The 70,728-nt window shown below is 32.7% G+C and overlaps 6 protein-coding genes and 1 long non-coding RNA gene across 13 annotated transcripts; 4 read left to right on the top strand and 3 right to left on the bottom strand.

Annotated features, from left to right (window-relative positions):
* Positions 1–20,998: 20,998 nt before the first annotated feature.
* Positions 20,999–23,195, top strand: LOC7455384 (transcription factor MYB61). The gene is made up of 3 exons (XM_002320893.4): positions 20,999–21,353; positions 21,485–21,614; positions 21,708–23,195. The coding sequence occupies exons 1-3, from the start codon at positions 21,221–21,223 to the stop codon at positions 22,837–22,839; spliced, it is 1,395 nt and encodes a 464-aa protein (XP_002320929.1). The 5' UTR covers positions 20,999–21,220; the 3' UTR covers positions 22,840–23,195.
* A 2,148-nt stretch (positions 23,196–25,343) lies between these two features.
* On the bottom strand, positions 25,344–28,446 carry LOC7486835 (uncharacterized). Of its 2 annotated transcripts, none has more exons than XM_002320215.4 (4): positions 28,192–28,438; positions 27,147–27,327; positions 26,398–26,555; positions 25,344–25,821 (listed from the first exon to the last, which is right to left on the bottom strand). In XM_002320215.4, exons 2-4 carry the CDS (start codon positions 27,307–27,309, stop codon positions 25,714–25,716), a joined length of 429 nt encoding a protein of 142 aa, XP_002320251.1. In that variant the 5' UTR covers positions 27,310–27,327; positions 28,192–28,438; the 3' UTR covers positions 25,344–25,713. The 2 variants fall into 2 exon arrangements, with proteins under 2 accessions (XP_002320251.1, XP_024440278.1); XM_024584510.2 differs by having other exon boundaries at positions 25,732–25,880; positions 28,192–28,446.
* A 13,572-nt stretch (positions 28,447–42,018) lies between these two features.
* Positions 42,019–43,881, top strand: LOC7455383 (uncharacterized). The gene is made up of 2 exons (XM_002320892.4): positions 42,019–43,079; positions 43,343–43,881. Exons 1-2 carry the CDS (start codon positions 42,290–42,292, stop codon positions 43,429–43,431), a joined length of 879 nt encoding a protein of 292 aa, XP_002320928.3. The 5' UTR covers positions 42,019–42,289; the 3' UTR covers positions 43,432–43,881.
* A 469-nt stretch (positions 43,882–44,350) lies between these two features.
* Positions 44,351–49,916, bottom strand: LOC7486834 (pectin acetylesterase 6). Of its 2 annotated transcripts, XM_024585068.2 has the most exons (14): positions 49,498–49,916; positions 49,092–49,174; positions 48,758–48,887; positions 48,571–48,644; positions 47,570–47,656; positions 47,364–47,488; positions 47,194–47,254; positions 46,918–46,971; positions 46,754–46,831; positions 46,107–46,212; positions 45,841–45,986; positions 45,522–45,625; positions 44,652–44,812; positions 44,351–44,562 (listed from the first exon to the last, which is right to left on the bottom strand). In XM_024585068.2, the coding sequence occupies exons 1-13, from the start codon at positions 49,709–49,711 to the stop codon at positions 44,686–44,688; spliced, it is 1,389 nt and encodes a 462-aa protein (XP_024440836.2). In that variant the 5' UTR covers positions 49,712–49,916; the 3' UTR covers positions 44,351–44,562; positions 44,652–44,685. The 2 variants fall into 2 exon arrangements, with proteins under 2 accessions (XP_024440836.2, XP_002320250.4); XM_002320214.4 differs by having other exon boundaries at positions 44,351–44,812.
* Positions 49,917–54,825: 4,909 nt separating this feature from the next.
* LOC7455382 (uncharacterized protein C24B11.05) lies at positions 54,826–57,174 on the top strand. Of its 5 annotated transcripts, none has more exons than XM_024584854.2 (8): positions 54,826–54,884; positions 55,391–55,456; positions 55,587–55,652; positions 55,750–55,847; positions 55,926–56,051; positions 56,157–56,486; positions 56,606–56,671; positions 56,765–57,174. In XM_024584854.2, exons 2-8 carry the CDS (start codon positions 55,405–55,407, stop codon positions 56,915–56,917), a joined length of 891 nt encoding a protein of 296 aa, XP_024440622.1. In that variant the 5' UTR covers positions 54,826–54,884; positions 55,391–55,404; the 3' UTR covers positions 56,918–57,174. The 5 variants fall into 5 exon arrangements, with proteins under 5 accessions (XP_024440622.1, XP_024440623.1, XP_024440621.1 ...); XM_024584855.2 differs by lacking the exon at positions 54,826–54,884 and adding an exon at positions 54,913–55,136; XM_024584853.2 differs by lacking the exon at positions 54,826–54,884 and adding an exon at positions 54,913–55,245.
* A 2,487-nt stretch (positions 57,175–59,661) lies between these two features.
* On the bottom strand, positions 59,662–61,361 carry LOC18105263 (uncharacterized). The gene is made up of 2 exons (XR_002977523.1): positions 61,191–61,361; positions 59,662–60,009 (listed from the first exon to the last, which is right to left on the bottom strand). It is a non-coding gene; the product is annotated as an uncharacterized LOC18105263 (long non-coding RNA).
* Positions 61,362–61,873: 512 nt separating this feature from the next.
* On the top strand, positions 61,874–65,474 carry LOC7486832 (uncharacterized). The gene is made up of 3 exons (XM_002320890.4): positions 61,874–62,436; positions 63,679–63,846; positions 65,096–65,474. Exons 1-3 carry the CDS (start codon positions 61,966–61,968, stop codon positions 65,291–65,293), a joined length of 837 nt encoding a protein of 278 aa, XP_002320926.1. The 5' UTR covers positions 61,874–61,965; the 3' UTR covers positions 65,294–65,474.
* Positions 65,475–70,728: the final 5,254 nt, after the last annotated feature.

Raw genomic sequence — 70,728 nt, 5'->3', positions numbered from 1 at the left:
ACTTACAATCTGAGTCATGAACTTTATTATGTTAAATAAATTTATTTTTCACGTAAATATATGATAACAAAATTTGTTTAAAAAAAAAAAACAGAGTTAAAGGATGTAGTTGGAAGGAAAAAAATAAACAAAGGTCTTGTGCAAAGGCTTGGCTTTGGCCTTGGCCCAACATGCTTGGAGCTTAAGAAAAAGAGCCCCTAAGCGTAAATCTCCAATGCAGGTCTGCATGCCTGGGACTTTTCAATATTCGTTTTCTTTTTGTAATGGGCAGACAAATTGTCGTCCACCTCCTTTTAAAAAAAAAGATATTGAGTTTGTGGCTGATTGTTTATTGATTTCATTAACTAGTGGTGGAAATTCGAACAAGGTGAAAATTCTTTTTCTCGATTTTGATCTGTTTTTTATGGCAATATTGAGTTTCAAAACAACCACTATCAAACTTCTCTTGTTGATTGGAACTCATTGACACCAAAATTAACTTTTTTAGGTCCTAGAATCAATGTCAATTGATGACTTTCTATCGTTTTGTCAGAGTACGATGACTTTGTCTCTCGTCTCTCAAACCCACTGACTGGAAAATAAGAAAAACAAACTTTTAGATAAAAATTAAAATTTGAAAAATTAACGGGACCGAGAAGGTTGGAAAAATAAAGTAAGAGGATAAAAATGATTTTTGGAATCAAAATCTAGATCAGTAATGAAATTTCACTATGTTTTACACTTTGGTCCCCTATTCTTTAATTTGACAAAAACTAGATAATTTTTAACAAATTATAACATAATTTAGGCATGGAAGGATGCAATTGAAAAAAATAATAAGGACAAAAAAAGTCTACAACAAATGTCCTAGGTATTTTAGTACATGTATGATATAATGTTGTCATGTCAATAGAAACCAGCTTCCCTTTCCTTTCCTTTGATTGACTGTGGTGTGTACTTTTGATATTAGTATGAATGCAAGATGGAATTTTAACTTTGACTTATGAAGTAGCTTTTTAGATAGAGTAGTTATAGATAAATACATAAAGATGTAAGCCACACTCGCACAATTATTTATCAAAACATAGGTTTAGAGAATTAAAAAAAAAACAATTACCATATTTTGAAAGATGTTTAGACAAACTATCACTGGTAAAAATTCTTTGGAACATAGCACAGTTTGATAAAAACAATACTTAGAAAGGGTGACATAAGTGTTGCATTTTGCAACCATGACATTTAAAATTAAACCATATGAGAGTTGACCCAACATGACCTAATCGACTTTGCTAGTTTAAAGACAACCTAGACGACTAGTAAAACAATTCTAACAATAAAATTGATAAGCAAAGGATCAAAATTGACAAAAAAAAAAACATCGACCGGACTTCTTGCCTATTCTGGATTTAAAATTAAACTGTGTGAAAGTTATCTTGACATGATCTAGTCGATTTAACCAATCCAAAGGCAACCTAAATGATTGTTAAAAAAAATATAAGGATGAAATTGAGAAAAAAATAAAGATTAAATTGAAAGAAAAAATAGTAGGAAAATGAAAAAAGGGGTTGAATTGGAAAAAAAAAAAGAGAGTAACTTCATTGTTTATAAACGGTAAAGCTTTATAAAATTTCCCAAGCATTTTAGGTGTACTTGATGTGGACCTGCACTACGCCGCATGGATGAATTATTATTTTTATTTAAAAAGTAATGTTCAAGTGTCGTAAGCATGTTTTAAAGAAGGAATAAAATTTTGTGACTTAGTTCATAGACCCAACTAAGTCGAATAAGATGGTTTGTTTTAACTAAATGATAAAAACAAATAGGCAATGACAGAAAATGGAACAAATAAAAAAAAGTGATCACAATTATTATTTTTCTTTAAAAAGTAATGTTCAAGTGTCGTAAACATGTTTTAAAGAAGAAGAAAAACTTGTAAATTAGTTCATAGACCCAACTAAGTCGAATAAGTTAGTTTATTTTAACTAAATGATAAAAAAAAAATAGGCAATGACAGAAAATGGAACAAATAAAAAAAAAGTGATCACAATAATTTGAAAAAAAATCTTTTTTCAAAAAGGGAAAAACGATGCAACTCATTTCCTATCAATTAAATATGGAAGGATAAAATTAGTTAAAGAAAGGATCAAGTCAACCCGAGTTAACGTTACAAACTTGTAACCTAGATAATAAGGGTGGGAAAACCCAATAGAAAGAAAATGTGAAAAAAAATTACAAAGATTGATTCTCAGCAAACCAATTGTAAAAGAATGAAACTGAGAAAAAAAATTAACAAAAAAAAAGGACCTAAAAAAATCATTACCAAGTAACACGACCAAGACTCACGACTTAGATCATGTTAAAAGGATAACCTAGTAAAGTCTAAAATAGGAAAATGATGAATATTAGTTTCAAAACAAACCAAACCTTTTTTGGACGAAACAAAAAAAAATTATAATTCCTTTTTAAAAAAGTGACTCCATAAAAAAAGTCGAGCAAACCGGGGTTAACAAGCCATACCCGCGACTTAGGTCATGACATTAGGATAACCCGATAGAAAAAAAAATCACAAAGCCTATTACTTTTTTAAGAAATCAATGTCGAATGATGAAATTGAAAAAGAAAATAAGAAAAAAAGGTAATGTCAACCTGCGTTAACTTTTCAAACTCGTGACCTTGGTCAATTAACTAAAAACACCCTATTTGAAAAAATTACAAAGTCAAATTCTCAACCAATCCGATGTTGAAGGATAAATTGTTTTTTAAAAAATCAATTATACAAAAGGATCCAAAACAAAAAAAATAGCAATTAAAATAATAAGGATCAAAATTGAAATAAAAAACTAAAATAAAGGATAACTATAAAAATTTTATTGAAAGGTGAAACTGAAAAAAACAAATTTAACAAAGGGACAAAAAAACAAAATCAAAAGAATAAGGACCAAATTGGAAAAAAAATAACATATCACAAATAGGATTGAATGATGAAATTGAAAACAAATTAATTTTTTTCAAAAAGACCAATAATATAAATTAGAAATCAAAAGAAGAAAAACTAAGGTTGAAATCTTAATAAACAATAGGATAACTCTGAAATTTTGAATGGCCAACACAATTTTTAAGGGTAGGAGAGAGAATAAGAGAAAAGAAAAGAAAACACTGCTGGTAACAAGTCGCCCCTCAATAGGCACCACGCACTACCCTAAAAGGAAGAGAACGTCGCGATAATTCCAATGATATGATGGAAGGAAATCTTTGGCCACCGGAAGATGCCGTATGCATTGTCGAAACAAACCCCCCCACTGACGCATGTGTTCCATGCACCAACAACTTTTGATTTTTTTAATTATATTTATTATTTATTAAAATACCAAATTACCTCTCATCCAACTTTATTATGCCTAAAAAACAAAGTTGAAAATACAAAAAAGTCATGGTTATCAATTTTAATTTCTTTACTTTTAAGGGTAATTTAGTCATTTTAATTTGTTTTAGAAATGAAAAAAGACCAAGTTATCCCCGATTAATCTGATAATAATTAATGAGCCATGTAAAAAGACCAAACCACCTCCAATAACTAGTTAAATGATTCTTTTTGGTAATGGAAAATTTATCATTATAGTATTCCAGTGAATGGTAACTTTCTCTATGGGTGAACAATGTTTTTTCAAGGCTTATTAGCTTTTGTTAATATGCCTCAATTTCTCTAATTTTCTAATTCCAATCAATGTGTTCTTTTCACTCGTTTTGAAGTGCTGTCCCAAGGAATCTTTGTAAGTTTTTTTGGTCTCAAAGCTTAAAACTTTTATCTGCATTCTAAAATTTATTTTGTATATTAAATGGATGAGTTTGAAGCACATAGATTTAATTTATGAACAAAGATTTAACTCTCACTGGTCAGATAGATTGCATTCTAAGAAAAAAAATATAAAAGATTTAAGAGGTTTAGACTATATATACAATGATGTGTCATGAATCTTAACATTTTACGATGAAAACCTTGTAAACTTAGAATTGGTTTTATCTAGTATTGAAAATCTTGTAAAATGATGGATCGTAACAGATTTTCAATGATGGAATTCTAAGAGAGTGATTTGGGGATTTCGTATAGAGAGAAAGCAAGATTGGGTTCATCAAATTGAATGGATGGAAGAAGGTTTAGCTAGTGACGTTAGTGACGTGAAACGAGGCGGATATATCTATATATGAACTAGATATTACTCTTGAAAGAGTACAAAGTCTTAAAATTCTGCTGTAAAGCCGATAAAAAAAAAAGCCATTCGAGAATACTCGGAATGTTAAAGAAAGAAAGAAGAAAGTTCCCGTGCATTAGGATTAGCCAACCAAACAGGCTTTTATTACGCAACTCCTACTTAGATTTGTCCTTGCAACAGCTGACACACAAACATTTATACTGGTGAAAGTATTTTAAAATATCAGAAAGATGAAGCTTTAAAGTTGAAACAGATGGAGCTTACTATTTATCTTACTACTCCTTGTTTACAGTTGAGGGGCAGCATAGTAGGGAAGTGATTGGTGAATAGTGATGCAAAGTCATTATAATAATTATAATGGCAGACAAATAAGTGGAAATCCATCACTGATCTGGGATGTAAACCATGGGGTAACGGTGAATTAATCAAGTTAAAAATGGGTTTGCCGACAATCACTGTTCTTAATGATGGCGTATGGCGTGTCTCGTTCATGATCCTTGATTTCCCTTCATCATAAACATAATATAAGGAAATGAATAGCCTTGGAAACAATTCCAGTTCTGTTTGCTGATTAAAAATTAGGGTGAAAAGTCAATTGCTGTGGGGTCTGAGAATCTAAAGTAAGTACTAAGTGAAACTTGACCTTGTGCACAAACATGAGATTAATTTCACCTCACCTTGACAATCAATCGATTTGCATGGTCATGATAATCAATCATGGGAATTTTACCACCTCACATGAGATGAGTCATGTCATCGCTTGCTCAGCAGAGGGCCCTATACATGGACAGCCGGGATCGTGAGTCCCTACTTTACAGCCTTGCTTGAAATTGTATGTGTAAATGAATAGGGTCCCTTCAATACAATATATGACATCATATTAAATGAATGCTCGGTTTGGATTCGTTTCTATGGCTCTCCTGAACTACAATTTCCCCTACTTATCTTTCCGGGATGATGCTTTCAGGTCTGTTTATTGTAGTTGATCTGAAGAATGTGACGCATCCTTAGCGTGATGCATGCGTCGGGTCATCTTTTATAAATAAGACTGCCTTCTGGGGCTATTTGGCCTCCTCCTTGGACCAGGAAGGAATACCTTTCCGAGCCCTATTTCACGTTTCACATGATTTACAATTACTCTTGAGGAGGCCGGCATTAATGGTTATAGTTAACCTGGCTCAGCATGAACTATCTATATATAAATGACTTTTGCTCCGATCACTATTTGTCCATCTTCATTTTACCTCCTCTTGGTATCTGCAGATTAATGATCCCGATTTTTTTCTTAAGGGAAAAAAAAAACAGAGAGAAATGAGAAATGTAGTGCTGCGGCATTGACACACTTGCAGTACTTTTGCGCATGAACGGCATCACATTTCCTAGCTCAAAATGGTTCTTAATTCCCCGGTTGGCATTATTTGTTTTACCTTGAATTATCGGAGCATGATAATCGAAAACTATACCCCAAAAGTTAGAATCTCTTAGTGTGAGAGGTATAGTAATCTTTTCTTTTACATAAATATTAAGTTTTGAATATTCTGATATTGATAGGATAGGATCTCTTCATATATTTATTGATTTGAAATTGTCAAAATTACTTGCTGATGTACAAATAGACAATACACTCTACATACAACCATATCATTACCAAAAAAACTGATAGATGGAATGGCCCTACGTGGGGGCTAATTGGACTCATGTCACATATTATTATTATTAAGACCCCACCAACACCAAAAACCTTATCTAATTGCCCCATTTATTTTCTTTCCCTGTGGTGATAAACATAAAGTGGGAAGTGCTTTAATGAGGTTAGATTTCAGGGAGTTCGATTCTCGTAGCCCAGCTCAGCCACTTGAGGGGGACAAATGTGTACCATACACCTAAATGTGATTCAAACTAGATACTGATAATTAGCACAGTCGTGTAAGCAATGAACCTAGACAACCGAACGTTTTCGACCTTATTCATGGTCGGATCTTCATGTCATTCTCGACGATCCTTGTTGGCCATGACCTAATCTCTGGTCTTAATCATCCATCGGTTCAAATCGTCGTCACTGGACTTTAAAAAGATTGCAATCTTGATCAAGAGAATTGATATTACTTCAATTTGTGCCTTTCAACTGGGATTAATGTAAAATTGCATACCGTATTAGTTTTAAATTTTTAATTGTCATTTGTGCTCTAGACTTCTAGTTGCTAATTTATATACTATATCAAGCGCTTAATTACAGGATTCTTCGATCTTTATTCGTGCTGGGAACATGATATCTAGCTATATATATATATATATATATATATATATAGGCTCTGCAGGACACTTAATTTAGGACCATAGTTCTTAAAATTACTTGCTTATCATCAAAACAACAACAACAGTATCCCAAATTGGACAACCCCATTATTAATGAAGATTTTAAATTTTCACTTAGAGGTCTCAGGTTCAAAATCTAAAAAGAATCATGGGATGAAATTTAGGGATGAGATATGTAGGGCTAATTCCCTTGAGAACATAATTAAGGACTTAAACATGCTTTAATTATGGGACCTGAAGGTATTATAGATTGGTCTAATATCAAATCAAGACTTTAAACATGATGTATCAGCTTCTTCAATCCTAATGTATTTTTTCAGTTATGTATCTGTTGACTTTCTTTTTCTTTCTTTTTGTGTTTGCTTTTTGTTTTTGTGATTTTTTTTTTATGCTTTTCTTTCGTGTTTTTTGTTTTTGACTACTTTCTAGTTAGTCCTTTTAATATATCGATTTATTCCAAAAAAAAAAAACTTAGACATGCTCCTTCCCTAATTAACCATATGATCCATATCCAACCTGATTGTATGATACATTATATAGATGTAATCTCTCTTTAGTCTTCTTAATTATATGGTTATGCTTCCTGAATATTTAGGTTAATAGAAATAAATTAATCATTTAACTATACTATAAGGGATATCAATCCCTAATTCTCCTAAGGAAATCTATCAGTTAAGAACTTGAGACCTCCAATAAGAAGTTTAAGTTTTAACATTAAGTAAAAACTTGACGTTACCATTACAATGACTTTAAACTCGTTTGACTCGTCACTTCGTCCTAATAACTCAAGAAAATTATCAGCACTGCTTTCTGGTTACCCTTTCTTAACTGAACTTATCACATGGAATGCCATAAAATGATATATGATATGTTTCTAGTTAAATCAACAACTCGTCATGTAAAGAAGTCAACCAATTCTTTGGGGGGGAAAAAAGTCAACCAGTTCTTTGGAAAAACAAAAGGCACCTGATCACCATTTAAGTTCCCTCTTTTTTCCTCCCTTTTCTATTTTTCTGTAGAAATATCTAGATGAATTAAAGTGAAAGCTTAAAATCAATTAACAGCCGGCCGGCGCTAGGCCAGGGAAACATCAGGATATGATTAATAAACACTGAAACGGCGAAGACAATGGTTTACTAGAAGGAACATCACATGTGCTTGCATATGATGAGCTCGCGAGTATAAAATGAGTTGGAGATTATAAGTATCTTTTTAGGGTTTTAATTGATTTATAATTTTGATCTTGTTGGAATATATGTGAACTGGGACATTGCTAAGGTCAAAGAGGCCAAATAATAGAGTTACAAGAAGACAAGGCACAATACGAAAGGTAACACTCATTATTTAGGGTTTTGCTAAGCGCTTTAATGATTTCTCCCCCTCTTAATCTATCCTTTTTGCAGGCAGAGAGAGTTGAAGATGCTCTTTGATGTTTTCATTGTCTTATTATATATATGAATATATAGCACGAAGACTATTCTTGGAATATTTGCTTTCCCACGAAGTATATACAAATAATTAGCAATGTATGTACATATTTTTCCTTTGATTTCTATATTTGATTCATTCATCTTCTTTATTAATTATAGAAGTCGTACGTGAATGCAAAATCTGAGAATCTTCATGTCGCACTGTAATTAGAATAGAAACAATGGTGGATTTATTTAAATATTAAAGGCCCGGTCGTATTTTTAAATAATTTTTAGTATAAAGTTATCATTTTCCCCATAAATGTTACATGTCTCGGGTAGCTGTACAAAGTTGATGGGGTACTATTGTCAAAGGTCCAAGTCCAATAATTTGTTCACAAGTTAAACAAACTTTTTTGACAAAAATGGGTTTAATTTTTAATCCCATATTAATGGATTGGATTGGGATTTTGTTAGTGTATTCTGTATACACAATTCTATAAAAGTACAACTCATGTCGTTTTCATGCCACAAATAATTTAAGTTTTTTAATATTATTTGGATTCTATTAACCATGTAATCTTCAATAAAGATTCTTTTCCTCTAAGAATATAGGTACAGAACATGACTAGTATAAAAAGATATTTCAAGTTTATTTTTTAGAAGAGATTGAACAAATTGATTATTTAGAAATTTATTCAGAACTTTTCAAGTTAAAAATTTCTCTAGAGTTTAATATTGTGATTTTAGAGTTTCAGAAATTCAAGTCTATTTTTCTACAATTTAAAGCTGTAATTTTAAAGGCTTAAGAAACCCTAAATTTAAATCTTTTATTATACACTCAATCTTAATTTTAGAGTTTGTACAAAATAATTATATATGAAGAGGTTTTATATTGGACATATAAATAATTAGATTGTCATTACTTGTTTTCTATTCAACCTTCTTAAATCGAAAGAAGGTAACACATAAAAGAGTTAAAAACAATGATAAAAAAGAGTTAAAAACAATTTCATTCCCGACTCACGCACACCAAGTATTCTGGCTTTGATATGCAATATGGTTAATGGTGAATCAGTTGCTCTACCTATAGAGTCTATTTTTAAAAAAGTAAAAGAAAAGTAATTATTTTTATCATTGTAAGAATTGACATAGGAAAAATAGAATATGGTTGTTGTTCTAGTATATTAGAAGAAGCCATTGAGATACCACATCAGCTATCAAATTTTTTTCCATTAAAGAATTATAACAAATTAAGGCAAATGACTTTGAATATTCAATAATGTAAAAAAAAAAGTCAATAAACTAGAATTAATGGTTCAAGAAGTTGAGGTGAAATTTAAAAAATAAACTAAAGTTATTGAATAGGTTAAGATGAAACCAATTAATGAAAAGCCAAAACAAGTTGCTAGAATTACTTAAAAATTTAAAGTTGATATCAAAGAGATCAGGAAAAAAAAATTTCTTTCTGAAGTTGTAGAAAAGATTAGTCTAGATGATGAAAAGAAACAAGCTAAAAATTAAAGTTGATATTAAAGAGGTCAGAGAAAAAAAAAATTCTGAAGTTGTAGAAAAGACTAGTGTAGATGATGGAAAGAAACAAGCTAAAAAGACTAATTTGCTAAAGTATGAGTGAAAGGTTCAATTTATGAACAAGCTAACTATAATGTTATATTTGAAATATTTGTTCACTTCTTACTGTAAACTCGAGGATAGTTTTTCTCAAATAAAAGAGCCTAATATTGGGGCATATAAAAAATCTAAGTCCAAAATATAATTCTTAATTCGATTATTGAATCGGACCAAAGTTTTACTAGCATGTTTTTCAAGCTCCGTTTTGTTGAGGGTGAATTGATTATAATCAAATAAGATCATTTTCATGCCCAAAATATATTTAGAAGTAGTTGTTAAAGATTTTTTTTTATTTTTCATAATTTTTTTTTTTAGTTTAAGAATCCTAGTACTAGTTGAATTCTATAAAAATTCTTTATTTATAAAGATTTAGGTTTAGTGCTAGTATAAATATAAATGTCTAATTTATTTTTTATAAAAGATTAAATTTTTTAGATTAGAGTTTTCTCTACAATTTAAAGTTATAATTTTAGTTATAAAAGATTAAACCCTAGTTTCTTTCTTTACTATCTAAGATTATAATTTTTAAGCTTGAAAAACTCTAAATCTCTATCTTTTATTATACACTGCGGAACAAAATACTTCACACTGCCTTGCTCCAGGAAAAAACTTGCCCGTTGTACCCAAGAAGTGTTCTAAAAACCCTTTTAAATACGCTAGAGTAGCGAGATTATTTTTTTAAAGCAAGAGGTGAGATGGGACCAATGCTTTTTAGCAAAGCCGATATTTGCAGCAAAACAATTTCGGCCAGGGTGGTATTGTAAATGCAAAGGTACTATTCCACAAGAAATTCTGGTTAACATCAATTTATTTTTATATTTTAAAAATATTTTTGAATAAAATTTTTAAAAAATAAAAAATTATTTTAATATATTTTCAAGAAAAATACATTTTAAAAAGCTACTTTCAAGCATATCTTTAAACTGCTCCGAGTGGCACACCTAGCTGAGACAAGGTTTATTTTTTAGAATACATTATTCTTCTCCCGACATAAAATAAAAGCACATTATCAAGGCAATTAAAACTATATATTAGTACTTTTTCTCGATCCGTGATTGGATTCAGGTACGTAGAACTTAGAAAGTCGGAGGAGCTTCCCTGCTATTATTCTACCTACTATCTTGCTTGGAATGTTGCTCTGCCAACTTGTATTATTTATATTAAAATATATTTATAATATATGAAGCATAAAAGAAGAAGATTTGAAGTGATAAGTGAATGATTTTTTAAGGTGGAAGTAGCAAGTTCAAACTTTATAAGTTGATTGGTCTGATCAATTAGGGTAATTTTATTGGATTTTATCACTGAACTGGTTAGGAGTTGGATCATTAGGTTTTTGGTTTGTTTATTAATCCAGGTTTAGTAATAATTAATGAATAAAAGGCTCAAGTATTCTGAGTAGATTTCTAGAAAAAAACACTTTAATACTCAATCAAGACAATAAATTTAATTTATTTTTTAATTCAGGAGAGTAAGAAAATAAAATTAAAAAGAAACCATTATCGATATGGTCCAAATTAAAACGACCAACTTGAAGAGATAAAAGCACAGAGATTTAGATACTAAAAGATTGCATAGTTAAAAGAAAAACGAATTGAATTAATCAAATCCAGGCAATTAATACAAGATGCAATTTCGGCCAAACGGCTAAGAGACCTCATCCGAAGGTTACCTTCTAAAATCTCAAGGAATTACAGCAAGCGAAGCAGCTCTAGCTACGCTTAAATAACACCACCTTACTAACAAGAGTTCTACAAGATATGTGATACTGGAGAATACTGATAAAAAAAATATCAATAAAAAATTCCTCGATAAAGATTTTTCATAAATAATTTTGTCTGGAATTTTTTTACCAATAGAACGGTAATGCAAATACCAACAAAAAATTCCATTAATAAATTTAAAGATTATGGTAGTGATATATATAAGTGACATCTCAACTTTTATGTTAATTAACTTTAAAAGGTATGTATGTAAGAAGGAATACTTCTTTGAAAAAAATCAATAAGAATAAAAAAATTTCAAGTATATAATATAAAGTAAAGATATATATATTAAAATTGGAGTGTTTAGAAAAATTAATTGATTTGTAATATTTAATTATCTGATTAAAAATATATTTATCTTATTAATTCAGGACAAAAACTATGACAAATTATTTTTCCAATTGATAATCCAATGTATGATGTTACAACTATTGATATATCAACTAGATTTGATTAAACCTCGTATTTCTAATTCAAATTAAGACCTAATAATTGATATAACTGTTTTATTTTTTATTTTATTTTTTTTTGCGCAGTAAATAGATACACCAATTAGATTATTAGTGTCATTCTAACAAGTATCTTTGAACAAAGCGCTTATGATGTAACATAAATTGTTTTTCTAACTGCACGTTTCGCATATTGTGCCTGTCTTTGTCCTTGACATATAACACGCAACCTGCGATGATACAGAAGAAGACGAGGAAAAAACTGTATTTATGTGTTTGGGGTTTTTGTTTTTCCAACGAATGAGATTGATTCTCTTTTTATTTTTATTTTTATTTTATTTTTATTTTTGTTCCTAAGAGAGTCTAAGAGACCGATTGCGTAACATGGCTTCTTAGTATCTTGAGACTTTTTTTGAGGAAACGAAAAACGTTTGAAAGCTAATTATAAAATGGAGGTTTTGAAACTTTTGAGCACTACCTGTCACCAAGTACTTTTGATACCACAGCCACAACTATAACAATCGTAACTAATAGCCTCAATGACATCCAAAATCACAGCAGATATTCCTGTTAGTTTACGGATAGAACAACGTGCCATTCAGGACATAGGGAAAACAAAATAAATTATTCTTTAATCCCTAGGTTTTGGATATAATTGTAACTTACTCCTTCATATTTGAAAAATTATACAAATTATAGTAATGTATCTCCTTTGCGAGTAGTGAACTTATTCCTTAACTTGTATTTATAAAATGGTGATTTATTTTGTATCTTTAAAGTTGTGAGTTTATTCATCAACATAACTCTTAGACTTTGTACTTTAAAGTGGTCAGTGAATCATTTTTTTATATGAGTTATTTGTGACTTTCGAGATTCATATGATCCTAGTATTAAATCATAACTACCTTCAAGACCCCATTACTACATAATAATTCAGTAAAGATATATTAAAAAATAAAATAAAATAAAAACTAAATGAGCTCATCAATCCACTTTGGGTTGTGAGATAATTCCTTATGGGTTGTGTTAGTGTTTTTTTTTCATTTTGGTCCTATTTTTTTAGTTATTGAATTTTTTATTTTCACTTTATTCTTTTAATATTGTGTTGATTGAGATTTTAAATTGATTTTATATCTCTTTTATATGGTTATTGAGGTCTCATAAAACAATTTGTCATCAAGTTGCTGCTAGCTTATGCAAAAAAAGATTCAATTCGATTGTTTCCAAGGAATTAAAAGTGAGGGGACCAAAATTAAGGGAAAGAAAAAATAGATTTCATTTTATTTTTTATGAAAAAAAGTATCAATTATGGTCCTTTTTTCTTTTTTTGGCCCTTTAGTCATCAATTATTATTTTTAATTGGACCCTTTAATGTTGAGTTGATTGGAATTTGATGTTGATAATTTTTTTTAATTTGCTTTTTTGTGGTTATATCAATCACAAAAAACCATCTTGCTATTTTTTTGTGTGCTTAATTTCACAAAAAGTAATCCAATTTTATTGTATGATAAGAATTGAAGATGAGAGGACCATATTGTATTAGTCAAATATATGAAGGTTCTTTTTTGAAAAAAACAAATTAATGTATGAGCGCCTTTTCAAAAAGTTTTCCCTTAGTTTTTTTTCAAAAATATTTGTGTTCCCTTTAGTTTTGAAATTATATGGTTAGATACAAAACTTTATTTTCCTTCATTTATGTCCTTGAGTTTGAGAAATGAGAGAAAGAGTCATGGATTACGGAGAATGAGAGAGAAAGTTGACAAACACCCACTTTTTGAAGATAAAACTTGTTATTCGTGATGTGAATGGGTTCCATTTACTTAGGGAAGTTTCATTTAGGTTTTCTTTTCCATTTATCTTTCCTTCAAAAGTTAATCGGGCTTTAAAATTTTATTTTAATTGAAGTTGGTTTTTTTTGTTTTTCAACTGATTAAATGGTGATTTGTTATCAAAAATGAATTTTTTTGAGGTCCTTTGAGTGTTTCTTAGATGTTGTCTTTTTTGAAAAATGGGTTTCTTCACATATAGAGGGTGGTTGCTCGACTTTCCGCTACCTCTGGTGGTTGGAGTCTGTCCTTCGAGTGTTTCTTAGATGTTTTCTATTTTGAAAAATAAGTTTTTAACATATAAAGGGTGGTTGCCCGACTTTCCACTACCTCTAGTAGTTGGAATCTATGAAAGCAAGCGATGCATTGCATGTCATTTTTTTAAATGAGATGTCATCCACCCCTAAAAAACTAACAGGCCTAGATGCGTGGGTTGCCCCACGCCTATGCTCTTGGGCTTTTAATTTTTGTTTTTTGCTCTTTCATTTGGTTTTTTTCACTTTTAATTATTTTTCTTATTGATTTTTTTTAATGTCATCATTCAATATTTTATTTATTTTGAATTGGACTACATGATTTGTTCTTGTTTAATATTTGTGGGGTTTATGGTTTTAAACAAACATCTCGATATTTAGTTGGTGCTTAATTTTGCCAATGATTTTTTTTTCACTGTGTGATTAAATAAAATATAATTTTAAAAAGAACAAAGTTATTAAACCACGTTGAGTGCATCATCCAACTCACGTATTATATAATTAAATAAAAAATAGCTTTGAAATCCATAACTCAGTTCATGAGTTTAACAGATCAGATCGTGAAATTTAGATCGATCTAATATATCATTATCTTAGTATTTTAAAAAAAATATATCTGAAGATTTTTTTAATATGGATAGACATTTTTTTTATTCAATTTTTTTTTAACAAGTTTGGCCATGAAATTCCGCTTAACATTTTTTTTCTTTTTTAGTTAAAAACAAAAATGCCACCTATCTAGGATACACTGTTCACGGTTTATCTCTATATGTTAGAGGTAAAATGGCAAAAAAGGGCCTACAATCACCAGCAATCGTGTCTCTTTCATAATTCGAGACAGTTGAGGGCCCGGAAAGATGGCGTAGAGATCTGCTATCAGCTTGGTGCAGCACATGCAATTGTTCTGTACGGCCTCTCCGCTGATGGTTCCATTTCGAAGTGGACAGTTTTTAATGCACATAGGATTTGACTTCATATTCGCTTCGCTTGCAAACCGTCGGATCATGCTGCCTTTCTTCCACTTCTATATATATCAACCGTGCATGGTTTATCTTGTAGAATTCTGAGAGCGACTACTTCCTAGAAGTTCAATTGACATTGCCATTTTTAACTGCTGTATCTTGGAGTCATAATAATTGATTTTTAAAGTATTTTTTATTTAAAAATATAATTAAAAAAAAATTTTATTTTAATATAGACACATCAAAATAATTAAAATCTACTAAAAACAATTCAAATTATTCTACTTAAGTACTATGCTTTGATTGATATTCAAAAAGGTGGACTGATATTTGAGGATTGAGAGAGTATGCAGGGGTAGAGAGGGGGCTGACAGGGGTCCGGATATTTAGCTTAAATAATAAAACAACTAACATTGTGGTCTCTTTTAATTTTATTTTTTGGTTCCGTCTTTAGGAGTATGTATGCTTCCTCTTTGGTTATTTACTAGGTTTCTAACCTTACGTTGTAACAAATAAATTTTTTATAAATTCCTTAAGTAGTAGTCTTGAATGGATATATATAGTCTGTTAATTTATTCGAATTAGAAATATGGACTGAACCTTAGTACGTAAATAAATATTAACCACAAACAAACAAAAGGTTATATATATAGTCTTTAGTTGGAGTACCCACAAGCCTTTTCATGGCTAGAATATTTTTTTTAAAAAAAAAAAACTATTTTATAGAGATGGAAAGATAATTTTTACTAAGGTCTATTTTAGGGTTCTCTCATGATGAATGAAGCGACTATTTGTGAGCTGCAGTTTTCCTCCGGAAATGCAAGACACGTCAATGTGATTCTTTTCACTTGAAAGAAAGAACTTAAACAAATTAGACAGAAGAGATTAAAAACGGATTTTCTTCTTCTGTCAAAATGATTGATAGTTAGAATGAAAGATAAGCGATTTATAATTAATTAGTGCGATTGAAAAGATACTTGCTAATCTTTTATGAAAATTCCAAGCCGTTTCACGTTTCAACGCGGGCCATGCTACTCTGTATAGCTAATGATTTCCTTTACATAATTCATGAAATTAAATCTTGCCATCAAGTACTTCAAAGTAATAGTCGTATGTTCTGTACATGCTCTTGCTTTCTTGAGAATAAAAATATAGCCTACTCAACAAGAATGGTTGCTAATGACTTTGTTTAATTTCATCCTCTCCGTAGTCAATTTTATTTGACTAACATGGGTATTCGGGTTAATTTACACACATCTCGATTAATCTCATAAATCCTGAAATTAACGATCATGTAAGTATCCAATGACTCTGAAGTTTGTAGGACTCGAACTGATAATCTTTAAAAAACAAATTTAGAATCTAACCAGTTAAACTATCACCCTCAAAATTATCCGAGTAGTCATTCTTGCATGGCTGTGCTATGAGCAATTCAAGAGCTTTCCTTCGATTGAGAAAAATCTAATAAATATTTCAATGGAAAGGGTCCCAATGAAAGGTGGAAACAGCTAGGATATATTAAGGAGTTCAAATTAAGCCGGATTGATCAATAAGACTAGCGGAGGGTGGTCCACAGCAAGAAAAATGCAGCAGTCGTCTTCATCAGTGTTTTATATTACACATGTTCTTAATTACGTAGTTTACTCCCATTTGTATTAAATATTCGCTTCCAAATTAAAGAATCATGCCTTGTAGCTTTCTGATCATTGAGAAAAATAAAATAAATCCCCCAACAAAAACCCAATATTAATTATAGTTATTTTAATCGCCTAGTCATCACGACATTATTGTCACCAAAAATATATTACAAGAGACTTCATTAAATCCCATATGATCACTGCATGATTGTATTCTTTTCACATTTCACTGCACTATAAGAGGTAGCTAGGTTTATTTACTGTGCCGCCACAGTTCATCCTGTTAAAAAAAGCAAATTTCCTCCCTGTGTCACTCAATTTTCACTCGGTTAATCCTCGTAAGTTCTGTTTTCGTTGACGTCATTGTGTTTTTTATTCTCTTCAGATCGCTTGTTATTACGTGTCTCGTGGTATCGAAGATCATCATGAGTTAGTTAAATGTCAGGTTAATTTTGCATAATTTAATTCTTAATTGTTTTGAAAACAAATCAAGAGGAACAGGACCAGTGTTCACATTGACAAAAATTTAAAGCCTTTTCCCCTCGTTTAATGTTCATTGAATGCGTAAAATTATACTTCGGTCTCTAAATCTTTATATTTGGTCCCTTCTCTTTTTTATATTTTATTTTAATACTAAAATTTATTTTTTAGCGTTTTAATTTCTAATCTTGAGAGATGAAAGAGAAAGTCATCGTATAAATTTTTTAAAAAAGAAAGCTATTGGATATTTGGATGGTCAAATTACGACAATTAATAACTTTGATCTTGGTGTTTATAAATTTATTTGTAAGAGAAAAACTTAAATAAAATAATTTTCATCTTTAATGATGCTAGAAAAATAAGATTCAAGATTTGATTTTGAATTTTCAGGTGATTAGAATGTATTTTGTTGTTAGAAATGTGTGATTCATGGGTTTTTTAAATTTTTCAGGTGAAAAAAATTTGTTGAAATTTATGTTTTCAAGGTTCAAAAACTTTACCTTAATTTTTCAATCACCAAAGTCTTCGATGACCACAAGGGTTGTAGGAGGAAGATGAATCGTCTGTTCACTTTAAACAAAATAAAGGCAGATGACTTTAAGAAAAAAAAACTCAAGTGTGTTTGGGTTTTAAACGCGGGCCAGGCATGTTGTTCTATTTGTCCATCCCATGCAAGCATGACCCTTTATTTTTTTTTAGTTTTGATTACTTTTTTTTCTTTTTATATTTTATAATATTCTTTTTAAATAAATTTATTAAAATAATTATTCAATTATATCATTATTTTTAAGTAATATTAGCGTTTTTATAATAATATCAACAATTATTTTTAGAGATATATATATCAACTTTGAATATTCAGTACAAATGAAATATATGTTTATATATTTATTTATTATAAGTTTTTTATATGATTTTTTCAAGTTTATTATTATACTTTTTAATTCGTTGACATCAAAATTATCAATTCATTATTTTTTTTTATTAAAGCTTGATTTTAGGATTATGATAAGTTCTTATTTAAGAAACAATACTTCTAATATAAAAAAAACATAAAAAGGAATGCATTAATAAGGGTAAGGAGTTTTGATTAAAGAGGTATTTTTTTTATTCTTATTTTAAATCATTAAGTTTTTTCTATATTTATATTAATTGCTTAGATTTTTTAAGCAATAAACAACATATCTAAAAAAATATTTTTATTTTTTTTTCAAAAATTTATTACTCTTATGTCTTCTAATACATTTTTTTTCAAAATTATCAATTCATTATTTTTTATTAAAACTTGCTTTTTAGATTATTAATATTTCTGATTAAAAAAACAAAAACAAACTAAGAAAACGTATGAATAAGTGAAAGGGGTTATGATTAAATATTTTTATCATTATTTCAAATCATTAAATTGTTTTTGGATATTTATCTTAATTTCTTTTGGTTTTTATAAAATAAAAAACATTGCTAAAAAAGATGTATTTTTTATTAAAAAAATATATTAATTGGAAAAGGAGAATTTACACTAAAAAATTATACATCTTCTATATAATTTAAATTATTACTTTTTTTTATAAAAAGTTATTTTTATTATCATATAATTAAATAAAAAATAAAAGCTCTTCAAAGCATGAGATCAAATATCTTCATATTCATATATTTTTTGATTTCTAACTTTATTTTTTAAATTAAAGTTAATAACTCTTTTTATAATTTATTAGTTTATATAATTTTTAATTTATTTTATTTAACACATGCATTAACTTTTTAATTATTACTTAAAAATTTACCTTAAGATCTTATTCCGTAAAGTAAGCAGTTACATGGCTAGTAAATAATTAATTAGCTAGAAAGTTAATAGGGCAGGGAACAATACCATGTTAGTATTACATGGTTACAGAATTGGTAAGATACAACGCCTGCATATTCATCTTCAATCGAATTTTTTAGATAATATTTGACCGCATCACTTTAAATTTAATTCTCAACGGGTGTTTGGTTTATGGTAACGATTGTTTTTTAAAGTGTTTTTTACTTAAAAATATATCAAAATAATTTTTTATTTTTAAAAATTTATATTTGATATCACCACATCAAAACGATTTAAAAATATAAAAAAATAATTTGAAATAATAAAATTTTAAAATTTTAAAAAACTCTGTTAAAAACACAGTGTCAAACACAAAGTTTGGTGGGTACTTTTGTGTTGATGAAGAATCTCTATCTTGAATTTTCACATGTGAGGCCAAAGAGGGCTAAAATGAAGAAATAATATATATTAATTACCACAAAAATGGAAAACATTGGTGGGGAGAGGTAATTTGCAATACTAGCAAGCTATTTGAAAACTTTAGATTTGAGTAGAAATAAAATTCTTTTAATTATTTATTTAGTTTTAATGTTTCAAGTATAAATGAATTTTACCTCTAATTAAAATTAAATATTTTTATAAATTTATAAATCATATTTTTTTAGTGTGATTTGCTTTAGAATTTAATTGGTCTGTTAAAAATTAATCATATCAATACCTTTCTTTCTCATGTACATATGATTAGAATAATGGATTGTTTGCTTTTTTAACTGTTTTTTTTCCTTAAAAAACATCATATTGGTGTTTTTAAATGTTTTTTTAATGAGTTAATGCTAAAAAATAATAAATAGTAAAAAATATTATTTTAATGTGTTTTCTAATAAAAAATACTCTATATCACTTTATCAAATACACACTAATTTTTTTTTTAATTTTTTTTTTGCTACAAGGAAAAAGTTGGGTAGGTAGTGTATTTTTACAAAGTCAAGTAAAAATAATTTTCACATTTTAAATTGTTGAAATAAATTCTAGCAGCATAGAATTGGTTTCGAATAAACTGTAAGTGAATTCTACCAGAAATAGAAAGATAAGTTTTTTTAAAAAAATTTCAGAGAAAAACATAAACAAATTGTTCTTTCTACGTAATGATGAAACATTGGCAGGTGATCATGATTTGGAAGAATTGCCTGAAAAAGCTCATAGAGTAAAGAAGGGAACCCCACGTTATTAAAAAAAAAATATTAATTGAAAAAGGAGAATTTACACTAAAAAATTATACATCTTCTATAGAATTTAAATTATTACTTTTTTTATAAAAATTTATTTTTTTATCATATAATTAAATAAAAAATAAAAACTCTTCAAGACATGAGATCAAATGTCTTCATGTTCATATAATCAAATATCTTCTTGTTCAGTAAACGTGTTTAGGAGTGTGGTTGTGATTGTTTTTTAAAATGTTTTTTATTTAGAAATGTATTAAAATAATATTTTTTTTATTTTTTAAAAATTATTTTTAACATCATCGCATTAAAATGATCTAAAAACACCAAAAAAATATTAATTTGAAACAAAAAAAAATAAATTTTTTTTTTTTTTTAAAACGCTTTTAAAACGCAAAAACAAATAAAATTTTGCACAAGAAAAGGCAATATTATACGTGGTCGAAAGGAAGGATTATACACCAAATCATTCTTTTTTTAGTTCATCTTGTTTTTGTTACTTATATATATATATATATATATATATATATATATATATATATATATATATATATATATATTACCTGATAACTCATTGATGCATGAGGTTTCCTGGACACATAAAACTATTATTTACTCGGTATGTATGTCCTTGGAAGAATCGTGAAACAAAGAATATTAATTGAAATTTATATTTCTCAACTAGTTTTTATTTATTACCTCCATTAATTATTTACTATGATTTTGAACTGCTTATAAACTTTTGTCCGTTGGCATTTCACTGACTTAAGTTAGAAGCATAGGTTATTATCAGCCATTATTTGAATTTCCTACTAAACATATTTAGTATCAATGAAGTGCCCCACCATTCTTGCAGAAGACATTATTTCTGATTAGACGTTTGTATGCAGCTCAGACTGTGTCCACTCCTTGACAACTAAATGAAATACATAATCATCCAGAAAATAAAAGAAAATGGAAAATATTAAGGGACGAGGAGAGAGAGGTGACTTTAACACCATATTGACGATGACTTTTCTCTCTTGAAGGCTACCCTTTATATTAATTCAACTCCCTTTCTCGGCTGCTACTTCATTTTCTTTGCCTCCCTTTCGAAAACTCTCTCTCTCTCTCTCTCTCTGCCTACATCTTTTCTACCAAAGCACTCCTTACAAATCCATTTCACAGGCATCTGTGCTCATTGCTGACATTTCACCTAGGATTCAACAAAGTATTCTGTTTTAGGAAAGGTATCTTTCTTTTTCTTACCCTCATTGCAGCTCAGTCTTTCTCGAAATGGGGAGGCACTCTTGTTGCTACAAGCAGAAGCTAAGGAAAGGCCTGTGGTCGCCTGAGGAAGATGAGAAACTCTTAAGGCATATCACCAAGTATGGCCATGGTTGTTGGAGCTCTGTCCCAAAGCAAGCTGGTAAGACCAACCTCAACTCCATCAACCCTTTTGTTCACGCTATCCTTAAGAGACAGAGTGTTTATGTAATGTTCAATCAAAAAGGAACCACTGTTCATGGACATTAATGATGTTTGTATTGAATTTTGCAGGTTTGCAAAGGTGTGGCAAGAGCTGCAGACTAAGGTGGATTAATTACTTGAGGCCTGATTTGAAGAGAGGCACATTCTCACAGCAGGAAGAGAACCTCATAATTGAGCTTCATGCAGTTCTAGGAAATAGGTATTCTCACTTCCCATAATTAACGATCCCTCCTTTTGAATTTGTCTTCTTTTCTCATGGAAGCTAATGCTGTTTTCTTAAATGATTCCTCAGGTGGTCTCAGATTGCGGCACAATTGCCTGGAAGGACAGACAATGAAATAAAGAATCTATGGAACTCCTGCTTAAAGAAAAAACTTCGGCAGAGAGGCATTGACCCTGTTACCCACAAACCACTTTCTGAGGTTGAAAATGGAGAAGACAAGAATCCACCTGCTAGTGGCACCCAAGATAAAGCCTCTGCAGTCTCCAATACTGAACTCAACCTCCTCAAAGCTGATAATTCTAAGTCATCAGGAGCAAATTTACAAGAAAAAAGATCATCTCCAATTTCTCCAAATGGCTACCAATTGGAGAGGGAAAGTACTTCCGGCTCCAAGGTCATGAATGGCAACGGCAATAACACCAATGACCATGTTAACAACAATTTGATGACACCAACAAGCAACAAAGACTTTTTCTTGGATAGGTTTACAGCCTCCCACCATCAAGGTTCCACAAGTAACTGCCAGCCTTCGGATTTCGTGGGGCATTTCCCTCTTCAGCAATTGAATTATGCATCCAATGCCAGGCTCGCAACGAACTCGATTCCCTCCCTCTGGTTGAGCCAAACCAGCAAAGCCTTTGACATGAACTCTGAATTCTCTTCGACTGCGATACCCTCCATTCTTCCACCAGCAGTAACAAGCTCATTTCATTCTACTTCTATGAGCTACAAGCCTTCCATTACTGTTTCACCTGACAATCCTTCATTGCCCTCTTTTACTACCAACAGCTGTCGGCTGTGGGAAACCGGTACCCCCAGAAGCAACAGTAACAGCAATACTGTAAGCAATGGCAGTACCGAGCTGCAAAGCAACAGCTCCTTCTTTGAGAACGCCATCTTTTCTTGGGGACTAGGAGAGTGTGGCTCAGCAGAAAAAGAGGCACAGAACCACTTGATGGGAAGCCAGCACGAGGACATCAAGTGGCCTGAATATCTTCAAAATCCATTGCTCATGGCTGCTGCTTTACAAAATCAAAATCAGCAATCATTGTACAATGAGATAAAATCAGAAACGCAAGTCGTAACTGAAAATTCAAGTGGTATGTGGCCTCATAACCACCAGCAGCAGCAACCTTTACAAAATCCTGATATATGTCCCAGGGATATTCAGAGAATTACAGCATCATATGGATATATTTAGCTTGCATTGGTACAGGGAGCCTCAATTTAGAGGAGAAATTGATTAGAGAGGCTTGAAACAGATGCTCTTTCTTCATTTACAGGTGTGCGTGCCAAAGATTTTTCTTTGTACATAGGTCTGATACAATTAAAACATTTCTCACCCTCTGGTTTTGGAATATTTGTGAGCAAAATTACAATCTTTTTTATTAGCTTTTTACTTTTGGGTGTGGTACAGAATTGCAGAATAAGGCTACTACTTGTGTATGTTCTCTTCTTTGCCTCATGGCATATGCGTCATCACGTTGCAATTCTCTCTGTAAAAAATCCAAAACAAATGTTATTTATCAATGGGATATTTTCTTTTCTTTCTTAGAATTTGATCCTTCTTTTTAGTGTATCCGGGCATCCCTTTTCAAATTGGATATTTAATTTTTATCCATTTATCCAAAACCTTCCTCTAGGAAATGGTGAGTTGAAATCAGGTGAGCCAGGATGCTTTCTCTGTTCTCTCTCTCTCTATATATATAGTTGCATATCACTATCCTCGGTCCCGAGAGACAATTGATATTAATCACTTGAATTACAGCTTTTGTTCACTTTTTCCGGCCTTCAACTTTAGATGACTTCTAGGAAATGAAATATCGCTTGCTGGTTTTGATTCGTGCTCCTTTTCTCTTTAATCTAAAAGAGAGCATAGCACATCTGCAAGACTTCTCATTCCTTCAACTGTGACTGTAGCAAGGAGCCATCGGTCCCCGCTCCCCTTAATAATGGAAGCAAAGAAAGGGAACCCCACAATTGAAATTGAGAGAGTTATTCACTTTCCAGTCCGTACACGGGAGGATAATGACTGTCGATCTAACAAGGACCATATGTGTATATGCTCCTCGTGTCTTCTAGCTTGTTTTAAGACACTAACATTATCTCAATAAACATTTTGTGTATAAAGAAAGAAACTTCCAATTCATGTGAGAAAAGCTTTGTCAACTCTGCCGTGGATTAAAGCAGAATTTGCGTATGCATACAAATTATCAAGCAAATCACTGCCATCCACTTGTCAGCAGAGAGGTGTCTTTTTATGATACAAGTCCAAAGCGAAGTAAATGCCGTCGCCGATACAAGGCTGTACATTTTAATCACCTTTATTGGCAGGGGTTGAAAGACGCTTGGGATTGAAGAAACGAACCTCCAAGAGTTAAAAATCCATTGAAAAGAGTTCCTTCCCTCCTCTCTTTCTTCCCTTCTTCCTTAAAAGTCATGATGAGAACATATCGTTGACATTAAAGGGAGGAAGGGAGGAAGGGAGAAGGAAACTCCCTTGTAACCAAAGGAAGAGCCCCCCCTCCCCCAAACTTTCTCTGATCGAACTCCAATTTTCAAATGATTAATGGACAATAGAACCAGTTGGATTAGGTCATAATGTATAGGGGGAGGACCCACTGTAGACATATATAATGTGTCAAGGCGAGTCCGGGACGGGAATCTTTTGCGCAGCCACACGTACAGCTATGCCCTCCCCTCGCACCAGACGGATCGCATGGCCAGGCCAAATTATTGGGCCTTTTTGTTTCATTTGGATTAGGTAATAATTGATGGGCGACCACAGTTCAATTATTTGTCCTTCCAATTTCGCTCTAACACTGTACCATTTCTTAGGCCACCGGCATTTAGGATAAACTCTTAATTGATCCAGGTCAGTGAATTTTCCAGTAATTACGCCGTATTTTGTAAAAATACGAAATCAAAACTATTAAACCCTGCATGAACTCTAACAAAAATCTTGCGAGGGAGATGGCTGGAGGTAGGGTTTTGTGAGAAAGCTGGATAGGAGAATAATAAGTAAAATGTTGGCGATAAATTATGAAGCCCATGCACATGGATGCTAAGCAAATAAGTAAAGGCCTCTTATAGGTTTGGTTCGGAGGCTTCATTAACTTGGACTTTAATCAATCTGTGTTCTGTTTCATTCTAAATTTGAAGCTCCAAAACAAACAGCAATAATTGTTGGGAGTGCTGTAGAGTTCATATGCTAACTTTATTTAAATATTAAAACGGTTCATTCTAGAAATAATGGCAATAAGATTCAAAAGAACATAGAATTACTCGCAGTTTTGTACGGGGAAAAAAAAAGAATTATTCGCCGTTGAGAAATCCAATCATTAAAAATATTGTCAAAAGACAATGAGAAAAAATAATTAATTCTCCAATTAAATGAAAATAGATTATTATTTTTTTAAATTCCCGAGGAAGTGTATATTTGACCTGCATCTTTTTTTTCTAATTGTACGGAATAATACTTTCTCTAATAGCACGAAATAATAGTATCATTGTGTCTTTTCTGGAGATATCCATTTTCCAAGAGCGACCGATACAGTGGCATCTTGATACCACCAGGAACAGTAAAAACAAATTTTAAGTCGAAAAAGATGAAAAATTGGATCTATGTCCAACGGATCACCCCTGCCAAGAAAAAGTCTTTTGTTTTGATTATTCGACCAGTACTCATATATGAAAGAGAAGGCGTTAAAAGGAAAAGGAAAATCGATCCACTGGCTAGGTAAATCCCTATTAAATGACTACGCAATTGAAACTGCAGAGAAACAGAGCAACGTTCGGCATCCTTTCTTAAACACGAAGTAATTTATGAATACTGGAGACGCTTACAAATGTTCCACAAAAAAACACCATAATTAGCAGTCCTAATTACGTGTTCAGGTGTCCTTGCCTCCTGCTGTACTTTCTCATAGAAACAAAGATTTCCATGTGCTGATAAGACACTAGGCCAATTAACAGAAGGGATTAAGCCTAACACCAGGAAAAATATAGCAATGTCGCGTCCCTCAAATAGACTTCATCCAGTGCCCCGGGGAACAGAATAACGAGTTGGATATTATCACAAAGCATTTATCATCCTCTTCATCTCAGCAGACCTCCTGGAATCTGGCTCTTCTATGGCTCTCTCCGTGAGTACATGCTTGATACGGCACATTGACTTCCTCACCTGAATTTCATTGTTCATTGAAATAGAACAGAATTTGCAGTCGGGCTTGTGAGAATGCACTGGGGGACAAAAAAAACACAACTTGCATCCTAAAAACTGATATACTAAGTTCAAAGAGAAGCAATGTTCTAGTAATCCTTCTTTTACTTTTCTGTTCTTTGTAAGAAACTATCAAAACACAAGTGAGTACATAGCAAAGCTGCTTGTAATTGTAGTACTTCATCTGACATACAAACAAGCTTTTTACATGCATATGCTGGCAACCCCACACCACACAACAAAATATATATATCTTGAAAAACCCTCCACCACTCCCCCAATAGAGAATGAGAGAGAAAATGGAGATGATGATTATAAAACACATTAAGCCCATGTTTGCATGCATATGAAAAGCCATGTCATTTCCCTGGCTTTTCTGACCGGTAGTGCATTTATTTTTAGTGATTCAATGGTTTGAAGGGCTAAATTATTCAAGTCGTTGTCAGTGCAGGAATATAAGGCAACGCATTTGAGGAGCTCAGAGCAACATCAATGACATGCTCATATCAAAATACAAGCAAAGAAGATTGGATATACCTTGGGTAAGCGCTCTGGATTGGGAAATCGAAAGTTCTGGGCATGAAGCATCTGCCGTTGAGTCATCAGCATGTTTTTCTCCTTTAACAGGACATACCATAACTTTTGAAGATCATCCCAAGACTTCAGACGCAGTTCAGAAGCTTTCCAACTTCGCCCTAGAGGCAGTAAGATTAAAAGGAAAACGCATTCAGGAAAAACAAAGGTTCTCTTTTTGCTGATAGGAAAGGAACATAAAATTTTCATAGAGAAGACATACTGTTTTGTAAGTTAATTAAAGTACTTTGTATCAGGCTTGTGAAGCAAATAACATGATGTGCAAAATGGCATACCATTAAAAATACCAAACAGAAAATAATTCACACTTGAGCACATTCAGCACCGTTGGATGTAAAGTATCTGTGAGGTTAATATCATATAAATTGGTCTCAAGCCTTTACTTTAGCTTTCCTTCAGGAGATAGAAAAATATTAGGGTAAAGAAACCACCAAGAATACAAATGTACAAGTCTAACATAGCAGGCTTCAAAATATTACCAGATCATGTAAATATATAGTGATACTGGTTGTATGCTTCAATTTTTCATTCTGTTTTCTTTTCAATTTCTTAATATTCATGTGTTGAATGCTGCTCTTATTTTGTTATTTGGAAAACAGTAGTAAATCATTTACCAGTGATCTGAAGCAATGAAAGGTCGTGTGGTACTCAATTAGCAAATAAAAGAAAACATTAAGAGGCTCATATCATACCATAAACAATTGGTTTATCCTCATCCTGGCTCCTATCAGCCTCAAAGAATTCCTCAAGTGGGTTATGTCCAGATGTAGCTGTAGCAGCAGCGGCAGAGGCAGCATGAGTTTCAGATTTAGCAGCAGCAAGGAGTGTCCTCCCAATAAATCTTGTCATAAACATGATTGAAGAATCAGATTTCTGCAAACAAAATAGAGCAAGTAAATGAGTTCGGGGCACAGCAGAAAATAAAAATAAAGACAAACACCAGAAAATTTGTGATGGTGGGATATATCAGCACTGGAGACCTCATTCGCATTTATTTGGGACCAAATATGCGTTGGCATGCAATTTTATTATTAAGAAAAAAAAAATGAAAGCCACCTTTCTTAGTTTTATAGAAACAAATTGCGCAGTTTTTTCAATTAAAATTCTTTTAATAAACTTAATCATAATATAAAAGGAAGTGGCAGCTGTACTTTAGAATGCTTCTGAGAAGCCAAAACACACAAGTGTGAATCTATCATCGAATAGTTATTGCTGGCCTTGGATCTTAACCCCTTGAAGAAACCCTCAAAGCATCAACAAGGAAAAGATCAATTATCATGCAATATTATCAAAATTCAAATCTGAGTTTTATTTGAACTTTTTATCCAAAGTAATTTAAAATTTCACCTTAGATTATCAAAGTAAAATCACACCAAACATGAAGCAAAACAAAGAACAAGCAGGTAGGAATTTCTCGAAGGCCCAGCACTTATTTCAGGCAATCACAAAAAAAAATAGGGGAACATAAATGATCATGATAAATGAAACGGCATTTTAACAAGCTTGTCTTGTTTTTAAAGCCTCGGACTGCTTTCGTGCATTTTCACACCCAAACTGCAGAAACATCAATATTTACCACAAACCCTGCCTGTTCTCTAGTTTTTTTAAACTGGATCATCAATAAACATCATCAAGACTCAAGTCATGCTTTTGCAAAGATAATCGTATTCAAGCAAACACCCATACTTATTCCAGGTCATGTCGAAGTGAAAGAGAACCATAGAGAGATATCTATACCTAAATGCAGCCTCTCAAATCGAATTAGAGCCCTGAAGTCATCCTCGAACCGAGTCACTGGTGACTGACGTGTTGTGGCGTCAGCTGGGGATGCAGGGAAGCCGGTTGAAGAGGCTGCTGGAGGTGTTGGTGTGGTGGCGGCGGCTTCGGCAGTTGGGGTAATGGAGTGGTTTTGTAGAACTGGGGTTTTATGGTAGGAATGGGCTTGTTTGGACTTTTCAGAGATGCGGGCTGTTTGAAGAGGAGTCTCGGCTTATTCTCTAGGTGACCGTGTTTCCGTTTTAAAATCTTTCTGAGTATTTCTTTTCCTTCTCTCTAGTTTTTTTTTTTATTTATTTAATATCATATTCCAAAGTTTTTCTTTTAAACAATCAAAATAATAAAATGGTTAATCGCATGCAAAGGGTTTTAAAAAAAATTAATTCGTTTTTTTAGTATTATTAATAGAAAAAAAAATAATTAATCATTTTAGAAGTACAGCAACTTGTACAGTAATTTGAAGAGCTTATCTTGCTTCCACCACTCTCGCTAATCCCACTCCATAATTTTATGGGGTGACTAAATTAACCATTATTTTTAATATATTTTATCACAATTTAAATACCATGATATCAAATATATATTTTACAAATCAAAATTAGTTTTTTTATGGAACCAGTAATGTACGAGTGTTTTCTAAAGAAACACGTTCTTGGGCCCTTTAGCCTCATCCAAAGCAACATGGCTAGTGTTTCATTATTGGGCCTTAATGGGCCTGATAGGCTGTGGAGCAAATATTTGGTTGGGGTTGATTGGTGTCTCGTTCTGAATGATTTATAACTAATCCAATCTGTAACATGACATCATCATCATCTTAGTTATTGTTCACCAAAGCCAATTCGGTTTTTGTCTTTGCTTCTTTCAATCTTTGACAGGCATATAAAGCAAATACAGACAAACATATGAATATAAATATTCAGTAAGTCATAAAAAAACAACACAGACATATAAATAGCGTTACTTTAATGCTTAAAATCTATCTTTTCAAAATTCAATTCAAGTAAAATCTCTCTTTTTAGATCTAAATAAATTATCTCCTTTCCATAAAAAAAAAATCTTGTTAGTGATGTTTTGAAATCCAATATACTTAGAAATAAAAGATTTTTAGTATTTGAATAGAGAACGATCACACATTCACGTCAATATTTTTTTCTTTAAAGTTCACGAAGTTAATAAATGGTGATACAAGACATAACACTTTCAAAATGGTCTCTTTTAATGGGATTTAGAGATCCTCTAATGAAAAAATCAGTTATTTTTAATAAAAGATTGTAATAAATAAGAGAATTGACTTTAAATTTTAAGAACAAGAGTATTTGTTCTCAGTATGATAAATGCTCTGAAAATAAAAATATAAATACTTAGAAAATAGAAGAAATATGAATCAATTATCTGGGTGATTGAGAGGGTATATGTAGTCTCTAAACTTTGTCATGTTGCTTGAATTGAAAGATTAGTACGTTATTTCTTTCTAATAACATTAATGAGAGATAAATATCTCTTAGACAGCATTGATCGGGGATAGATATTTCTTGTAAAATATTAATGAAATATAAATATTATTTACACAACATTAATGTTGATAGAAATATAATAAATCTTTAAGATATTTTTATAAACTCATGGATGTAGAGAGATGATCATGATTGACTTTTAACATTTTATATTAAAACACAGAAGAATAAACAAACAAATCTTTGTAAACCTATATGATGCCTAAAAGATTATCAACTCTATAAATATTTGGACCTGAAATGATTCCAATCTCAAGGGTGATGGGTATAGTATTTTGTCAAAATTATATATACTTAAGCCAAGTATATAGCTAAATCCAAGATTATTATATCTAGTATCTTGACGAACCTACATATATTTAGGCTCAGCGTATATCTAAACCCGAAAACATTAATTCCGATATCTCATCAAAAACCTATACATATTTGAATTCAGCACATGCTTTCATACATTTGATCTAAATACGTAGTCGTAGCCAAATAAGAGATCTTAGCAAACCATCTCCTTACAACAGAACACCCTAATAAACAATGCTAAAAGTGAGGAGTGCGAGAATTACGTGAAAATCAGTGAGATTTGAGAGAAAATCAGAGATTTAGGCTGATCGGTTAAACCGATCACAAATCAACAAGCAACCATTTCTCGAGCTCACTAGAAAAGTCCATGAGAAGTGATATTGCACCGTGTGCATCCGGCACTGTTGTGGAGATCCATGCTCAAGAGACGACCATGGATTTGTATATTTTGATAAAGACAATAGTACCATTTTACGAAGGGGATGCGTGGAAAATTGAGATTCTCGTCAGGCAAGGAGAGGAAAAAAAAACAAAGAAAGCGTCCTCTGAACATCATGCTTGGATTAATTCATCAAGTCCGTCCAGATAAGTTATTGAAATATAAAGTAAAATGCCAATAAATATCTGTAGTGTTTTCTAACACGCTGTTGGGCCTTCTAGTCTCTCTCGTCCAGAGTAATATGGCTACTGTTAAAGCCTGCGAATATAAAAACGGTGGTTCAGTATTAGACTGTAAAGGGTTTTTATTTGCTGTTTAGCATATACTTAGTTTTTTTACCAGCGCTGCACTGTGGTTTACATTTTTTTTATATAATCTAATAAAAAAAAGTAAAAATCCTAGGAAGTTAAAAGTTCAATGTATAACGGATAAATAATTTTTAAAATATCAATAGCATGATATACTAGATGATTTTTTTTTTATATACTAGATGATAATTTTATATATATCAAAATACTAATACATTAGATCAATCATGAATAATTATATTTAACTTGTGAAACTCTTGATTTGGGACATGAGCCCATGACAGCACTATAAAATCCAAATCAAAACAAAAAACTTCTAATCAAACTAACCAAATATCATAGGCCTAGATTAAAAAATATATATAAAACATTAAAAAAATATATAAAAAAAAGACCTTGATTTTTAGACCTAAAAATCTTTTTCCAACCTAAAACAGTGTATTGCGCTGTGACATGGCTTGAAGGGGCAGAGCTGGGAATTTTAGTTTGTGATGGCTAAATTATAGAAAAAAAAATTATGGGGGCAAAATTTAATTTTTATTTTATTTTTAAAGCTAAAAATATAATTTATTAAAGGAGGGGGCTGAAAAACAATTTCCTTACATAGCCCTTGCCCCTGCAAACCCTCTAATTCCACCTCAGATGGCTCAGCCCAGTGTTTTTAAAGAAAAAAGAAAAATTCAAGACCCGTGTAATTGATTTGATTGGATTCATCAAGTCGGGTTATTTTAATAATATGATTAAAAAATAACAATAAATTATAAATAAAAAGACCCGAAATAACCCAAAATCATATAGAAACTCAAAAAAAAAGAAGCTCGGTCTTCAAATTAATTAAATGTTGAAGGATAAACAAAAAAACATGAGTTTGTTTTTAAAAAAACAAATGATTTAGTATCTTACACTACCATGCAGGTTAAATATTTTTTTCTAACCTTAAAAAATTGTTAAAATGAATGGAGATTGTGACATATTGGATGATATACTTTTAAAAATAAATATCAAGCAATTCATTTAATTTAATTCAAAAAAAATATTTAAAAAGAAGCTAAATCTAATAAAGAAAAAGATATATAAAAATATCCGAGATAACCCGTATTATTTTTAAAAGCAATGAAAAATCCTATACATAGAAAAAAATTTACCGAGCCCAATGTACAATTAAATCAAATGTTAAATAATAAAACTGAAAAACATGAGTTTAAAAAAAAATAACAAATGAACCCAAGCGATTCTTCTAAACCTGAGTTAATTTTTCAAATTCATAACCTATTAAATCTTAGACTTGGGATAAATCAGTAAGCTCAATTTATAGTTGGAGTATGAAATAAAAAAAAAATCAAATTTTAAAACTTGCAAAGGTTAAAAAATAACAATCAAAAGAAAGAGAACAAAATTTGATATGTAAATATAATAGAGGATGAAATTGTAAAAAAAAAAAAATTCAATATAAAAAACCATCCAAAATAAAATAAATAACAATCAAAATAATGAGAATCAAATCTGAAATAATAAAAAAAAAACAATGGAGTATGGAATAAAAAAAATCAATTACTTAAACTCATTCAAATAAAAAAAAATACAATTAAAAGAGCAAGTACCAAATCCTTCGGGGAAAAGACTTGAAGGGTTGATATGAAGTGTTGTAATGGCTGGCACAAAAATCAAGGAATAAAAAAAAAGAAAAAAAAAACAATTGTCGTCAAACCGTCAGGAATTAAGTCTTTTTAATCCCTGGGGAAATAGAGTAGTTACATTGTCCATGTCAAAATGAAATTCTAAAAAAACCCCTAAATTGTAGTTAATTGTTTTTTGTTTTTAAGGATAACCGAGTAATTTAATTGTACATAAAATTATGGAAAAACTAGGATACCCTTAAACAATTATAAAATTACAAATGAACCTAAAGAAGCTATTATTTTACCCTTGAAAGATAGTCTTGAATTTTTTTTTTAGAAAAAAAAAAACAAATTCACTATTATAATCCATAACAAATTAAGTCCAATGCACAGTGGTTTCCACGTGAAATAGTTTCTGGTAATAATTTAAGTAAGGGTTGGTTTATGTCTCGTCTATTTTGCTAGTTTCATCTCGTTTCTTGTGTTGAACAATATATATTTTATTCAATCTGTAACATAACATCATCTTATTGTTTGCCGAAGCCAATTCAGCTTTTAACTTCCTTTCTTCTAATCCTTGACAAACAGGTGCTTCCAATTCACCTCAGGACCGAGTAAGAAACATTTCTCATCCTCATTTTTTTTTTATTTTTTTTACTACTTTTCTCTTATATTTTAATCTCCTTGTAACTACTGCTTTTTCATCACCCGCAAGCAATGGATTTGATTTGCTAATTATAAAACTACTAAAATTGGTATCTCTGTGCTACTTAACCATCTAGGTGCTGGTCCAGTGGTAAGAACTTGGGATCAAGAGGTTTGCTCCCTCTGTGGTCTCAAGTTCGAGCCTTGTGGTTGCTCATATGATGGCCACTGGAGGCTTATATGGTTGTTAACTTCAGGGCCCGTGGGATTAGTCGAGGTACGCGCAAACTGACCCAGACACCCACATTAAACAAAAAAAAAAAAAAAAATCTCTCACGGTGAGTTTTTCTTCCCCTTGCGGAGACACGAGGCCCATTTACAGTTGCACAGGACAAGGAAAGTGTTTAGTAGTTACTTTAAAAAAAAATATATTATAAAAGTATTAAAATAATATTTTTTTATATTTTAAAATTTATTTTTAATTAAAAAAATAGATTTAAACAAACTATAAAACGGTGCTAAAATGTTCGAGTCACCAAATCCATCCACTTCCTATTAAATTTACTAAAACCCTGTTGATTTGTTGAAGCAGAACACTTTTGCAATGCAAAGCTATCTCCTTCACCGTCCTAGCTACTTTTCTTCAAATTTCCACCCTTCTTTGTTCTGTTCATGAAAATTACATTATCTTAGGACAGCAACACGATGTTAGTCAAGTATATTACTACAAAAATATCCTTTCCCCCAGGCTTTTCTCTCTAACCAAACACCCCGTGTCTCGGGAGACCCCCCTTTCCATCCCCCTTTCCAACGTGGCAAGTAAAGCGTGTTGTCGGCAGTTAATATTTAAATGTTGTAATAGCATCGCGTCAATCTACTATGCCCTAGTTTGAAAATTGCGGGCATGATATCATATAATAAAATTCAAATCTCGTGTAATACAGTAATTGGTCACCACATGTCTGTCTCCTTGTAATTTATGTTTCAGGTGATATATTGTAATTTATACATTTATTATACGAATATTAGCCACGTTTTGGTTTGGTATGCACTCCACTAATCAGATTTTTTATTTATAATTTAATTCAAATTCAGGTTTGGAGGCTTGTGGTAGAAGCCGCAGGCCCTTTTCTTCTTTATAAGGAGCGTAGATGTTAAATAAATGAACCTTTGGGCTATAAGAAAACCTCCTGCAGCTGGAGTTTTGTTTTTTCTTACCTGAAATTCAGGTCAAGAACGTTCGAAGAAAAAAAATATATTAAGCGAAGACAAGACAGTAGCTATGGAATCGAAGGAACAGAAACAATTAATTAATGAAGAAGAAATCTATAGGGCACTTGGTTTTACAAACATAAATCATTGTGGAGTCGTACAGTAACTTGTTTTTTTGTTATTCAATTTTGTTGTCATTTATTTATTTATTTTATTATATTAAAAAATATTTTTTTTAAGTTGTTTTGGTTTCTTTTATATAAAATCACTAAAATTACCATGGTTTTAAAAAAAATCTCTTAAAACAATATATATTTTTTAAAATATATTAATTTCATAGTTTGCCACAACTTAGAAAATTAAAACACCCAAGTTGAAAAGAAGAAGAAGAAGAAGAAGAAGAAATGACAGGCCTTTTTTTCAAAGCATCGGGTTGCTAACGCTTTTTTGGGTGTTTTATGCCTTGGGATTTTGGCAAAAAATAAAACTGATCCCTTTAGTTTTGTAATTAAATATTTTAATTTAAAACTTTATTTTATTCATTTTATAATCACCATATTTTAAAAGAAAAGAGAGAATCATAAAATAATTACAGGGGAGAGTAAAAGAGGTTGGTTTATCAATTTTCATGGATAAAAATAGTCATTTTCAGTATCAAAGTACTTTCTCGACAAGAAAAATATTATTGAGAAGTTATTAAACTCAATCAGGTTTATGATCATATCAAGGGTTTACTATGTTAACTTGGACAGACCTAGATCGCTTCGAGATATTATTCTCTTAATATTAAAAATAATATTATATTAAATTTTTTTAAGCCATAATAACTTTTGACTAGTCATTTGTCTTGCCTCTAGACCTACCTAGTTAGTTGAGGTGTATTGAGCCTATCTTCGTGTGGTTTTATTTGAAGCCCAAACAAGGCAAGGAGTCAATTATGGAGATATCTAAGGTGACCTGCTGAGATGAGTTTAATGAGACTGCCAAAGAGTTCCCCACAACAACATGCTAGCATTATATTATTCTTATGTTTTTTAATACATTCATGTCTAAATTATCAAAATATTGTTTTTTTTTTTTGTGAATATTAGATTGAACCTTTTATAGTTTGATTCTTTTTTTTTTTTACTTTACCTCCACTATTTAGAAAATTAAATTTTACAATCTCGATCAACCTAAAATTTCAAACCGAAATTATGTTATTACAATCATATATAAAATATGAGAACTTTGTTGAAATGCCAAACAATTTCACTCCCAATCTATCCTTTGAAACTACTTCCCTCTACAATATTCTTCAACTTGTCTCTTCTTGTGTGGCAAATTCTTGAAAAAACATAGATAAATCTTATGGTTTTGACTTGGTTTTGTACAAATTGTTACTTCTAATTAGAAATTCCCTGGGGAATTTTTGGAAATCTTAGCATTTAAAATCATTTTTTTTCACAATTAAATTACTTTGTCGCTTTTAAAAGCAAAAAAAAATGTATATATTTGATTCAAAGGCTTTTTTATCTTTTTATTATTACTTGCACAATAAAACTATGGTTATACCATTTAGAGAAAATAATCATTAAACTAGCACATAAGGACTTTTTTGTGTTTTCAATTTTTTGAACAGTGAAGTTATAATATTACCTTTAAAATAAATATATATATATGTATGTATGGTTTCAAGGGTATTTTTGGTTTTCATTCATGGGTTTTTTTTTCAAGGATATTTTAGTTATTTAATATATATATATATGCACTATTTAGTCATTTTAAAATATTAAATGTTATTAAAAAAAATTAAAGGCACATGTCAGCACGTGATGACCCTCGCGCCTTTCAGGAGGTGCATGCATGGTCATACGGTTATCAAATTCCACCATCCAAGGCGATGTTAGGAGCAGCGAATCATCTTCTTCCTGGCGGTGTGGTGCGTTCTTGTGGCAGACGCAAGGTTGGCCTAGAACATGCATTTTTCTCTCCTTCTCTCTCCTGACCTAGAAATTCATGTCAGCCCATTTAAAAAACAATTGTGTCCTCCAGTTTGTATTTCTATCAATTTTAGACCTAACTATTTTGATTATTATTTGTTTTTCTTTTGATGCTTTTTGAATTTTAGATTTTTTTTCAATTTCATCTCTGGAATTTTATTTAATTTAATTTTGTATCCAAATCGGTCCTCATTTTTTTGATTGTTTGTTTTTTGTGTTTTATCTTTTTTATTGATTTGTTAGTTTTTCAATTTCATCCCCAATTATTTTATTGTATTTATTTTTTATCCAATTTAGGTAATCTTTCTTTTGATTGTTATTTTCTTATCCTTTCTTATTTTTATTTTAAAATTTTGTCCCTTAATATATTTTTTTATTTAGTTTTTTTAAAATCTAATTTGAGTCCTTATTCATTTGATTATTATTTTACTATCATTTTCTTAATTTATTTTATTTTTCAATTTAGTCTCTAATTATTTCATTTCATTTAGTTTTTATATCAAATTTAGTCTGTATTGCTTGGATTTTCATTGGGTTATTCTACTCTCATATTTGAGTAACAAGTTAATTAAGTTAACTCGAGTCTTTTTCCTCGAATTTATTTTTTACAATTTCATCATTTGACATTATATTATTGGCCCAAGTGCGAGTTAGTCAAGTTAACACAAGTCATTTTAGTTTTTTTTTTCAATTTTTTTTTAATTTAGCTTGAATCTTTTTTGCTAGGTTCTTCTTTTAAAATTATTTGTATCTCGATCTCATATTACAAGAGGTTGGTTAATCAAGTTAACCCGAGTGAACTCATTTTTTTTATCGACCTTTTTTTTAAATGATTTTTTTTTGTTCATAATTTGATATCATATTATTGGCCCTCGAGTTTTGTCATTTTATTTTGTTTCCATCATGTTATCACAAGTATGAGTTTGTCAAGTTAACGCAGGTTAGCTCGTGTGTTTTTTTATTGAACTTCGATCTTTTTCATTAGGATCTTTTGAGAGTCTATTTTTTTTTATTCTAGTCTTATATTGCAGGTGGTTGGCTAGTCAAATTAACCTGAGTTGACCCGAGTTTTTTTCTTCGACATGATTTTTTTTAAAATTATTTTTTTTTATTTGACATTAGGCTGTTGGGCTTGGAGCTTTGTGATTATTTTTCCTCTTTCTTTTATATGGGTTTAACTTGATCTGATATCTCATGTTGTGTTTTAATTAATTAACCTGGATTAATTCGGGTTATCATAGTTATGTTATTTTTTTTGCATTAATTTTTTTTTAACCCAGCCCACAGAGGAGCACAAATCACCTAACTAATGTGTTTCTGACTAAAACCAGAAAAGTTCCGATGCTTGATAAAACTCAAAAGCACAAAAGATATCAAGTTATTATTGTTAAGGATAGAACATATGCCCTTACGTCTCTTTTAGTGCAAATAAATAATGTCAACAAGCCTTTTAGATTCAAACAACTATACTTTTTAAAGGATACATTTACTTCAAAAATTAACCAACCAAAGAAATATATACTCAAAAGCTATGTGCAAGGACAGGAACCTAAGATCTGGAAAGGAAGAAAATGAAGGTAAAACATAAGTGTCCAAACATTTCATTTTCCACCTATTTTTACATTAATTTTTGAAATCAAAACTGATGAATAATCAATTCTAATAATGAATATAATTAATTATTGTCATTTTGTCTTAATTACCCACCATTAAAAAAAACTTACAACTTTTATCTTTAAATCCATACATTTTTCTTTTGAAAACCCTATTAAGGAAGATGAAAAAGGATGACTGTTCAAACTTTTTATTTTTGGTCTAGAAAAAAAAAATTATAAGCCATGATATTATTTTATAATAAATCAAAAAACAAACCCAAGCCCTAGGCTCGAGCTGAGCGCCGATTTTAATCCTAAAAATATTTATACTCAATTTTAAATTTAATTTTAAATATACCCATTATCTATGATTTATAAAACAAATTTTAACAATGAGTTGGTCCACCAACAACGACTGTATTGTCATCAATAGCATTCCAGCTGTGCTCCCGAACTCAGTCCATCTCGTTGCCGAATACAATATTTTGATGGCATATTTTTCTAGGCTTTAAGTTATTTTATTGTTCAATGAAATATATCTACAGAGTATACTGTTATTTTTCTTTGTTTTCTTGACAATATATACTAGTATATATGTTTAACATTTAACTTGGTCTGTTAATTAAATATGATAGCCTGAAGGTCCATGGAAACATATTTAAATTTAATATATCAACATCTATAAGTTTGAGATGAAAGCAATGTTATTCACGTGCCCCACACAATGAAGAATTGATTGAATGCCTCGACCAATTATAATAAACCTTGATATATAATTCTGAGGGTGTAGTTCAACTGGTCATGCTCTAAGTTTGCTCTCTAGAGATCACTAGTTCGAGTCCCACAAAACTCGGAGCCGCTGTAGGCTTACATGGTTGTTAACTTCAGGGCCCGTGGGATTAGTCGAGATACGCGCAAGCTAGCCTGAACACCCACGTTAATAAAAAAAAATACATTGATATACTGTTATAATTATTTAGTTTTAACTCTTAAGCTATGCGATTTTTTTTCTTTTTATTTATTTTTGTCATAATGTTTACGACTGAGTCTAGATATATATTTTTTTACAATTTAATTGCAGTCCCTTTGACCATATTCTTTTTTATTATATCAATGTATATCCTAATGACTTTTCTAAAGAGATAATAACCATCATACTATTATGCCCAAAACATATGTTATTAACGAATATTGTCTTTAAGTTTTGTCGTTTTGATTTAAATTTTGTACATTATATCAGCAAGAAGTGGTACGAATTGCTTTATTATGTGTTTCTATCACACCGAATTATGTCTAATTAAAATTTTTTTTTAATAATTTTCAAGTCTTCACCCTTGCATTATTGAGAAAAAGAATCATATACTATTACATTCCCAAAATAATAATAATAAAAAATAATATTTGATGGGGTCCGGTCCAAGCACTCAGAATGCAATCATAGCCACACAAACTCCTAGACGGCCTAAATCATCCTCACAACTCCAAAGTTTTGTACGTGAGATTGTCCTCTCCAGATATATTTATTATAATCAAGAACAAAAATACGTGTAATTATCCCAATCACTCCTCTTCCCATACCAACCATCCATTTCAATTGCCATCAATGGAGCTGGCTTAAAATAGCGACTAGTCAATAGATGAACGGTCGGTGAGCGGCAGCGTTTACCGTACCCTTTAATATATATATTTAAAATTTAATTAAATTGTTATTTTTTTAAATTAATTTATTTTTGATATTTTTATATTATTTTGATGTGATGATGTTAAAATAAATTTAAAAAAATAAAAAAAATAGTATTGTGATATATTTTCGAGTGAAAAACACTTTAAAAAGAAACCGCTACTATAATAACAAATGAGCTCTAAGAGAATTTATGAGAGTGTAGTAGCGGTTGTTTTTTAAAGTATTTTTTATTTATAATAACAAATGAGCTCGAAGAGAATGTTTGAGAGTGTAGTAGCTGTTGTTTTTTAAAGTATTTTTTATTTGAAAATATATCAAAATAATATATATTTTTTATTTTTTTAAAATTATTCTTGACACAACACATTAAAATAATTTTAAAAAATAAAATTTTTAAAAACATAATTTCAAATGGATTACCGAACAGCACCGAAGTCATGCCGCAGTGTTTATTGTACCAATATTTTTGGTCCAAAGCAGCACCCTTTCTTAGTAATTATCTATAATTATATAATTCATATGGATAAAGGGGGGTGGCTAAAGAAATTATAAAAACAAGATTTTGCAGAGGAAAATCAACATCTCCTGGTAGAAGTGAAGCATGGGGACCACTCACTCTCATCAAAGGATGACAGATGTCTTGGGTTTGATGGGATGATGCCATGTGTAAGTGTCTATTTAGCATGGTCAGAGCTTCTACTTTTCATATCGTTTTTTTTTAAATGTTAAATTAATATTTTTCTAATAATTCTAATTTTGATAATATAAAAAGAATTAAAAATACACTATAACCGATCACTATCTGGTGATTTTATGTCGGGCCTTTGTTGGATGGACCCCATTGGGCCCTGGCTGTTGTAAGACCACCATTCCCATGAGCAGGAGTAGAGATTGGGAGCCTTGAGAAGAGCTAAAGACGCGGACAGCTGTCCTATTGAACGCGGTTACATACATCATCGTCATCGTCATCAAACAAGGCAGTCTCGTGGGCCTAATGGGGCCAAATTTATAGCCACGATCCTTATCCACTACCAGAACTACCCTTCATATTGTAAATATCAAGGAGGGCAGTTTCGGAAATGAAAGTGCTATTTAGAGCACTTGTTTTATGTGATTAAAAAGTATCAAATGAAAAAAAAGTTGATATCGTAAAGAGCACTTGTTGTTCATATTCCAAAACCTTATTTATTTTTTAATATTTTTGTAATATACTGATATTAAAAATAAATTTTAAAAAATAAAATAAATTATTTTATTTTAAAAAATATCTTGTTGTTACATTAAAGGTGAAAGGTTAAAGGTTAAAGGTAAAAAAGTTAAGTGAGAATAATTAATGTCACATCTCAACTCACTACCTAGATACTCTAAAAAGTGAAAAAGTAAAGGAACGCCAGTAGCAGGTAGCTAGCAAGTGTGTAGCGCCACTAGGAAGGAGGTAACCATACTATACATTATTGGAGGCTTACGCTAAAAAGGAGAAGAATTATGAACCCTTTGAAAAACATCCAATTTCAACCCAATCATTATGTTTTTGATGATAGCCAGTCTGAGTGAGATTTGCCACTCGGGAAACCAATTGGAGACACACATGCTCGGGGCTTAACTGGACTGCCCTTTTTGATCCCTCGCTAAACAGTGCTAGATCGACACTCTACTCATTTTGTTGGATCCCAACTCCACTTCAAACCCAGAAGATAAAAGGATTGGGCAAACAGTGGTGGAAAAGTTGAACAATGCCCTCCATTTTTTTTATCAGCAGCAAGGAGTATCCCTCCGTCGCCATGGCTAGCAGCAACCACAGCAAATCAGAGCCTTCAAGCCGAATTTCGGTGCGTCAAATGGACCCGTGAGCATTGCCTTTATTAATACCTGTTTGGCCATTTCCGGGACATCGTGCAGGCAGGTCTCTGTCTGTGTTCCTTCCCTTGGTTCACACTTGCTCTGTTATTGTAGCAAGTCGTGACCCATTAACGTTAACGAATCCCAGACTGTAATTATCTGTGATTACGTGTCATTAACCTAGTGGCGGCAGGGGCACTCACTAATCACTATTTACACTGACTCTGTGAGTCAATTATCTTTAATTTGCCGTGTGAATTTCCAATCCAGCGAGTTTAATTTGCCGTGTGAATTTCCAATTCAACGAGTAAACGTTGTTTTAAGGTGTTTTTTTATTTAAAATCTATAAAAATATAACTTTTTTTATTTTTTAAAATTTATTTTTAACATTAATATATTAAAATAATTTAAAAATAAAAAAATCATTTTTTTATAAAATGCTGTTTGAACCATCTCCCAGGAGCGTCTTATTACCGAAGCACGGATGTGTCGGATTAGCGTTTAAAATGTCTCACAAACAATCCTGATTACCAAAACATCCCTCCCAGTCAAATCCTTTCAAACAAGAAAAGCTAAGCACAAAGTGACAAGTGGAAAGGGCATTTTAGGGATGGCGAGCAAACAACGCTGCATAAATATGAATGTTTGGTCCGGGAAACGTGTTTACGCTTCACCTTATCATGAAATGAGAAACGAATGATTCACAGAAATCCGAAAGCCACAATCATTTATTTATTTAACCTCTCCTGCCAAAGCGCTACCCTCTCTTGTATTCCTTCTCTTTCCCCTTTCTTTGATAAAATTGCAACACTTTATCTCCTTCACTTCACTTTACTCTCCTCTTTTCTTTTCTTTTCTGTTCTTTTCCTGACACACCGATAAACTTTTGATAAGCTAGTGATCATCAGGGCTTGTCAGTTGGCAAATGGCTTCAGATGAGAGTATGGCCTTGCTTTCTTCTTCAGTTCAAGAAGATGATCCATATGATCATGACACGGATGATGGGTATCAGCCTCCTAGTCTTCATAACCTGTCTAGGTTGTCCATGTGTACAAGTTCCTTGTACACCAATGAAGATGATGATTATCAAGATTGTGATGGGATGAAGATGTTTCTTTCAAGATTGCCTGCAGAGAATTTTGATGCTGATGAGGAACTCTCTGATGATCATAAAGAAGGCAATAACAAAAACACACTTGACCTCTCTTCAGATTCTGATGAAGAGCCAGGGTGCTACTCACTTCCAGCGACACCACCTCGGAGGAGAAATCGTGGTGGCTTAATAAATCAAGTACAGTTAATTGGAGCGAAAGATTATGCCAGTGAAAATGAAGCTCAAAAGGGTATCACGAGACAAAAGATGAGAAAGAATTTGAGGAAAAGAAGGGTCATAAGAGAAAGGTGGATGGACAATAACAACATGAGTTTTAAAAAGAAAGAAGAGGAGATGACGGGGGTGAGTAATTATGGGTATTGTAATAGTTTTAGTGGGGAGAGTGAAGGTGGTGGGTTGGTAGTGATAACAAGGCCGAAAGGAGGGAGGAGGTCGTTGTGTATGGACTTGGATGAAGTGAAGGCTTGTAGGGATCTTGGGTTTGAATTGGAACATGAGAGGATGCTAGAGATGCCTGGTCGTGTCTCCCTTTCAGGATCTACTCTTGATACTAGCAGTGGTGGCAATTCTCCTATTGCCAACTGGCGCATCTCTAGCCCTGGTTAGTATACATTTACCTATAACGTCTCTTGACTTTCTCTCTGTACGGTATGCCTACACATTGCAAAGGACAGAATCTTTGAAATGATTTATGGACCAAAACTTGAGATGGGTGATTAAGAGTTCTGAATATGACCAGCACTGTCACTAATTCCGACGAATTGCGGGCTGTTGAGTTTCACATACTATATTTTCAGTGTTGTTTATAATGGCCTCAAAGTTAAAAACTTTTGTGTCTAATTGAGTGTGGAATTTGTTATGCAGGTGATGATCCGCGAGATGTTAAGGCAAGGCTCAAGGTATGGGCACAGGCAGTGGCAATTGCATCTGCATCTAGACATGGTGGCGTCTGACTAGTGATGTTTGCGGATTCTAATCTATACTTTTTCGTTTTCGTTTTATTTTGTGGGGTGAAGAGAGTTTACCTTACCTCTTAATTTTCTTTCCTACAAAAGAGTTTAATTTGCCTCTCTTTTTGTGAAGGTTACCTTCATTTTCTTTTCTAGTTGGGTTACTGGGATTGAAGTTGGAGTCAAACATTATTTGCCCGCTACTTTACTTACTTTTGTACAGCTTCCCGCTGTTGTAAATATCACATGCACACCGGGGTTGGAAGCATGAAGATGGTAGTAGACTTGAAAAACATAGTTCATTACTTGTAGTGTGATTTTGAAGGTTTTGTATACGGTTTGTCTAATTGTTTGTTGTTAGATTTGATTGATTTGGGTGCTTGCGGTATTTAGATTGAGATTATGTTACATTGTGTATCCAGAAAAGAAAAAAGAAAACGTTATATCGAGTTATCTAGGGCCTTGCGTGGTTATGTTGTTGGAGTATGAGTTTGCTTACAGAAAGAGGATCGTTTCTTTTGAAACATGGAACGATTTGTAGAGCTACTTTTAATCTAGGCGCACACCCCTTTCCTTTTCAGTATAGAAACCACCAATGCACGTGCTCACGAGCTAATGATAAAAACCTCGAGCATTTTAGGTCCAACGCCCAGAAATCTTGGGTACTTCTGTGGAAATCATCCCTGTATCCCATTAACAAACATGTACGCTTGTTCATTTTCTTCGACAGTAGAGTGCCTTGCATATTTCCAAGTACAAATACCCGGGCTCACGAAGTTAGGGATGTTATACCTATCCCATGAAAATATAAAAGCTTGCAAAATTTTAGGTCCAACGCCCAGAAATCTTGGGTACTTCTGTGGAAATCATCCCTGTATCCCATTAACAAACATGTAATATTTCCAAGTACAAATACCCGGGCTCACGAAGTTAAGGATGTTATACCTATCCCATGAAAATATAAAAGCTTGCAAAATTTGAGTTCAAATAGAAATGGAAAACAATCTACGTAGAACCCATGACACAGTAAATTTTTAATAAAACGCGGACAGATCAAAATTGACAACCTCTAGAACTAGTGTTAAGTTCTTGTAAAATCTTCTGCTTGAAATGCAATAAGAAACTCAGGACCAGCTGCAAGAGCATAAGAAATGCAATGACCGTTAAAAATGGTGCCTTGAGCCAATGGTTTCATATGGCTGTGAGCAAACAGATCTACACACCGTGTCTTTATCGATTTGGATTTGAAGACAAATGTCACCGGACAAACTTAAACCCCGTAGTGCTTATAGAACATAATGACACCAAGAAGACGATGAGCAGATTTAATGGGGTTGAAGTTAACCTTGTAGACTGGGAGAACGTTATGTTTGAAACAACATCACTGCAGAGGGAGATACTAATTTTAGTTTTAGACAGTTGAAATTCAGTAAAATGGTGCATGAATTATACAGAAAGAAAAGAAACTGGACGATGATACAAGCTATCACCATTCACATGACTCGAAGCATATCACTTGTGGGTTACATGGTGACACCCGGGACAGAACAAATTAGTTTAACATATATTCTCGGTAAAAGCAATATTGACATTGTACCCATGTAAATTCAATTTTGGGATCTAAAGCCAGCACACACACACACACACACACACACCATCTTTCAGCATAACAGTGTCATAGACTCATGATTCTGACAAAAGAATAGAGCGTTATATAGTGAACAGAATTTAAAATCTGTGATTGAATTGAATTTTCTGAAATTCATGGTTTATGATTGCTGAGCAGGAGGAAATGACAGCAGAAGCAGGAGGCATGATGGCTGAACCAGGACCTTGGGTTTTCTATAATATCTCGAATATTCATTTCAACTTGATGCCCGGTGAACTTTTATGTTCTACTGGGACAGTAAAATACAACAGAGAGAACAGATGTCCATACACATTCAGGAAGAGTGATGCTATTCACTGCATTCACCCCGCCAAGTGATGTCTTAATCATCACCACAAACAAATGTTCCAAGTTCGACATGTGTCAATCAGGGAAATGAATAAAGAAGAAGCCATAAGGAACCGATGGATAAGTTATCACTCACTTGAAAACTAGATTATGGCATGTGTTGTCACAGGGGTATGGACAGTCAACAGCTTTAACATCTTCCCGATCAAAATACCAGTCTCCAACAGATTGTGCAATCCTCTGCATAGTGTGAAATTTAATTAGTGCAAGTTTTTAAGTTCCATGCATGCATGCAAGGCATCCTGCGTGTGCTCATCAGATCACACTATAAATGCGAAATAATTTCATCGTAATCCGTCCGTTCTATGAAAAGAATAAGGGACAAACAGATCACATGTGAATATCTATTCTACATTTACGATAAAGCCTCTGTCTAAGAAATTTATCAATCATACCTTGTTCCCTATACGTGGAGAATCATCAGCGAACCATGTATCTTGTCTCTCAGATTGGCAATGAGCAAAACAAGAATTTATGAACAAACCATTTTGATTGGATGATGAAAAGACTTTTATGGCATCCAGCATTTGATTCCTGAATTCTGTTTTATAACAGAGAAAGGACAGACCATTATATATATGAATCATGAGTTCTGAATCAAACTGAATATTGATGCAGGGATTAAACAACCAAGCAAAATAAAGTTTATTTCAAATTCTACCTTGCAAAAATTGGATCTGTGATGAATTACATTGTGCATTATTTTGTCTGCATTCTTTCCATGTACCATGAGGATCAGCTGATGGTGGAGCTAAACTGGACCGCAGCTGCCAAAAAACAAAGAGAAGAAATTTTACTCAAGCTATCCAACTTTCAGGAAATGACCTGGCCCATAAAATGTAACTACAGTGTTGATTTGATGTTTCACTAGTGTTCACATGCAATTTCTTTAGCCTTTTTCCCAATGGTTGCTCTGCTGTTCATTCTTTTCTTCTCTTCTGTTTTCTTGGTTTTAGTACTATCTCAATTTTTAAACCGAGGACTCTTCTACTTGCCTTAGAAATCATGTGTCAGTCGTGTCTGCTGATGGCTTCTGGCCTTCGGCTCAAGTTGCAACGAAGAGGGGTTGAACAGGGAAAAGTTTTATTTGAACTAAACTCAAACTGGTAGGTTTTGGCAACATGAAACATTTTTCACCAAGCCCCTACCCTGAGGGTAAAAAAACTAATTACAACATCTTTTTTTGAATGTAGCAAAAGACCTCCAATTAACGGCATGATAGCTGTTTGAGAAAGTATACTTGTTACGTGGTACATAATCCTTTCCTTGTTAGCTATTAGAAAGAAAATTTGAAGATAAAATGATTACCTGCCATACATCATAGGCTGAATTGAGAAGAAATAGTGGAGTCCTTACAGCAGCAACCAAATTCTGGGGAAAGAAGCACTGAGGAAGGGGGGAGAGAGAGTCATAAAATCTCTGAAATTAAAATGTACTCGTGCAACTACTCAATAATCAAGCCAGAAGATTACCGAAGTTGGATCTAGGTGGTCAATACAAGTACTTGGCAGACTCTTTTGCACTTCCTACAATTTCATCCATATACACATGGTCAATCAATGGCCAAGTACCAAGAAGAAATGTATTCAATGGAGAGATAATACCTACAATTTAACACAACGAAGAAAAAGGTGAACCAGCATATTAATAACTATCAGATCAAAGCATTCAGATTCTATAAGGATCACATAAAATGATTCTACTTAAAAAATTGTTTTCACCAGCATGGAAATTGTTTAAAGATATACCTGTAAGCTGACTACACCACTATAAAAGTTTTGCAGGGTGTGCCCACCTGATATATCCATTCTGCAGAAGTTCCATTAAAAAAAAATAAAAAATCATCAATGACATATATTTCAATTGAAGTTCATGCACTGATAGAAGCCATCAAAAAGAATTAAGAAAAGCTTCTTACGCATTGAGAAACATTCCAGCATCACTTAAGCATTTCACTTTTGTAGACTGTGGAAATAATTCCCTGAATTCATCACAATGAATTATGGATGCCAAGCCCCCAGCAGAGCATCCAGAGAGAAGAGCCTAAAATGCATTTGTGGACTAAATTGAATGGAACTGAAGGAACAGTATAACATTCAGAAAAGACATGATAAATTAAAATACCTGAGTGGCATTTTGCATTCCTTCAGCCATTAAATATTCCATTGCAGCTGACCAGATACGTTGTCCTCGAAAATAAAGCTGTGAAGCCTGAAAAAGTAACTCAAAGAGTCAATGCAGTTTCAAATTTTAGAAGGGAAAATAAACTTTAAGCCAAACTAACTTGAATAAAAATAAAATAAGAGAGAATTGTATTGATCGATAATATTGGATTGTTACATCTGGTTATATTTATATAGTTAATACAAAAGACTAAGACAACAAATCAAACCAAATTACAATCATAGATAATCTGATCTCCTTAATCTCCACTTATATTATAATCTTTGAATGATCTTATTTGATTTCTTCGTTATCTTTAACTGCTCCATAATCTTCTTTACATTATATTCTCTAATAAATCTTTCCATAGCTAGCATAAAGGAAACATGACGAAAAGGGAGGCAAATCCTCCATACCAACAAAAACATTTATTGTCCACAGTTTCAAAACAGAAGAATCAATTTTGGTTTTTCATATTCCTTTGTATGATACTGTCATTCTTAGACACCTGTAAAATTTCAGGCCACTGAATCAAATTGATATATCTACATGGGTCCGCAGGAAAACAAATAATCAGCCAGAGTTTCTAGATGAACCCTGCCAAGCACCAAAATTCCTGACACTCCTGCGGATTACATGTAAAATTTGGCAAATGCAATGCTATGAGAACCTTACAGAATGCTAAAACAAAAAATATGAAGACGCAGCCTATGCTAAAGATCACTATAATACAAGACATGCTGCTTCAGTATGTCAGCATTGAAGTTATAAAATGCCCTCGAAGTACAGCTGCTGATATATCTGAGGATAGTACCTCTTCAATTAAATCATTTAACCAAACCAATTATCTTCAGCATGCCATGCAGCAAGATGCCGATTACAGCAATTTAGGCAAACCCTTATATTCTATCTGTAATAGTTATTCGAGAAATAAAGTACAAGGAGCAAACATTCCCACCAACCTCATTCTGACTGTCCCCGCTAAAAGATGCGCCATCACAATAACGTACCTTTACTCTGTTCCAGTTAAAGAAATCTGTATGCATAAGAAACCGCCACTTTTACAAACAATGGATCACCCTTACAAACAATAAGCCAAACTTCTATTGAAATAGCCAGAGTATGGAGTTTCCTAGGTTGGGAAGAAACCTGGATTTTCTTCTGCTTTATCACTTAATATTCCAGTGAAAGGTAATTGCTTTTCAAAAAGTTTTGATGAACCACGACGAGTAGTTTTGCGGTAAACACAATTTCTAATGGTATCGCACCACCCTCCTCCCTGCATCAAGCAAGAGACACCGAAAAGTGAATCACATTTATGAGCTATAACAAAGCATAAAAAAGAAGAGACAGAAAGACTAATATTCCTATGCAAAAAATGACAATTGGCTTGCTCTTGAAGATTCCAAACTTGAAAGACAATGCTGCTGCTATTGTTGAATGGAATCTAACGAAGCCAATTCTGAAATGTTGTTTCGCATACCTCTAACTGAACGAGCCAGCTATCTTTTCCCGTTCCAGACCCACGATCCAAGTGGTAACCGGGCAGTGTTCCATCCAAACAGACTGGTACAAGAAGACGTGACAGTAAAACATCAAGCAGTCGACTTCAGATAAAACAAGAATGGCCTCACTTTCAATCTGTAAAATAATCTCCTCCTCTTTGAAGATATAAATGCAGTAAGATTACACAATATCACAGACTCTATTTAAGAACTATCACATCGTTAAAGCAATCAACTGTATGCCAAACAAAGAAATTCATTCCTGAAAAGAAATGAGAAAAAAAAAGAGAGACAGCCCAGTAAATCATTTTCACAGTAGTATTTGATAACAAGAGCATCCAATTCCAACAATGGACACAAGAATTAAGGAGAGAAAGGAAGTACCAGCTCCACTGGAATCAGCTCCCTGAATAAGAGTGAGGCCGACCATGAGAGGTTTATCAGTAACAGAGGAAGAAGGTGAGACAGCCGCATAGTACTCAAGGAAGGAGAGGACTCCTTGCCTATCTTTCAAATCTTGAAAAACATGGTTAGATCCGCTCAAAACATTCCCAATTAAAGTAAACACGAACAGGGACAACACTTGCACCTGCTTCATCCTTTCTCTCTCTTTGATTCTGTTATCTAGCTACACACACACACACACAATTTTGCCTGCACTTGGCTAAAGTTGTTTTAATTTCGTGTAGCATTTGAATTTTCTATATAATGAGTTACTGAAGATGAAATCCGGGATCTTTTTGTAACGAGGCAATGAAATACGCCTTCCTTTTGCTGAGCTGCCACTCGCTCTCACTCACTGTTTCAAAATTAACGATTTTAAGCGCAAGTCAATTATTGTACTGTTTGGCACAGAAACCGTTGTCGTTTTTTCTCTTTCTTTTTATTCACTTTTTTCTTTCTTTTTTTTATTCTTTTTCACGTGGACTTCAAATTTCAAAGCTCGCGTGGCTGTTCTCGTGACAAAAATTATTCTTTCCTTTCCTTTCTTCTCGTTTTTTTTTTTTTTTTTTCTGGTTCTGGCAATATTACGAGGCAAAATTAACAAAACCTAACTGGTTGGAATAATATAATATATATTTATTATGACCAATTTTTTATAATTTTTTTTATTCTATTTCAAAACCCAAATATCATTTTTTATATAAAAAATACTCTTGCTCGGAGGGAAAGCCTTTTATTTAAGGGTTAAGATATGAAAAGAATATTTTTTATATTTAAAATGTGTGTTTGGTATTGCGGTAAATTGTGCTTTTTAAAAAATATGATTATTTTTTTAAAATTATTTTTATATATATGTTTATATTATTTTAATGGGCTAATGTCAAAAATAAATTTTAAAAATTAAAAATATTATTTTTATATATTTTTAAACAAAAAATACTTTTTTTTTAAAAAAAAAAATATATATATATATATATATATATATATATATATATATATATATATATATATCCCAATTACTCTTTAGTACATTGCTATCATATGTAACTTTTTCCTTACGTGTTTGATTTTTCATGAAAAAGAATACCCAGAACCAATGCCTTTCCGTCAAAACACCGAATAACAAAAGAAGAAAGATGTTCGGACAGAGAAATTGTTTGCCATCCATGACTTTTTCTCTACATTGATGGGTGATGTTTCAGACATCTATTATTATTATTATTATTATTATTTGGTTAGAAATCAAATAATTTACCCTCCCAAACCATGTTCTTAAAAGCTGGCCCATATAATAGGAGGGAGGCCTCCTTCAATTCTGGCTAGAAATCTCAGGGAGATGGGCAACCATATTCTTACACATAAATACTGTTGTAAAAGCAATGAGTTTGGTTTGTAATTCATATATTGAGTTGTATGTATTGATCTTCACATGCGCCATTAATACTTCCTTGAGGTTGAGATGTCATGAACTTACAAGGATTTGGTTTCCTCGGAGAAAAAGAACAAAAATAAATATAAGAGATAATGCTGGAACCTCGTGTCCAGGCTTCAAACTAATTTTGTTGTGCATGAGGGCTCCATTCTCCAAGCCCGGCGGGCATGACTTCTGATGCACCAATATCTCTCATCATTCCAAACCTTGGGGCGACAATGATGAGGCGGCACAGGCTCGGTCCACCAGTACCGGACGAGGTGCACGGCCTTTATAGAAAGCTTTCATGGAGGAGGGGTGCTAGTACTGCTTTTTCGATGATATGATGTAACATCCTCTAACTCTATGTTGGCTCATCTACCACCTTTCATACCCTGGCGATTACTAATACTTGTACGGCTATCTGTAACTTCTTCTCCGATCCTAAAGCGACAGATATAAGTGTTAACATATATAAAACCCATGGCTAAATTGTAGCTAGATGAGAAAAAACATGAGATTGAGTTTGAGAAATTGATAGATATTCGTGAACTAACTGTGAAGAAGACAGGGAAAGAGATTTTAGATCTGAACCTGAAGGAGTTTGATATGGATAAGTTGTTAGGAAAACACAGGCATGTTATGAGGCGATGCTTGATTATGAAAAAAGTTGAGAAGTTTACAGATGGGCCAATGATTTGTGATCCTTGCTATCATAACCATCAAGATAGGCCTAGAAGTAAAGCACGTCAGCTAGAAACATCCTTGTATTCGATCTCTTATCTTGAGCCTAAACCTAGCCTCCCACGAGGAAAGGCCCATATGTCTCTTTATCTATAAAAGTGATTTCAGTGCTTTAAGAAAACCTAAATTTATCCCTAGTAACTAAGAAGGACAAACTCGTTTCTAACAGAATCAACTTATTCATGTACTAACATAAGATTCTGTCGCACTCTGACTCGCTTGGTGGTGATGGACATGCTATGTGCACTTGCATTGTAAAAAATGATTGAAGAGATAGCAAAGATCTTGAGAAGAGGGGAATCACACGTGGTAAGAAGTTAGTTGACAAGTTAACTAGTAGTTAGGAAGTTAGTTGGAATTAGTTAGGATAAACTAATTTCAAGTTAGTCAATAGTTTAATCCTTGTATAAAAAAAATTATAAAAAAGCTTGAGGTAAGGAATAAGACTGAATAATTTAGTAGTGTAAATTACTACCTCTATCTTTCACCCACAAAAGCTGAAAATCTTTTTGGAGAGAAATAAAAAGTGAATTTTACAGAAAGTGCAAGAAGTTGAGAATGAGAAAGAGGATGAATCAAAGAATGTTGGGAAGGGTGATGTGGGCTAGATTACTGATGAGAAATGTGTTTTTTTTTTCTATAACAAGTTATCGAGTTGCTCAAGTAAATTTTTAGAGTGAAAGCTTGTGGTTATGCGAGTGAGCGAGAGAGTATGTGAGACTTGTCCTTTCTTGCAAAAATTAATATTACATAGGACTTTAGAACAAAAGGACCTGAATAAAAAGATTATATGAATGGAAGCCCAATTCGAAATATATATGGCCAGGTCACATAGCTGAATCATAATTTATTTTAATTTTGTTTATTTCACCTTATTTTATCTTTTAATATCCCAACAAAAAAATCATCCTTTAGTTATTTTTTTTTTCTCTAACTTTTTCGTGTTTATTTTACCGTAATCAGGGGGAAAAAAAACAAAGACGAGGAGCAAAAAAAGGAAGAAGAAGAGACCAATAACCTAAAAGTCTAAGGCCCAACTAACTTAACCTACAGCCCATTATCCGAAGATCCTAAAAGAGAGCCCAGAATAGTTAAAACCCATCACTCAAAGGCCCTCCGTGTAGTTTTTTTTTTTTAATGAAATTCAGCCAGCATGATGATAATTATTTTCGAGTCTCTTATTCTTGTATATAAGATAAACAATACATCAGAAACGCATAATAATTCGCCACCGTCAGGATTAAAATAAAAGCTTCAAAATTTGAGGGGTATAACTTAACTGATGAGACTTTAGATTTGTTTTTTAGAAGTCACTAGTTTGAGTCCCACAAACTTCAAGGCTATTGGAGGCTTACATGGTCATTAATTTTAGGACTCGTGAGATTAATTAATCGAGGTGTACGTAAGGTAACCCGAACACCTACATTAATATAAATAAATAAAAGCTTTAAAGTTGAGACTTGAGTTAGGTACAATTCTGGGAGGAGGGTAAAGTGTCGTGGGAGCAAACAATTAAAAGTCGGTTGTTTCCGGAAATTAATTTTTAATTTGGCGAGGAAGAGGTAAAAAAGAATTGGATAGGTGAGATGGTAAAGTTGATAGGATTATGAAATATGTTTTTATTGTGTTTTTAGTTTAAATTTTTTTTCTCTATTAATAATAATAATAATAATTACGGATAGTATAAATCTTGTTTCGTGAGTTTAGTTCGTTTACTCGAAATACTTTATATGTAAAAAAAATAATTAAAAAAAATTTATTTTTATAAATTCTCTGTTAGTTAGAGTTGGTGCCATCCTAGCTTAGCTAAGAAAGAAGAAAATTGAAGAAATCTCAATTTCTGCAAGGGGTGTGACTTTCGAATTTTATCATCTTTCAATATTATTGTATCTTTGCAATTTGACGTCATCAACACCATACTGTGACTCGGAGCAAACTCATCTCTGTTAAATATGCAACAAACTGTAAGAACAGAATCGGGGTCCTTGAATTTGTCCCAACATAGACAACCAATTTTACGTTCATTTTTGGAATGCCGAAAAATATTTGCTTTAACCTCTTTTCTAACTTCTGGCAAGTCAATTATACTATATTTTAAAGATACGTGAGAAAAACATTGTATAGGTACCATGCATATAGATTTATTATATTATATATCATATTATAAATATAGAATATTTGTATTGTGAATGATACTGCAGCATCATGAAGGTCCGGCTCGGCAGCAACATCCAATACTATTGGGTTAGGCTCGCCTGTCAAGCCAAATACTATTAAGTCAAGCTCGGCCTTCAAACCTTAAGCACTTAAATATTTTTTTAAAATTTAAAAAATATTATTATTAACCTTCTGATATGCTAGAAAATATAAAATCGCACGCCACGTAAAGTAAAAGAGTGCTGAAGCCTGTGGGAGGGTGGTATTGCAATTTGATGATTGATTTGATAGATATTAACATATGCATGAGATATTTAATAGAACATTATTCTTACCTATATAATATGCACCGTATCGAAAGAATAATCGTTATCTCTAGACTCTATTTAGCTGTTATTTTATCATATCCCGGATCGATTCCTAAATTCCACTCGAGTACTTATTCTCGATCTCGACAACCTGGCTAGCATCTTTCCCGTTGCTTGCCCCAGCATCGACCCGTTCCTTTTTTTCTTCTTCTTCTTTTTTGTTTTTTGCTTGAATTTACTATGACATCGATGCAGATAAGAGGTGGCCAACATGCAGTGGAATTATCGACGGGATTTTGGTTGATTTTTGAAGTTTTTTTTTATTTAAAAATATATTAAAATAATTTTTTAAAAATAAAAAACTGTATTTGAGAAGAGATTTTAAAATATGCAACCAAACCCTATAGTGCAAATCAATATGCGAAAGTGGGTTGGGCATTTGGCAAGTCTCAAAAAGCACTTGCAAGATCTAAGACAGTGACTGATAACAGAAATATACTGGAAGATAATGACTTGAACTAGTTCAGAATTGTACCAAATGCAAATCAAATATGCTTACCACCTCAGATACCGCATGTGCCATCTCTCTTATTCCTCGTGTTGGTGTGGTGGGTCATGCATGCATTTCTATATATAAATAGGTCCATTCAGCTACTACTGGAATGTGCGTCAGACCTGTTTTATTTTCCATTTCGTGCTCTTTGAAGGTTGTTTTTGCTGCACTCTGTTTCTTTAAATGATTTCTGTGTTTATTTTTGCTGCCCGGAGGAGGTTGATATTGATGCAACAAATTCATTGCCTTCATCATAATCTATATGCACCTGTTTCAGTGTTCCAATAATCACTTGACACGACACCTCCTGAAAATGGAAACGCAAGCCGAACATAATTATAACTTGCTATAAATTGGAAACTCTTGAGTGTTATTTAGGCCTCTACTCTTCCAACGGGTTCATTAGGTCCTTGCTTTCATTCTTTTTCTACCCATTCATTCACTTTCATTCCTTCTAAATGACTATATATGTTTAGCAGCGTTCCATGGTTATCATTTATCCGCTTTGCCAATGTGTTCGTTGTTCTTCTTTCTTTCTTTCTTTTCCCCTCAAGTTTGTTACAGTGCTGATTTTTTAAGTCTTTCAAGTGGTTTTTTCACTTTATCTTGCCTTATTTAAGGTTCTCGAACCTGGGAAGTCTTACAGAAACCTTCTTGCAGGGAAACTTTTTAAGATGGACACTGCTGAGAGGGCCAATGGACCAAAATATGAGTGCCTGCTCTTTGGTACGTTAAAGCCAGTGATTTGTTAATTTGCTGACAAGCTGGGATATCCAACAGAGAGCTTACGAAATCTGATTTACATTTTCTTAATTTCTTAATTTATCTGTATAATTAATGACGATATGCTTTCCAGACATGGATGATACTCTGTACCCCATGAGCTTGGGTCTCAACTTGGCTTGCCGCAAAAACATTGAAGGTTAGACCAGTAGTACAGAAACAGTCATCACAGTAATTAATCACAGGTGACCAATTCAATTACATTAATAATGCGTGTTGAGTTATTCTCTTTGCAGAGTTCATGTTGCATAAGCTACATATTGAAGAAAGTGAAGTTCCGAGGATGTGCTTGGAATTATACAGGGAACATGGAACAACAATGGCCGGTCTAAAGGTGAAATTCTATCCTTGATTCTTCTTCTTCTTCTCTGCTGGGAGTTTAACTAATAAATCTTAACACAATGAAAACCAGGATCTTGGCTATGAGTTTGATGACGATGAGTTTCATGCCTTCGTTCATGGAAGATTGCCTTACGAAACACTAAAGCCTGATCCGGTGCTAAGGAACCTTCTACTTTCCTTGCCACAGCGTAAAATAGTAAGTCAAATTTAATTCCATTCTTTCCGTTCAAACGAAACATATTTCAGCAAAGTAGACATGTAGTGTTGGTAACTTTTCTAAGATGTGCCCAAACATTTTCAGATCTTCACAAACGCTGATAAGGCGCATGCAGCTGAAGTTCTCAAAAGAATGGGATTGGAAGATTGTTTTGAGGGCGTCATATGCTATGAAACCCTTAATCCTCCTCTAGAAAATGCAAATAACATGGATGCATTAGATAATGATGCAGTGATTGCAGGAGGTGAACCAGAGCCAAGTGACTTTGATGGTACTGCTGCCACTGGAAGCAAAAAAATATTAAAAAATGCATTAGATAATGGTTTCAGCTCCAAGTCACGAATCCTCTGTAAACCCTCTCTGGAGGCCATCGAAGCAGCTATTCAGATTGCAAATGTGGACCCAAAGAAGACAGTAATATTTGACTTCTAACTTCAACCTGAAAACTAACATTGTTCTGCTTCAAATTTGCAGAGATCATGTGGAGTTATATCTCATTTCTTTTTTCTCCCTTTTTCCTTCATTCTTCTTAGATCTTCTTTGACGACAGTGCTCGAAACATTGCTAGTGGGAAAGCAGCAGGACTTCGTACAGTTATTGTAAGCTCTACAAATCACTGCTTTTCTTGTTATCATCAGTAAACACACAGTACTAGAACAGACTAGTAATGTGTTTTTCAATAATCATGGCAGGTAGGGAGCTCAGTCCTTGTTCCAGGTGCAGACCATGGCTTGAGGAACATCCACAATATCAAAGAAGCGATACCTGAAATATGGGAGGACGAAGGAGAGCAGAGTGAGCAAGTTATCCAGTCCACTGCAGTTGAAACTGTGGTCCATGCTTAGGTTTTCCCTTCAGCTACCTCACATTTACACAACATCAAATCTGGTCATTGCTAGCAAAGTGACCTAATGGCCAAAAGATGAAAAGGAAATAAATTAAGTACTGATGGTAAATTCAGTCTTCATGGAAAAAATCTCTACCGTGAAACTTATAGCTCATTGTTTTTGTTAGGGGCATGTGGCACATTATACTACATATGAATTCATATGAATTCATGTAGCATTGTTGAGTTATCAATGTGATACAAATGTTATATGCATTTATGTTCACTTAACAATACTATATCCACCTCTAACATGAGCTTACAAAACATAGCTTGCACTGATTATTGTCCTGAATCACGCTCGAGTTCGGATTGTTAATGTATTTTCTAATTAAAATAATTATAATTATAAACTTATATGGTGTAAATTCAACGATATCTTTTTAAAATATTAATACGGTGATATATTAAATGATATTTTTTTTAATATTAATTGAGACAATAATATATTAAATTAATTTGAATTAACTTGTAAAATCTGTAGTCCAAATCATAAAACTATAATAAACCTATAGAAAGTAAATTAAAATAAACTATGAAAGTTAATTCCTAATCAATCTAGTGTTGAAGGACATAATTGAAAAATAAATTGTTAAATTAAAAAATGATAAAAAAACTACTGAGTCAACCTAAGTTAACCATCTGAACCCGCGATTTGAGTAATGAGATCGAGATAACCCTATAAAAAATAAGTAAAAAAAAATTATGAAGCTCAATTTTCCAACAAATCCAATGTTGAAAGATGAAATTGAAAAAGATCAATTAAAAAATAGACAAAAAATAACAACTCATGTCAACCCGGACCAACCTATTAAACTTAAAATTAAACTTAGATTATGAGACCAAATAACTTCATAAAAAACAAATAAAAAAATTACAAAGTTTCATTTCCAACAGATATAATGTTGAATATTGAAAAACAAAAAACAAAAAGCTAAATCAATAAGACCGTGATAACAACACACAATGCAAATTTAAAAACAATTATCCAATTCTTTAACAAATGAAATCAAAAGAAAAAACTAAATAAAAAAAATGGTTAAGTTATTAGAGGATAAAATTAAAAAAAAATCAATTAAAAAAGGATCTAAAAAAATAAATCAAACCTACTAAACCCGTGACCTAGATCATGAGATCAAGATAACCTCATAAAAAGCAAATCGAAAAAAATAACGAAGCTTAATTAAAAAATTATTCAATTAAAAAAGAACCTAAAAATATAAACATAATCAACTTAGGTCAACTTGTCAAACTCGTGACACGGGTAATGAGATCAGAATAACTATAGAAAAACAAATAAAAAATAATTAAGAAATCTAATTTCCAACCAACTAAATATTAAAAGATGAAATTGAAAAAAAAACTAATTAGAAAAGGTGATAAAAAAAAAACCCAAAGCAATTTGGATTGATGTGACAAAAATTAATTAAAAAAAATCTTATTATAAAACAGAACTTCTTAATAAGCTTATAAAAATTGTTTTCTATAAATTTAAAATTTTATTATATTTTTAAAATATATTACTTTAACCCTCCAGCCAATATAATCCAATAATTAATTCTTTAAAAATAAAAATCTTCACGTCTCAAACCTATTTACTGTACCCACTTACATTACAGAATCCTTTGAAATGCTATCTCTAAATGTTTGACAACATTTCCTTTTCATGCTATCTTTCCGGATCAAGACGTGGAGGAGAAAGAAAAGGAAAAGGGGCATCTCTCCACCTCCGCCCATAGAACAAGTAGGAACTAATGTTCTCATTCTTATTCCCTCGTACATGACCTCCATCAACTAATGACAGCACAAACCAACCGAGACATCATCAAGTAAATATCTCTATCAGATGGCCGCTGCCAAGTGTTTCCTGTCCATGTAATAATAACAGGGTATAAATATGCCCAAGCCTCCCGAAGTTTCAGCGTTCTAATTCTCGAGAAGACAACGTAAAACATTTCACATTAGAAACACAGTAACTGTGGAAAGTTCCCCCCAGATTTATAGCTTTTTTAAGAGATGATGAAGTTTGATATGCAACAGCCAAAGGAACAAAACTGCCAAAGCTATCTTACCTTTACTGTACAAATGGCCCCCATTGGTATTTGGGCCTGCATTTGCCATGCTCAACACAGCAGGTCCAACATGCTTCACTGCAAATTATGGCTTTAGAATTTTAGCAACCTGCTAGTCATTTCCTACCAAGACCCCAGTCAAATCACCCATGTTATAGAATAAAAGACAAAAAAGGATTGGGGTGTTTATGTGATAATCCGAATTATTGAAGTTTACAAATATACTTATTCAAGCTCTTGCAAATACTCACAGGCAAAGCTCTCATCTTCAAAGCTAAAATATGACAGAATTACTTATTTGTTTGTGTCGGTCACACAATCATTTGAAAGTCCTCTCAGACAATAAATAAAGCACCAGCTCGGGGAGACAAGTGAACTGAAAGTGGGGCTAAACCTATTTAATTTTGGGTTATTTTAGATTGAAATGCACCACCTACCTGTAAGGGTAAAAAATGCTGAAACTGGGCTGTGTTGTAGTTTTACTTTCTTTTGCCAGTTTTGTGGACCTATTCCATGACTAGTCTCAACATTTGAGAGCAGATTGATGCTAAAGAAGCAAGGAAAAAGAAAGGCCATCTTCTGCATTGGGCAGTGGTAATCATATCTCAATTTTCTGTATCACTACTTAACATAGATAGAAAAGAAATCCATTGAGATATGATGCCTGAAAACGAAACTTAGCTGTCCATTGTTCTAAAGACTTTTTAAGTGTATCATTACTGAATACCAAAGCAAAGGGATTGATTAAGTAGCTACACTTGCAATTGGGTTGACGCACATCATTCTTTGATTCTTCATAGAAGATGATTTAGAAAGCTGAATGACAGGAAAATCCGATGCATAGTGAGATCTTGAAGCCAAGGCTCTTCCAAGGCAGTTCAAAGTAGGACTTTGAGAGTAACCAGTCCAGGCATTTCTGATGGTAGATATTTTATGTGGCCTGCTTGCATTCAAAACGACATGGTCATAACCACACTGCCTGTAAATAATGAATCAGATGAAAGAAAACAAGTCACATATTAAGGGTATGAACCAGAATAGGTAAGAACTAGTATATTTTTGAACATTTTTTGAGCAAGTCTACTGACAAACAAATTAATCACTGGCCAAGGCATCAAAGTGTGATGTCATTAAACAGAAAATTTGCTTGCTGCGACAGAGTAAATGTGATCAACACACGTCTTGAGATCTCATTATTTCACCATCTCACTCCCCTACTGATAATAACCGATTAGTAATTAGTTGTTAGAATCAAGTTTCTAGTAACCCCCCTTTTCTTTTTTCATAGCTGTGAAGGTTGCATAAAGGGCACAGCGGTGCACAAAATGATGAAATGGCAGATGAGCTGGCCTTAATTGAATGATTAATACTCCATTTCATACATTTTCAAGTTTTCGTTATTCGAAATACATTGATAGATTACAAGAATTCTCCAAAATGAACTGAAATATAAAGAAAAGCACATCGAAAGCTGACGTCACAGGAAAACAATTTGAAGGTCATGCTTAAGTGATTCCATGGAAAGCCACACAAGCAGCTAAGAATTCAGCAACTCAAAGGGCGAGTTGTCCCAAGTACAATAGTATGGCCTACAAGTCAAGAAAGCATCTGGATAATATAATACTTGTTCAATTTATTAATAGCCTTCCAACTTGGGAACAATATACTGTGAGATTAATAAAAGCAGCTGCGGGAAATAAATGCACAATAATTCTAGCCAAATAATCTATTGAAGCAGGGATGTGCAGAGTTGACTCCTAGAAAAAAAAATGGCTAGAAGACGGGATTCGATAGATGGTGAACTGAATGTTAAAATCACATTGAAGCTCCAACTGTCAAAATCACGTTGGAATATTACAAAGAGGCATGGGAACCCATTTCTCTGTAATTCTCTATATATTTAGTGCGTATATTAGTAAGCCCAAAAACACAGACATTACAAAACAAAGAAACCAGCAACAGCAAAAACAAGAACTGGGTTCTTGAAGGTTTTCCCAATCCAATTAGCAACCATGGCAGCAGCGGATACAACAATGCCCCAAGGTATGTCATTTCATTATTCTCGACTGTGCGTATTTTCTGTGTTTATGTTGTTGTTTCAAGGTGTTAAACTTGAGAGAGACTGTGTGATTATACTATGGAGTATGGAGTGAGACTGACCTGAAAAACAAGGTGAGTACTGTGTACCATTTTCATTGAGGATGTAGATACCATTTCCTTGGCAGGCTAAAGAGTAGAGGAGAGCAATTTTTTTCTTTTTGGCTGTGTTTGTGCTTCGAAGCAGAGGAAAGACTACTTTTTTAGCGCAAGGCTGGTTGAGGCAGTATTGAACTTCGAGAGGACAACGAAAAAAAAAATGTTAGGCAGGTACTACCTCGTTTTAGGGGTAAATTTTGAAAAAACAATATTTAAAATTATTTTTTTAGATATATTTTCATTTTTTTTATATGTTTTGATATATTGATAAAAATAATTTTTTTAAAAATAAAAAAAATATTTTAATATATTTTTAAATAAAAAATATTTTAAATCATAATTTTAAACATACCTTATCCAATGTACGTCACAAGTTTTAGCATCTAACTCATTATTGATTGGGCTGGGTATGCAGCAACCCGGCCTTAGGAATTTAACTATCTAATTCAAAATGAATGCGCATAACTTTAGCATATTTTAAAAATAATAATAATTTAACTTCTTGTTATTTTTGCTTCAATTTGTAAAAAAAAAATACACTTGAAATTTTAGACTGGAGCAAGCCTTATCGTGATTCTTGAGACCATGGAGTGTAAGGCCCATGTGTTTTGTAGAGATCCAACTCAGCTACTTTTATGGGGCTCACCAAATCCAAAATCTCACACGCAGCGCAGGCAGTAGGCTGGCTGCAGCATTGCAAACAAGAAATGCGGGGTTGTTGTCGGAAGTGAGCGAAATAATGCGCGCCTTTGCAGTCCCAATAGACTATTACTACTGCTGCTACTCCTCTTATCCTTGTCTCTTGCTCCCACCGTCTTTCACTAACACCAAGCTCTCTTCTTTCCATCCTAAATTCGCTAGCCTTAGCTCACATGCAACGCACCGCCTTCCATCCCAATTCAGACCCACCAGGCTTCGTTGTTCAAATTCCGGGTCGTCCACATTTCTGGACGGGGATGATGATGATGGGTATTGTTCTTATGCAGGTGAGGAGGAGTCGGGAGATAGTGTAAGAGAGGATGGTGTTTTTATAGAGATAAAGAAGCTTCAAAAGAATTCGAGGAGAATTCGGTCCAAGATTTCCATAAATGCTAGCCTTGACACTGTGTGGAAGATTTTAACTGATTATGAGAAGTTGGCTGATTTCATTCCTGGTCTTGCCGTCAGCAAATTGATTGACAAGAAAGACAAATTCGCTCGTCTTTATCAGGTAAATTCAATTCATTCTTTCTTAATTTTCAGTTTCTCTATAAAACTGGAAGTAGATACTTTTTTTTTATGTTTGATTATACATCAGGATATATCTTAACAGCTTGCAGTTTCAAAAATGTAATCTGAACTGCAAGTTTATAATATATTTGTGGGTTTTGTTGAAGAGTTTTTATTTCGTAATCGAGTGTTGTTTTGGAATGAATATGTAGAGCTACAATAAATACATTCTTGAAAAGGATATTCTTGCCTGATGTAGTTTTACATTCTACTCGTTGGAGTTTTTTATATTGAATTATTGATGATTTTAAAAAAGAAATGAAGGGAGTGGTGTGCATACAAGTGACGGAATGGAGATAAGAGAGAGTTGAGGGGGGAGGAGCAAGAAAAATAACTTAGGGAGCCTAAACTTTGAAGCAGAGGCGGTTTACAGGAGATTAGACGGTTTAGTAACTGGGAACTTTTAGTAGATCTGTAATTAGCCAGAAGGCGAAGCTGTTTAGTTGTTGGCTTGTGATGAGAAAATTTAGAAAGAGTCTTATGTTCTAGAACAAGCCGAAATGGAGTTTTGAAGTGTTTTTTTTAGTGGAAATGAGGTGCCTTCTTCCATTAGGGAAGTCTTGAGTTTGAGAAATAATGTGTTGATAGGGTGAAATGTGTCATGGGTAGCAAGTTTAGTGGAAATATGGGGCATTGAAAACACATGATTGAAGTTTGGGCCTTAAGTAAGGTCAATAAGGGTTTGAGCCTTCTTGACGAGTCATGATTTGAGTCCACTGAGTCAATTCTCCCCAAGACACCAATAGACTGATATAGGATCTTTCCATAAATATCTCAACATTTATCGTCTGTCACTTGTAATAAAAACATTGATTGACAAGTAGATATTTGATTAGTTAATGTTTTTTCTTCAAGTTACTAAAAACCTTGATTAACTTGTGATTTATCATTGTGGTTGAAACATAGGTGAGCATTGTCCCTTTCTGTTTTTCTCTCTCCGCGCACATGCACACAATTGCACAAGAATGTATACACACACATGTGCACAGCAACACACAAACACATATGTGCTGCCTTTCTCTGTATTTTTATTCGACTGAAATCTATACTTGCATCATAGGTCATTGATAGAATTTTTTGTACGACTTGAATTGAAAACCCCATTCTTAAATAAATTATGGTCACAAGTTTAGCTGAAACATATTTTCTTGACCTTATTATATCATTGTATTTGTATTAACAGATTGGACAGCAAAACTTGGCATTTGGCCTAAAATTTAATGCAAAAGCAATTTTGGATTGTTATGAGAGAGATCTTCAGACTCTTGCTTCTGGGGAAAAGCGTGATATTGAATTTAAGATGACAGAAGGTGACTTTCAGTTTTTTGAAGGAATGTGGTCTATTGAACAGGTACGAATTAGTTGTTTCTTGGTTGTTCAGCATCTCCGTATTCACTGGCTATGACTTTGTATATTTGAGACTTCAATCAAGCTCTTTAGACCTTAACAGAAAGTCTATCCAAGTTAGCACAGTTTTTTCTAGGAGTGCAAACTTCATATTTTCATCATTAAGAATGATATAGGATCTGGTTTCTTGCTTACTCTGGAAAGGTTACAGCTGACATGGCCGGCACCTGAAAGATTTACGTTGTTCTTGTGTTCAAGAAAATTAGAATATTACTTGATGTTATGAAAGTTCCTGGATGGTGTGAAATAATGGTAGTAACAAAGGTATCCTATAGTAAGCAGCTTGGAGAATCGAGTTTATCAGAACTCCAACCTATAGAGACTTTCCCAAAACGATTGAACCAAGAATCTGGTAACATGTTGAATCAATTTTTTTACTGGCTTATGATAGCATGTTGAGATGCTATGTACAATCTCCTGAGCAGCGAGCACAGCCATTGCACAAGTGAAAAATCCACAGCCCAATGGCCAAAGGTTTTGCGTTAAGATTTGGTGTCTGATGTGTATATCTAACTCCAGTAGTGACTTCTCTCTTTTGGCTCTGCAGTTGATGATAACTAGGCATTCCAACCAGTGTATAAAGTTTTGACCGTGATATTGTGTTTTAGATTAAGAGCAAACAATATTTACATCTGCAAGACATCTGATTTACATGAAACTATATAGATAAAATTTGGCATAAAAATGTTTCATGCCACTTATAATCCTTTTAGATGCTGAACTCAATTGAAAATGCTTTCAATTCCTTAATTATTAAGAATCAGCAATTTTTCCTTCTTTTCCATCCAGCCTTATGGAGGCTATATCATCTGTCTAATCTTCAAAAGTTTGAGTTTATTCTATCATTGTTTGTACATTGTTATTGACCCTCCTGGCACACTGGCAAGCCATTTAGTTTCCGTTTCTGTGTTTGACCCAATAGTTGACTGCATGTAAATGATATGTACAATGAATGATTTTTTCGAGGAATTATTCGGTTTATCAAAAACTGTACTCCTCACAAAAACATGGGACCTATGAATTATTTTCATAGTGGGTCTCGTGTTTTTTTTTAGAGGACGGAGTACAACTACTGGCAAACCTGATAATTTCTTCTTTCGTTTTATGACTTTCAGCGGTAAGTCTGTAGAGAATCTCTTGTTTTCTACTTTTCATTGCAAAAGCATATGATTCAAATATGATGGTTCATGCAGCTTGCTAAACCCAAAACTGAAGATTCCGTTGGTCAAGAGTATGAGACAACTCTTTCATATTTGGTGGATGTAAAGCCTAAGATGTGGTTGCCTGTTAACCTAATTGAAGGTAGAATCTGCAAGGAGATAAAATCAAATCTCACATGCATCCGAGAAGAAGCACAGAAAGTGATTGATGATGCTCAGCATGACCAATAGTGTTATTGGCACAACCAAATAATATCTGTCCATGAGGGCCGTATATTTTGTCAACGATTTTGTATGGTGAATCGTTTAAGGACAAATAATAATCTTTTTTAGTGTACATTTGGCTCGAATGTCCACTTGTGCCTTACAAAGAAAAGGAGAATGAAGGAAAATATAGGAGGAATTACTTTCATGATTCATTCTTCTTTTCAAATGTCGAATATATAAAATCTACATATAGAGTTGTATGCACAGGTAGGATCTCCATGATCCGAAACCACGATTATTTGTCTAATGACTCGTCCCATTGGTTTGTCAAGCAGTGATTGCATTTGCAGATATCTTCCCAGGAAGTTTGATCGTATTATCTGGATCTTGCTCGCCAAGAAATCAGATCATATGCGTTTAGTTTGGCAATAATGAGTAGTATTCTGCTATTCATGTGTCCACCGCTCCTTGTATTCTTCAGCTCTGCCAGGTGCATCAGCCTGTGGATATCCCAAACGCTCAAATTCTTAATCTAGCATCCCTTTAAACCGAAAAGAAAACTCCTTTGGGGAAACATTAAAGTGAATCTAGGGCTCTAACTTTATTAAAAGTGTGTCTCGCAGGCCGCAATCTATGGTGAATGAGCTGTTAAGTGCAAGGGAAAAAGGTAGGATAGAAATTAAAATGTCCCCGTGATTGGTCACAAATGGAGTAATAATTGATCACCAAGAGGAGAATATTTGAGTTTAACTCGACCAAGGAGACAAATCTACTCTAGTGATATGGGACCATAAGGTTTGACCCATTTGGATGCAAGTGATATTCCTACAACACCTGCTATTGTTTAGCTGAAATTAATCCAAATGAGAGCAGCACTGACATCCTTGAGTTGGATTGTTAGGAATGGCTTAGATGCAGAATTGTGTTTTCAATCCCTTTCTATACCCACCAACATTTCAGCACATGACTTGTTAATCTCAAGCACTTTGCCGCAACCTTAAACTATCACTAGTTTGGTAGGTTTGATTCATTGTTTTCATGTTCTGGCTTGTCAATTTCAAATTCATCTGGCTGAGTTAAATGGGACTGAGTTGAATCAGGGACTTTGATTGATTTTCACATCCATCCAGATCCAGGGTATAGTTCTTACGACACACTTGGTGAACATTAAATTAATGAAATGTAGTTACAGATTTTGTGGTAGGAGCCAGAATAATTCATTTAAAATGAAACTCAAATATGAATCACCACTTCCACGAGCTCTTTCTTTTTCCAAAGCTGCTAACTAGGACTGCCACACCTACATTTGACTTGTGTATGATTCTTAAATAGGTCTGGGCTAATTCATCATTCACGGCTGCTCATGAGATGCCATAAAGCTGAGGGGCTGCTCCGGTACTCTATACAGCGACAGGAGGAGCTCGAGGGAACACAAATATCTGGTAGAGCTAGCACCTGTGCTGTGCATGCGACTTCACACAAAAAAAAAATGTCGGGCTCTCTATTGTCTACTGTGAAATTGTACCCGTGACCCGAGAGTTCCTGAGTTATTACTTGTGGAGGAAAAGAAAAGTATCCTGTGTGCATTGCATATCTGAGTTCAGTCCATGTCTGAAAAATCGGTCCCTGTTTGGTGAGGCCGGTTATATCTACATACCTAGTTTAGAATTTTTTTCATGGAGGAGAAAATCATGTCATGGGCTAATCAAGGTGGTGGTTGGTTGGTACGAGCTTGGATCTGTGCCCGGTACATGATTGGAGAAGTGAGTGTGCCACGAGGTATGATTTTTATTGACCTTTCGTGCGGCTGTAATTAGGTGTAGCAAAAAGATAATTATTAGTGATAGAATATGTCCCCTGTTCTTCAATAATCTTGGGTGTATAAAAGATGTGTGCTACAAGTAAAATTATCAAATAATAATTCATAAAATTAAATATAGAGAAGTGTGTCATATAGCTGGAAAAAAAATATATAAGAGAGGAAAGCGAGTTAGTCATTGGCCGAGCGACTCGAGTGGCTCGGGAAGTCGGTTCGGTCGAATAGAGGACCTCATTGGGCACAAAATTGTTATTTTTAACTCTTTGCGGAAAATTGTTAAAGATCACAGACAACTCTTTGAGTGAAAATGAGTTTCCTTTGATCGATGAGTTTTCAAACATGTAGACAACTCTTTGCGGAAAATTGTTAAAGATCACAGACAATTTTTAATATCTAGAAGTTTAAGTTTTTAATTTGTTCTCAAAAAAGTGAAATCTCTTTCTCCCAAAATGATTTATTTATGGTGTTTTTGGGCTGTAAATGTTTTTGTTTTTATATTTTTTTTAAGAAGTTACAGGAGATTCAATCCAATGAATCTTGTTAACGCAACGACTTATCTTATTAAAAAAGATAAATAAAACAAGGTTCGAGTCATGTAATTGTTAATATGATGGTCATTAAAAACTTACATGGTCGTTAACTTCAGGACTTGTGGAATTAGTCGAGATGGACATAAGCTGACTCGAACACCTACATTAATAAAACCAATTTATATTTATTAAAAACTAAATAATTGTTTGTTGAGGAAACATGCTTCAGAAAAACACATGTTTTAGTTAACAAGGTGCTTTTCAAAACAGTACTTAAAAAATCACGTGGTTGAAAAAAAAAATATCTTCTTATTTGAAAAACAAAACCCTAGAATGACTTTGAAATCTCTAAAAAAACCAAAAACCCACGATTTAAATATTATATAAATATAGACGCAGCAGTGGCCACCGTGTGGGTTCCAAATTTAACATTTTCACTGCAGCATCATTTAAAAAAAAGCAACATCAAACAACATTATGATTCTTTTGGAAAATGAAATGGTACATTAATTACTCTCTTACGTGCCTGATGCTTCCGACTTCCGAGCCATTATCATTTGACAGGATCAGTTGGCATGTGTGGTTGGAAAGCTTTGTTCTTATTTATATATTTATTTATTTATTATATTTTAATTTTGGTGGGTAGGGACTTCTTGGATTGAGCAAGGATACGATAAAGGAGAACATAATGGGTTTAAACATAATCGCAATTAATCATGATCTCTAAGCACTAATTGTCAAAACCTATGACCATTTGGTAAGTGATAATCAACCGAGACACCACAAGTGGATTTGGAGATATTAAGATACTTGATTTACTATATTGTTTCATGAAATATAGTTTTTTAAAAATTAATTTTTAAATTTTTATTTGTTTATAATTGAAAAAATTGATCTCAGAAAATATTTTTTAGTTAAAGAAATATTTAACTTAGTTTTCAGAAAATATTTTTTTTGACGGAAAATACTTTTTAAAAGTTATAATTTTTTAGAAATGTTATGTAATTTACTGATCATATCAAATTTAACCATCAAACTTTTAATGCTATATATTTTGTTTTGATTTTTTTTTCAATTTCATCCGTTAGAATTTGATTTAATTTTATTTTTATATCAACTTTGATCTTTATTTTTATGATTGTTATTTGTTTTTTTCTTATCATTTTCTTAATTGAAATTTTTTATCTATCATATTTGATTCTCATTCTTTTTACTATCATTTATTTTATTTGAAATAATTTATGAAATTATAATTATTATTTTTTTAATCTTATCATCTTATAATTTTTTTATCTGCTAGATTTGACCTTCAATGGAGATTAAAATACTTTAAACGTCCACTTTTATGTGATTATCATCAACGCGCGTCTCGTCCCCCCTGTTCTGCCTGGTGTAAAGACTCAAGGTTTTTTATATTGCAAGAGAGAAGAAGAAGAGTCTTGTTCTAGCGTGGGTGGTTTGGAAGAATCAAATGAGACCAGATGGGCTTTTTATATTTTTTTTTTCTATTTTCTTTCTTCTTAATGGAGGTTCCTGGCTAGGGTTTTTGTTTTCATTAGGAGATTTTGTTGGATTAACTCGTGGGTGAGATCCCCCAAAACAATATATATATATATATGTAGGTGGGTTAGACTTTGATTAGAGATGCCCACTTCAACCCCTCGTCGTCGTCGTCTTCTTCTTCTTCTGTTTTTTTTAATAAGAAATGTCATTGTTTATTGACGGATTTCATCACTATTCTTGCGTGCACAGATCTTAAAAAGACACAAAAGGAGAGAGAAGAATAATTAAATCTTGATGGTCGTGTATATTAAAAAAAGAAGAAAAAGGAGTGATTAATTAGAGCGTTGAAAGGAGAACAACCGAGAGTAGAAGGTGGCCAGCCTCTCTTTTTCTACCGTCTGGTGGATTTGGTTAAGTCAACAATATGGGGTGGGTGTTCATGGAATTGCTAGGGAGTGGAGTTGGCATCCTGTGCATGCTTCTAGTTAGGCACTGACCACACACACACACACATGAAAAATACTAATAGAAGTTTTTTTTTTTTTTAATAAAAATCCAAGACAATAAAATTATTTAAAAAGAGTAGGTTATATTATATTAAAAACCGTTACAGAGAAAAAAAAAAACTTGAACGAACCTCTTAAACCTATATTAATCTTTAAAACTTACAATCCATGAAATCCTAGATCTTCAATAAAAATGTTTAATTCCCAACCAATTTGATATCGAATGATAAAATAAAAAATAATAATTTAGAAAAATTTTCAAAGTAAAAAAATAGCAATAAAAAGAATGATTATTAACTTTTATAGGAAAAAAAACTTAAGGATGATGAAATTGTAAAAAAAAAAACCAATTTAAAGAACTTTCTCAAATAAAACAAATAGCAGTCAAAAGAATAAAAACCATATTTGCAAGATGAAGAATTGATGGGGGATGAAATTGAAAAATAACTTTAGTTTTATAAATTATTCCAGATCAAATAAATAACAAGTATAAGAATAAAGATCAAATATGAAGGAACAACAAATTAAAGGGTTGTTTTGAAATTTTGAAGATGCAATACAAAAATGGAGAAGAAGAAAGAAAAAAGAGAAAGATAAAAAAAAGATTGCGGACACCAAACTAGAGGGATGTTGGCCATGCGCACCGCCTCACAAAGAAGATGCCGAGACGATTCAAATGCTATCATAAAAGGTATATTTTAATCACCGGAAAACTATGCACACGCCACCTATATGTGGGCGCGTGCAACTTTCTTTTAATAATATTTAATATTTAATTAAATACAAAAATATTTACAAGTGAACTCAATATCAACCAAAAAACCTCAATTAAAAGACAAAATATTTGTTTTGCTTTCAATGTTTAATTCAAATGTTTTAATATTGAAGGGCAAATTCACCATTATACCACTGCAATGAATATTATTATGCTGTGAGCAGTACACAGTGAGAGAGGGAGAGAGAGAGGGAGAGGGGGGGAGAGAGTAACATAGTGACGAAGTAGCGATAAGAGCAAAATCAACTTAGCCTCTCTGGCAAGGTATAAAGATTGCACTTGCTATTAAGAGATGAATATCCACACTATCAATTCGCCGCTGGAAA

The sequence above is a fragment of the Populus trichocarpa genome, chromosome 14, assembly GCF_000002775.5.
Source record: "Populus trichocarpa isolate Nisqually-1 chromosome 14, P.trichocarpa_v4.1, whole genome shotgun sequence".
Lineage (NCBI taxonomy): Eukaryota > Viridiplantae > Streptophyta > Magnoliopsida > Malpighiales > Salicaceae > Populus > Populus trichocarpa.
The sequence above is the reverse complement of the archived record's forward strand: the minus strand, read 5'-3'. Positions and strand labels throughout refer to the sequence as shown.

What these genes read in the sequence shown, in the direction of transcription:
- LOC7486832 (XM_002320890.4), top strand. Translation starts at nt 61,966, where the DNA reads ATGCGCGCCTTTGCAGTCCCAATAGACTATTACTACTGCTGCTACTCC. An exon ending in AATTCGCTCGTCTTTATCAG is followed by an intron (nt 62,437 to 63,678) that starts GTAAATTCAATT and finishes TTGTATTAACAG; the next exon opens with ATTGGACAGCAAAACTTGGC. An exon ending in GAATGTGGTCTATTGAACAG is followed by an intron (nt 63,847 to 65,095) that starts GTACGAATTAGT and finishes TGGTTCATGCAG; the next exon opens with CTTGCTAAACCCAAAACTGA.
- LOC7455384 (XM_002320893.4), top strand. Translation starts at nt 21,221, where the DNA reads ATGGGGAGGCACTCTTGTTGCTACAAGCAGAAGCTAAGGAAAGGCCTG. An exon ending in CTCTGTCCCAAAGCAAGCTG is followed by an intron (nt 21,354 to 21,484) that starts GTAAGACCAACC and finishes TGAATTTTGCAG; the next exon opens with GTTTGCAAAGGTGTGGCAAG. An exon ending in CATGCAGTTCTAGGAAATAG is followed by an intron (nt 21,615 to 21,707) that starts GTATTCTCACTT and finishes ATGATTCCTCAG; the next exon opens with GTGGTCTCAGATTGCGGCAC.
- LOC7486835 (XM_002320215.4), bottom strand. Translation starts at nt 27,309, where the DNA reads ATGTTTATGACAAGATTTATTGGGAGGACACTCCTTGCTGCTGCTAAA. An exon ending in GGATAAACCAATTGTTTATG is followed by an intron (nt 26,556 to 27,146) that starts GTATGATATGAG and finishes TACTGCCTCTAG; the next exon opens with GGCGAAGTTGGAAAGCTTCT. An exon ending in ATCCAGAGCGCTTACCCAAG is followed by an intron (nt 25,822 to 26,397) that starts GTATATCCAATC and finishes AATGAAATTCAG; the next exon opens with GTGAGGAAGTCAATGTGCCG.
- LOC7486834 (XM_002320214.4), bottom strand. Translation starts at nt 49,711, where the DNA reads ATGAAGCAGGTGCAAGTGTTGTCCCTGTTCGTGTTTACTTTAATTGGG. An exon ending in GCTGGCTCGTTCAGTTAGAG is followed by an intron (nt 48,888 to 49,091) that starts GTATGCGAAACA and finishes TGCTTGATGCAG; the next exon opens with GGAGGAGGGTGGTGCGATAC. An exon ending in ACCACCTAGATCCAACTTCG is followed by an intron (nt 46,832 to 46,917) that starts GTAATCTTCTGG and finishes CCCCTTCCTCAG; the next exon opens with TGCTTCTTTCCCCAGAATTT.
- LOC7455382 (XM_024584851.2), top strand. Translation starts at nt 55,199, where the DNA reads ATGTTTAGCAGCGTTCCATGGTTATCATTTATCCGCTTTGCCAATGTG. An exon ending in TTTCTTTCTTTTCCCCTCAA is followed by an intron (nt 55,284 to 55,390) that starts GTTTGTTACAGT and finishes ACCTTCTTGCAG; the next exon opens with GGAAACTTTTTAAGATGGAC. An exon ending in CAGGACTTCGTACAGTTATT is followed by an intron (nt 56,672 to 56,764) that starts GTAAGCTCTACA and finishes TAATCATGGCAG; the next exon opens with GTAGGGAGCTCAGTCCTTGT.
- LOC7455383 (XM_002320892.4), top strand. Translation starts at nt 42,290, where the DNA reads ATGGCTTCAGATGAGAGTATGGCCTTGCTTTCTTCTTCAGTTCAAGAA. An exon ending in CTGGCGCATCTCTAGCCCTG is followed by an intron (nt 43,080 to 43,342) that starts GTTAGTATACAT and finishes TTTGTTATGCAG; the next exon opens with GTGATGATCCGCGAGATGTT.